Source organism: Pygocentrus nattereri, chromosome 26 (genome assembly GCF_015220715.1).
Source record: "Pygocentrus nattereri isolate fPygNat1 chromosome 26, fPygNat1.pri, whole genome shotgun sequence".
NCBI classification, from domain to species: Eukaryota; Metazoa; Chordata; class Actinopteri; order Characiformes; family Serrasalmidae; genus Pygocentrus; species Pygocentrus nattereri.
The window spans coordinates 27832106-27903032 of record NC_051236.1 but is presented as its reverse complement, the minus strand read 5'-3'; the positions used below and the strand labels follow the sequence as shown (position 1 = coordinate 27903032).

At 39.1% G+C, this 70927-nt stretch overlaps 6 protein-coding genes and 1 long non-coding RNA gene across 35 annotated transcripts in view; 4 read left to right on the top strand and 3 right to left on the bottom strand.

Moving 5' to 3' along the window:
- boka (BCL2 family apoptosis regulator BOK a) overlaps positions 1-11985 on the top strand; it is a 25304-nt gene extending 13319 nt beyond the window's left edge. For both annotated transcript variants that reach the window (XM_017697960.2, XM_017697959.2), the window contains exons 4-5: positions 1650-1813; positions 11061-11985. In XM_017697960.2, the coding sequence (XP_017553449.1) occupies positions 1650-1813; positions 11061-11186 (290 nt within the window). In that variant the 3' untranslated portion in view covers positions 11187-11985. The remainder of the gene's footprint in view (positions 1-1649; positions 1814-11060) is intronic.
- Positions 11986-20221: 8236 nt separating this feature from the next.
- Positions 20222-27679, top strand: atg4b (autophagy related 4B, cysteine peptidase). Of its 3 annotated transcripts, none has more exons than XM_017697963.1 (13): positions 20222-20302; positions 21705-21806; positions 21888-21959; positions 22274-22372; positions 22474-22575; positions 22702-22774; positions 23340-23419; positions 24561-24754; positions 25002-25080; positions 25519-25664; positions 26498-26554; positions 26698-26791; positions 27006-27679. In XM_017697963.1, the coding sequence occupies exons 1-13, from the start codon at positions 20293-20295 to the stop codon at positions 27077-27079; spliced, it is 1182 nt and encodes a 393-aa protein (XP_017553452.1). In that variant the 5' UTR covers positions 20222-20292; the 3' UTR covers positions 27080-27679. The 3 variants fall into 3 exon arrangements, with proteins under 3 accessions (XP_017553452.1, XP_017553451.1, XP_017553450.1); XM_017697961.2 differs by lacking the exon at positions 20222-20302 and adding an exon at positions 20334-20834; XM_017697962.2 differs by lacking the exons at positions 20222-20302; positions 26498-26554; positions 26698-26791; positions 27006-27679 and adding an exon at positions 20329-20834 and having other exon boundaries at positions 25509-25643.
- Positions 27615-30371, bottom strand: dtymk (deoxythymidylate kinase (thymidylate kinase)). Its single transcript, XM_017697964.2, has 5 exons — positions 30142-30371; positions 29358-29466; positions 28274-28364; positions 27985-28185; positions 27615-27865 (listed from the first exon to the last, which is right to left on the bottom strand). Exons 1-5 carry the CDS (start codon positions 30269-30271, stop codon positions 27755-27757), a joined length of 642 nt encoding a protein of 213 aa, XP_017553453.1. The 5' UTR covers positions 30272-30371; the 3' UTR covers positions 27615-27754.
- Positions 30372-33683: 3312 nt separating this feature from the next.
- agxta (alanine--glyoxylate and serine--pyruvate aminotransferase a) lies at positions 33684-40461 on the bottom strand. The gene is made up of 11 exons (XM_017697965.2): positions 39733-40461; positions 38930-39122; positions 38778-38842; positions 38325-38425; positions 38004-38074; positions 37135-37219; positions 36946-37044; positions 36711-36780; positions 35077-35172; positions 34827-34955; positions 33684-34743 (listed from the first exon to the last, which is right to left on the bottom strand). Exons 1-11 carry the CDS (start codon positions 39889-39891, stop codon positions 34636-34638), a joined length of 1176 nt encoding a protein of 391 aa, XP_017553454.1. The 5' UTR covers positions 39892-40461; the 3' UTR covers positions 33684-34635.
- A 931-nt stretch (positions 40462-41392) lies between these two features.
- Positions 41393-43683, top strand: LOC108427665. Its single transcript, XR_001857874.2, has 2 exons — positions 41393-41427; positions 43463-43683. It is a non-coding gene; the product is annotated as an uncharacterized LOC108427665 (long non-coding RNA).
- Positions 43139-54997, bottom strand: zgc:103559. Of its 2 annotated transcripts, none has more exons than XM_017697967.1 (11): positions 54744-54997; positions 53063-53214; positions 52752-52866; positions 49523-49669; positions 49095-49140; positions 47779-47872; positions 46967-47153; positions 46466-46604; positions 43906-44078; positions 43680-43712; positions 43139-43606 (listed from the first exon to the last, which is right to left on the bottom strand). In XM_017697967.1, exons 1-11 carry the CDS (start codon positions 54888-54890, stop codon positions 43457-43459), a joined length of 1383 nt encoding a protein of 460 aa, XP_017553456.1. In that variant the 5' UTR covers positions 54891-54997; the 3' UTR covers positions 43139-43456. The 2 variants fall into 2 exon arrangements, with proteins under 2 accessions (XP_017553456.1, XP_017553457.1); XM_017697968.1 differs by having other exon boundaries at positions 54749-54834.
- Positions 54998-63747: 8750 nt separating this feature from the next.
- The window catches only part of kif1aa (kinesin family member 1Aa), a 73725-nt gene continuing 66545 nt past the window's right edge, over positions 63748-70927 (top strand). For 8 of the 25 annotated variants that reach the window (XM_037534955.1, XM_017697981.2, XM_017697983.2 and 5 more), the window contains exons 1-2: positions 63748-64055; positions 66971-67129. In XM_037534955.1, the coding sequence (XP_037390852.1) occupies positions 67024-67129 (106 nt within the window). In that variant the 5' untranslated portion in view covers positions 63748-64055; positions 66971-67023. Of the gene's footprint in view, positions 64056-64485; positions 64624-66970; positions 67130-70927 lie in introns of all 25 variants that reach the window. The other 17 variants (XM_037534959.1, XM_037534961.1, XM_037534958.1 and 14 more) reach the window with 5 other exon arrangements.

Sequence of the window (70927 nt, the reverse complement as noted above, 5' to 3'; positions counted from 1 at the left end):
TGTGCCTTCAAAGGTGCAACAGTGGTTTTAAGGTCCAATTGTGTACTTACTTAGAAAATATCATTTCTATGGATTAAGGTACTGACTAAAGGTCCTGAGATGTACCCCTGAGGGGACAAAAAGGTTACTGTCCCAGTGACAGTGTCGTACCTTTTTTTCTGAGAGTGTACCTTTAATCTTCACAACACATTCTGATTGGCTGAAATGTAAGACATTCCACTGATTAACTCGTTGCAAGAAACACCGAAGTGATATAATAAATGCGGTCCTACTTGAAAATTTAATTTTGGATTGAACACATTAATGCACAGGTAGTAATTTGAATATTTATGCTTGTCTTTGAAACAACATTTGTGTAACAAATGCATCTGGGCTAAAACTACCCTTTATGGCATGTTAATAACGTGTCTATAAACGTATTCATGAGAGTTTTGTGATATTGCATCATTTTTTGACCAGATTACACTCAGGAGTGTTCATATAGTAGTCGGTTTTGCAGGGATGCAATCACTCTGGTACTGTTACATTTACCTAAATTAGAGACACTTAAACCCTTAAATGATCAGGACCCACCTGCAGGCCCAAAGTTTTATTACACTCTTCTATAACCTGAGAATGTTGCATTGAAGTCCCTGTAGTTACAGAAAAGTAAGCATTAGTATGCAGTAAGACTGGGATTTTAAGGGATTAATGTTTATGGGTATCACAAAGCAAAAATAATAAACTTCACTTGACTTTTTTGCTTTTTTATGTTTGGTTTTTTCAGTTTGAATTTAATCAGGTAGCTGATGCTTGGCCAAAAATATGTTCTGTGATCCAGAATTATCCAGAATGCGCCTAAATTAAAAGCATATCTTTGCCATTAGTTTATTGCTCAGATACAATACGGCACTGATGTGCACAAAGAAAGCATTTGTTTTAAAAACCTCTTGTTTGGAGTGCAACACCATAAAAATGTGTTTCCACCAGCAGGGAACTCAAGCAGGGGTCAGCAGTTCGCAGTTCATTTGTTCAGTGCAGGCCTGAAAGGTTTTCACTGGGTTTTCACACGTCGAAACAGACCAAACTAAAGAAAAGGTTTGATAGGTCCACATCAAACAAGATGCACGGGACAGCGATGTTAGCATATCAAGGTAGCAGGGAGAAATATTAAAACTGCTTAATTTTTTCACACTTAGTGAATTCAAAGTGTGATTAGTTTGTGAATCACACTCACTGAACACAAACTCACTCAGGCTTTACTGTCTGGGAAATGTCCCCCCGTCTAGTGAAATTGAACTTTTAATTGCTTCTACTAATGCGTTCGACTCTGTTTCTGTTTGTTTGTATTGGTCAGCCCTCTGTTTAGTTCCATATGCTCAGATGTATGTGTTCTGAACATAGAGGGGCGCCACCCTTCGACTTTGAAAAGTGGTGCGTCACATTCCCACTCATACCTGCAGCCCTGCTTTTAAGCATAAGCCCATAGATCAGAATGTCTATAAGAAAAGTGAAAATCATGGAATCAAATGTGTTCAAACTTTTGACTGGTTTTGAATGAATTGAATGAAAATTGAATCTTATTATGAAACATATTTGTGTAATTTAGCTATATTGTTAGATAACTGACTGCCTCTCTCTCTCTCCCACTCTGTGTCTCTGTTGGACAGGGGTAACGTGGGGTAAGGTCGTCTCTCTGTACGCAGTGGCCGGAGCCCTGGCGGTCGACTGTGTGAAGCACGGCCACCCAGCCATGGTGCACGCCATTGTTGACTGCATGGGCGAGTTTGTCCGCAAAAGTCTGGTGTCCTGGTTAAAGAGGAGAGGAGGCTGGGTAAGAAATCTGCGCTGACGCTCACAGTCTTCAATAAATACCTCAAATAGCATTAGGCAAGACAAGTTCATTCATGTAGCACATCTCATATTTATCTCATATATAGATGTGAAAATAGTGAAAATGGCCACCGTTGCACTAGTTTACTGTCCTCTTTACACGTCACTGTCCTTATCTGTTTAATAGTGTTTAACTTTATAGCTCATGCATGCATCAGACTGTATAATTGTTTTTATCTCCATCTCACCCTGAAAATGATACAGGGAATTTACTCATGCTGGATTGTCCTGTTTATTTACTGTACTATGTTGTTATGCTTTAAGCCAAGTTATTGCTGTTGTGTACTTACTGTACTGTAATTGGTACGCTGTCTAGTTTAATTGTGCTATATGTAGTATTTTAAGGCTTGCTCTGTTGTGCTGTGTATTCCAGTAAATGCAGGCCCTGTAAGTATATTGCAAAAAGACCCCTGAGCAATGTTGTTTTTTACGTTGGTTGAGATGACAGTAAAGTTCTTCTTGATCTTGATCATTGATAAAATACATTTCATTGACACATTTTGTCATTCAGTTTATCTATTTTTAGCAATAACTGTGTTGATTATTAGGTGTAAACTAATTCAGAGTAACTTTATAGGGATCAGAAATTTAGCGACATAGAAGGACAACATTTGAATGTCCTCAGTCAAATTATATGTTTTTCTGAAAGTGGTAATACGTTAACACAACCTATACAAAGAGCACATTTAAATATGGACTTTTTTCTGAAAAGTGTACAAATTTTGCAGGCAGTCAACACAATTTCTATTTATTTCTGTTTATTTGCTGAGTTTAACATATTGGAAAAAATAAAATATGAGATGTGCCATAACTTTTGGTCAGGCAACATTTATATAGTATTTATCCACAATATGTTAAATTCAGCAAATAAACAGTAATTGTATATTATAATGTGCCAACAACAGCTTTATAACCGTCTAGCTGACACTTGGCATAGAGCACATCTCATTGTACTGGTGATGCTTCTCTATGGAGAATATCAAAGCTGTGCATGTGCAATTGATCACCTGGTCCAGCAATGGGCTCAGCTCAGTTTCTTAAAATCTGAACTACTTATAAGGAGTGTCTTGATACTTTTGATAGCGTATTTTGATATATTCTCTGGTTTTTATTTTGCTGTCTTGGAAGTGAATTAGAAAAGAGAGAAAGAGAGAGAATATAGCTGATATAGCTGGAGCTTCTCTGTGGGAAGTGGGAATGTTTATCTTTATCGTATTGAGCCTGTGGTCCCCCTGCTGATTGGTATGTGTGGTGTGTTTCTATGGTGAATAGACCGCATAACATCTGAAGAGGTATGTGACTCAGTCTACTATAGCAGTGTCAGAAAGAGACCAGGCTTTTATCTTGTTTGTGCAGTGACAGAAACCTACAACTTTCACAGACTGATTAGTGGGACGTGTAATGTTAACCATACTTGTATCTCTCAGATGACACGCCCAGTTGTGTGTGCATGTGTCTCTGTCTGTGTGTGTATGGTATAATGAATAATAGGCTCTGTCTGTACATGTAGACGCTTGTGTTGGGCATATCATTATAATCCTGAGTGTCTCATATGTTGATCTTTACTCCTGCTAGGGCCTGCTAGGCGGATCTGGTTTCTCTAGAAAATATATATTTTTTTATTTTCTGCCTTAAATAACCAGCAGTTCTGAGGCACCTAAATGTTAATGCTGCATTGTTTTGGAACACACATTTGATATAAGCAGCTGGTGAAATAGAAGTAACACATTTGAGTTATTTCAGTGCATTACTTACACGGTATATTGAAAGAAAATGGAAATGGAGTGTTTTAAAGTGCTTTAAAGTCATTCACCTTTGCTTTTTCTAAGAGTCTTTGGTATTTTTATCAGTGTGGAGACAGAACCTAATTGAATTAGAGGTAAATGTGAAAAACGGCTGCGGGCAAAGTCATCGTCTACATTTTTCAAGGTGTCCTGCTGGGAAGTGTCAGGATTACTGCTATTTTTGAGCACAGTAGGCGCACCCACCGAGAAGCCTGAAAAGAGCTTCTAGATGTAGGTGCCCGAAAAAATGAGCACTGAATGAACATACATAGGATGTCTGATTGGTGCAAAGCAGAAACAGAGCTTTGTACAAAGCATCTGTGTAGATATGAATCAATAAGGGCTCTGTAGGGGGCCAACTTAAATATAGTATTTTTCTGCCATTTTTAGTGTACAATTTCAGTTTACATAACACATGGGGAAAAAATAAAACAAACTATTGAATGTGCAATAACAGTCATGTCTTATGTTTCATTTTTTCCCAGTATGTTAAATTTCATCAAATTAACAGTAAATTAACAAAACATGTAATTTGACTAGGATGCCAAAAGTGTTGCATACAACTGTACGTGTCTACAATTTTGAGATTATTTTTAGTTAATATTATCACCATGCTCATTGTATTTAAACTCTTATTTCATTCTTAAGGTTTGGTTGGAAACAAGGGATACATGATTTAAATGCTCAATGGAAAATGATCCAATCAGATTTTTTGTGTGTGTTGTCTACATAGATACAGCCAAACAAGCTCTCTCCTTTGTTAGGTCTTCAGGAGCTGAACAGAACTCCTAACCTGTCAGATTAACCAGTAACATCATTAGATTACAGTGAGATCAACCAATCAGTACATTTTGATTCCCAATGGCTTCGCATGTCTGTGTTTAATTTAGAATGGCCATAAAAAGGTTAATGTGAATCATCATTAGCTTAGCACTGCCATACCAGTAGAATCCCATAGGTGTGCTAGCAGAAATTAGCATTATTGAAGAGGTGATAAATTCTTTTACTGGTCTCGTACAGTAAGATGGACATACCCACATACTTTTTGGACACATAATGTTTTATGTGTTTTTATTAAGGTTTTTAAAAGGCTTCTTTTTTGCTTCTTTTTTTCTGAATATTTGACAAGCTAAGTCCATTTCATTGTTTGGTCTTTTTGAAAAGCTCTCCTTATTCAATACCCATCAAAATCATTGATGGATTGCTTAATTACTAATCATAATGGACACTGACAGCCCTATTATTAATGTCTTGGTATGTGGTTCTGCCTACGTGCGTCTGTGTGTGTTCTGCCTTTGCTGATGAGTCCTTTGAGATGAATAAAAGACCACACACACACACACACACACAGGCACACACACACATATCGCTGAGTGGACTTATTAAAGCTTCGTTACGATAAAGGGTTTCTTAATTAACAATGTCCACACCTCCCAGTGGCTCCTCTCCTCTCTTTTGGCTCTCAATGAATGTGAGTTTCCTATTGAAATGTCCACTCACTGATTATCAGGCCGTGAAATTCTGCTCTGTTAGGGCCTTGTGTCAGCAGCAATCCTTTGGCAGCTTGGGAGAGAGAATTTTTCTGCAAGACTGCACGATATGGTAAAATATTGAGATTTTATTCCTGATTTGATTGCTATAAGGTTTTCATGAACTTTGGTATGTCATACCACAAAGGCAACTTTTTGTGTATGTCTCAAATGTACACTGCTCAAAAAAATAAAGGGAACACTCAAATAACACATCCTAGATCTGAGTGAATGAAATATTCTCATTGAATACTTTGTTCTGTATGAAGTTGAATGTGCTGACAACAAAATCACACAAAAATCATCAATGGAAATCAAATTTATTAACCAATGGAGGCCTGGATTTGGAGTCGCACACAAAATTAAAGTGGAAAAACACACGACAGGCTGATCCAACTTTGATGTGATGTCCTTAAAACAAGTCAAAATGAGGCTCAGTATTGTGTGTGGCCTCCACGTGCCTGTATGACCTCCATACAACGCCTGGGCAGCTCCTGATGAGGTGGTGGATGGTCTCCTGAGGGATCTCCTCCCAGACCTGGACTAAAGCATCCGCCAACTCCTGGACAGTCTGTGGTGCAACGTGGCGTTGGTGGATGGAGCGAGACATGATGTCCCAGATGTGCTCAGTCGGATTCAGGTCTGGGGAACAGGCGGGCCGGTCCATAGCTTCAATGCCTTCATCTTGCAGGAACTGCTGACACACTCCAGCCACATGAGGTCTAGCATTGTCCTGCATTAGGAGGAACCCAGGGCCAACCGCACCAGCATATGGTCTCACAAGGGGTCTGAGGATCTCATCTCGGTACCTAATGGCAGTCAGGCTACCTCTGGCGAGCACATGGAGGGCTGTGCGGCCCTCCAAAGAAATGCCACCCCACACCATTACTGACCCACTACCAAACCGGTCATTTTGCAGGGCTCTGGCAGTGCTCCTCCTGTTCCTCCTTGCACAAAGGCGGAGGTAGTGGTCCTGCTGCTGGGTTGTTGCCCTCCTATGGCCTCCTCCACGTCTCCTGGTGTACTGGCCTGTCTCCTGGTAGCCCCTCCAGCCTCTGGACACTACGTTGACGGACACAGCAAACCTTCTTGCCACAGCTCGCATTGATGTGCCATCCTGGATGAGCTGCACTACCTGAGCCACTTGTGTGGGTTGTAGAATCCGTCTTATGCTACCACGAGTGTGAAAGCACCACCAACATTCAAAAGTGACCAAAATATCAGCCAGAAAACAGAAAGGTACTGAGAAGTGGTCTGTGGTCCCCACCTGCAGTTGAGTGTGTCTTGCTAATTGCCAATAATTTCCACCTGTTGTCTGTTCCATTTGCACAGCAGCTGTGAAATTGATTGTCAGTCAGTGTTGCTTCCTAAGTGGACAGTTTGATTTCACAGAAGTTTGATTTACTTGCAGTTATATTGTGTTGTTTAAGTGTTCCCTTTATTTTTTTGAGCAGTGTAGATAGAATTAAATGGTTGATATTTGAAATCTTAGGTAATTTTAAAACATTCATTCAAACGAGATAGATCGGATAGATGCCACTTTTACAAGGGTGATGATTTGTTATTTACCAGGGGGATTGCCACACTTGGCATCCCTCTTCAAATGGAGCCCTGGAGATATATATATATATAATTTGAGAACACTTGATTTGACACATTAAAGACTGGCCTGCATGATATTGATCCAAAAATTGTTTATAAACGATTTGTTGTGGGATTTAGCAGTATAACAGTAATAAAGAATATAGAAATGGTTCTGGCATCTAAAAATTATGAGTTTTTCAAAATTGTGGTGTGTTGAACTTCTATTCAATGTTTAAATGGCCAAATAAACACATTCCACCAATTTATATTTCAGAGGAGCTCACTGGTTTGTGGTCTGTGAGCTCACCAAAAAGTGCCATTGATAGTAAGATGAGAAAATCAGAGCCAGAAAAAACCTCTGAAAAATTAGGCATGACAGCAGCTTAGTGGTAGCTACACACAAAAGAGCTAGACACACCAAATAACACATTAGGTTTGGAATTTCATTCTATCACCAGTCACTTGACTTCTCATTAGAGCTGGGCAATATGACAATATAGATCATTAGCATGATCAAATACATTACAGTGTGCCACTAAATGCTTTCCTGAGCATGTTCAAAATCACTTACCAGTGGCATGTTTGATTAAAAAGACAGCATAAGAAGGTCTGTTTAATTGGATTTAGAACAGCACATTATGTGAAATCTTGAATCTTGGCATCCGTGGTTTAAAAAAAATTCTAATTTTGAATTTTTTAACCACAGAACAGTTTTCCATTTTGCCTCAGTCCATTATAAATGAGCTTTGGCCCAGAGAAGACGGTGGCGTTTCTGGATCGTGACATATGGCTTCTTCTTTGCACGATACAGCTTTAACTTGCATGTGTGGGCTGCACAGCAAACTGTACTCACAGACAATGATTTCTGAAAGTGTTCCTGAGCCCATGCAGTGATTTCCAGTGCAGAATCATGTCTGTTTTTAATGCAGTGCAGCCTGAGGGCCCGAGAATCGTATGCATCCAATATGGACCGTCGACTGTGTCCCTTGAGTACAGGGATTTCTCAAGATTCTTTGAATCTTTTGAGGATATTATGTACTGTAGATGGTGAGATATACGTCTTCGCATGTTTACACTGAAGAACATTATTCTGAAATTGTTCCACAATTTTTAGATGCATGTTTTTGTAGATTGGTGAACCATCTCTGCCTCTGAGAGACTCAGAGAGCCTCTCTAACATGCTCTTTTTTTACCCAGTTATGTGAGTTAGTTGCTATTTGCCCCTCCAACTGTTTTTTATTACTACCACTTACTTTTCCAGCCTTTTGTTGCCCCTGTCCCAACTTTTTTGAGATGCATTGCTGCTATCAAGTTCTAAATGAGTTTTCATGAAATGGTAAAATGTCTCATTTTCAACGTCTGATGCGTTCTGTGTTCTTTTCTGAATAAATAATGGATCCGTGTGATTTGCAAATCATTGCATTCTGTTTTTCTGTACATTTATTTATATTTTACATAGTGTCCCAAATTTTTTGGCATTGAGGTTGTAATTGTATTAATAATTGTTGATAGTTTTTTTTTTTTAAACTTTGACTATTCTGACAAACTAGATGTCAGAAAATATTGTGACATGTCGCGTATCAAAAAAAACGTCCTGAAGTACTGTGTTATTACATTGTACCATGTCACCCACCTCTACTTCTTTCAGATACCCTCTTAACAAGTGTCATTTTAGCGTCAGTTAGCTGGAACCGAGCCTGCGCTGTGTGGCACGTTTGGCCTGCTAACTATGTTCTAACTATATTCATACTGTAAATTCTATATATTGTCTTAAATTATTAGTAAAGTGTTTATTTTTACATAAATGGCTGCAACTGTAACAACTGCAATTTCCCCCTGGGATCAATAAAGGAATCTGAATCTGAATCTGAATCTGAATAAGCTCTGGTTAGCTTAGCCAAAACACTACAGTCCCGAACACCACAGAACAGGATTGATTTGGGCTTTCTGTCACTCTGACACCAGTCACCCAACTTTCTGTTGGCATTATTTATCATCAGTCTGAGTCAAACCTGTACTGTGGTGTGTGGTACTGTTTTGGTCTGTAGCTTGTTCACTGAGCACTCAGGTTACAGATCCAAACACCACAGAGCAGTTATTAATTGAGCCTTAGCTAAGCTAACGCTCACCAACTTCTCCTGCCTAGTTAGCAGTGTTGTTTAACATTTAGCATTTGTTATATTGAAAGTTTGGCATTTAAACCCTGCCCCTCCACCCATCATAATGCTGTATGCCACAGTAATATTTGCAGATAGTTTGTAAGTTGTTGTGTCATGTGAATGCCTTGATTTGTTTTGACAACCACCGAAACGTCACCTAATGTCTGTGTTTGGTCAGGATGTTCACAGTACAGAGCATGCCCGTATTGCGCAAGACATTATTGCAATAACTTTTAAAAAACAAAAAAACTATGCAGCCCTGTTTGTTGGCAATGAGGAAAACAATCGAGACGTTTCCATTTCGTACCTCTAGAGTTATGTATGCGGCTCACTTTGAAGGTCATGCTGTTTTGTTAGTAGAGTAGCTCTGATAAAGATGCATAGTTCCTGCTACTTTGTCACCACCCAATTCTTTCCCTATCAGCTGTGCTAAGTGGTGAAATGCTTGCCTCTACCATGTCACACCAAAACGAAAAGCACTTTCAAGTGGTTTTTCATATACAGGATTGGATCGTTCACAGCCTCCCAACCCCAGGACCCTCAGTGAAACTGTGTGCTGAAATAGGAGCGCTTAGATTATTCTTTGTTGCCTTTGGCTAAGAAGGCACATAGCTGAGCACTAACTATATTTACTTTTGGTATACTTATTAGTGTTGTCAAAACAAACCTTTATATAGTTGATGAAAGGCATTCCATGACTCAAATGGACCAGAGTCGGAATAAATTTATTGGTCAAGTTCGCTTACATGTATGAGGAGTTTGCCTTGGTCAGATTAGTGATGATGGACGATACAGAATATACACAGTAAACAAATAAACAGCAATAAGAGCATTATATTCTTATTAATATAGTATTATTCAAACGATACCTGGTGTGATTCAGATCATTGGTGTCTGGGCAGTTTCTTTGCAGATTGTCTGCAGATTTGCATCCAAAATGCCTTTGCACACTTCTGAGCTCATGATGCTGTCAGTGAGCACAAACTGACCAACACTATTATAATAAAAACCGCTCCAGACGTTGATGTTTCCATGCTACAGTACTCTTAAAGCAGTCTCGTTGGAATTCTTCTCCAGCTGTTCTCCACAAAGAGTCTACCATTGGGCTGATGTTGTGCAGTGTGTTTTTCTCTGAAACAAATATCAATTTGTTCAACATTTTTATAAATAACCTAAAGAACTTTACCAATGGTTATGAATAATCTAAAGAGCTTTTCCAATGGTTATGAATAATCTAAAGAGTTTTTCCAATGGTTATGAATAACCTAAAGAACTTTACCAATGGTTATGAATAACCTGAAGAGCTTTTCCAATGGTTATGAATAACCTAAAGAGCTTTTCCAATGGTTATGAATAACCTAAAGAGCTTTTCCAATGGTTATGAATAACCTAAAGAACTTTACCAATGGTTATGAATAACCTAAATAACTTTACCAATGGTTATGAATAACCTAAATAACTTTACCAATGGTTATGAATAACCTGAAAAGCTTTACCAATGGTTATGAATAACCTAAAGAGCTTTACCAATGGTTATGAATAACCTAAATAACTTTACCAATGGTTATGAATAACCTAAATAACTTTACCAATGGTTATGAATAACCTGAAAAGCTTTTGCAATGGTTATGAATAACCTAAAGAGCTTTTCCAATGGTTATGAATAACCTAAAGAGCTTTTCCAATGGTTATGAATAACCTAAAGAACTTTACCAATGGTTATGAATAACCTAAATAACTTTACCAATGGTTATGAATAACCTAAATAACTTTACCAATGGTTATGAATAACCTGAAAAGCTTTACCAATGGTTATGAATAACCTAAAGAGCTTTTCCAATGGTTATGAATAACCTAAAGAGCTTTTCCAATGGTTATGAATAACCTAAAGAACTTTACCAATGGTTATGAATAACCTAAATAACTTTACCAATGGTTATGAATAACCTAAAGAGCTTTACCAATGGTTATGAATAACCTAAAGAGCTTTACCAATGGTTATGAATAACCTAAATAACTTTACCAATGGTTAAATGGTGTCCACATAATTCCTGGGCCACTGTACCATAAAACCAATATGTACAAATTACAGTGCTTCTCATTTTAACATGATCCTGTCTACTTTCCCTCAGACTGACATCACAAAATGCGTCGTCAACACGGACCCCAGCTTCCGCTCTCATTGGCTCGTGGCAGCGGCCTGCACATGTGTGCACTACCTGAAGGCTGTGGTCTTCTACTTGCTGAGGGAGAAGTGAAAGGCAGGACAGAGGGACCCTGAGGAACAATGGACATACAGCCTTTTTTCCGTTTTTGCTGGAAGGAGCAGCTGTTCACTGCTTTGGCCCATTACTGCTCTCAATGTGTTTACACATGCAGAAAGTTTGCACTGTGCCTTTAATGAACTTTCCTGTGTTCATGACTGGACATCTTCGCTCTGACAAACGTTATTATATGTTGTGCCTGAATTGAGCTCAAAATCTGAATAGTTTGAATTCGTGATGGTGATGTAACCTGGACTGCAGCTATCTCAGCAACTTTCCGGAGGACACAGCGTGAGGGATATCACCATATAAAATAGTGTGAAATCACAGTGTAAATCATCAGCAGTGTTTTTCTTTCAAGCTGTGCCACCCAGCACCACTTCTGCTGCTCTCTCAAAGGATATCTCTGATTAGTTTTATCATGCTTTCTAATGAAGCACAGTGTACACTCTATTCACAGTAGCTTTCATTAATAAAGATTACTTCAAATGCACCTAGCATATCATCACGTCACGACAAAACCTTGTATCTTAGCAATGGTACCTTTGTAGAAGGATAAGTAATTTTGGAGCATTTTTATTGGTCTAATATTAAATGTTCATCCAATTCAACTGGTAGAAAAAGCACAGAGAAATAGTACCTAAGTAAAAGTATGGGTAATGTGCATAAAATATTAATTGAATTAATGAAGTGTAAAGTATGTAGCCAAAAACATACTTGTTAAGTAAAAAATGTATCAACTTTTAAGCATAGTCGAGTACATAAAAGTGAAAAGTCAATGTTTTAACGAAAATTGAACATTTTCTTGGTTTGGTGTGAGCAATTTTTGTTTATAATGACAAATTCGGTTGAATGTTTTAATAAGAATATAAAATTGAAATCCACAGGAACTGGCAAGAGAAAAATCTGACTGATGAAATCTCATTTACTTTAAAGGTCTAAATGAAAACGTAAGAGTAAAAAGTCTCTTTCCTTTGGAAACACAATTAAAATTACAGTGCTGTGTAAAAGTCAGAGACCACCCTTCATTTATTCAATCAAAACAGACAAATCTGGAGTTCAGAAAAATAAAATATATAGAGGAAATGGGGCGTCAAACAACTGTGCCAGGTAGACCACTAAAGCTCTCACCATCAGATGAACAGGCCTTAAGGCTTTGAGAGAGAGGAGAAAATCAAGTTACACTATGACTTCAGATCTGAAAAAAAAAACCTGTTTCTGTCAATCCTTCTGCTGTTAACATGCAATGCTATGGATCTGAAAGGATGTGTAGCTGTGAATAAGCTGTTGCTGAGAACAGGAAATAGACAAAAAAGACGAAAATGTACCCTACTGGTCATCTGAGATGTGAGAGGAGTCTAAACTTGGAAGTCTCAGAAAGGCTTATTGTGTTGTATTGTGACGTAAGTTATCACAATTATGATATACATTGGCATATTGCCCAGCCCTAGAACAAATCTATCAAAAAAAACAATTAAGGACTGTAACAAAGTAATATACTGTAAGGAATGAAAAAAATAAAGGTTTTGACATGACAGTGATGATACAAACATTAAGAGACCCTTATTAGTCCCACAAACGGGGAAATTTCACCTCCGCATTTACCCCATTCGTAAAGCGAAACACCACATACACACTAGTGAGCACACACACACTAGGGGGCAGTGAGCACACTTGCCCGGAGCGGTGAGCAGCCCAATCCACAGCGCCCGGGGAGCAGTTGGGGGTTAGGTGTCTTGCTCAAGGACACCTCAGTCATGTGCTGTCGGCTCTTGGGATCAAACCGGCGACCTTCCGGTCACGAGGCTGGATCCCTAACCTCCAGCCCATGACTGCCCTGGTCAAAAAGCTGGGAAGGTTTTTTTTTTTCCTCCCAGCTGAATGGAATGGATGTATTGTGGAGGGACCAGCTCTGAATGAAAAGATCCATTCTGAGCAACAATGTGTGTACCCAAAGGTCTGTGTTTATGTGTGATACACACAGAGAGAGCGATAGAATAAATAGAGTGAAAGAAGTAAACAGATAAAGCCTTTTATTTCTTATTCTCTGTGATTGGAGAATGATTTGCATCTCCAAAGACCAACAGAAGGTCCAAGGTCTTAAACAAAGCCTACCAGTATAGTATTGGGCCTTTTTCTGTCACAGCAAACATAAAGAGTGTGTGATGGTTCTCATGGCCATTATGCCTCTATCAGTGTAGTAATATAAATGTTGCTCTATGAACTTTGATCACATCGTGGGTTTGCCGTTTATGACCCAAACGCATTGGGTTACACCTTGTTGTTTTATTTTATATGTAGAATTTTATTCTGTGAATAACTACACATGTCTGTTGTGTGTGTATTGGCATGTCACATTGAATGTATGCTAAATAAATGCTAGTAAATTTAGATGAGGAGTCATTTTTTGCATTGCTGGAATTACAGAGCATGTTAGTACACACCCATTCACATCATTAACAACATACCTAAATACCTTCTTATTGATGTGGTGCTTGTGCCTCATTAACACCTTTATGGTTTTTAGAGTTGATGGATCAGTCCTGCCATGTTATCATAATGCCAGATAAATACATTCTAAATATGCTGTAACTGCATGTAAGATAAATCCATTTTCTCATGTTTTCTGTTCTTATGGACCTCTTTCGGTTCACTAGTAGACTTTGAGTGAGTGAAAGCAGATGAATGCTGCAGATGAAAACAACAGATTGCTTAGATTAGGAGCACTGTTACTGTGATCAGAGTCAGCATGCGGGTTTATTTGTACCCTGTTAAAAGTTAAATGTCTTTGCTCTCTGAAAAGACACTGTTTGAAGTGTAATTCTATTAATTTTCTGCAGAATTCAGTCGAGATGTAAACAAAGTAATTGGGAGTGCTTTGATGTGAATTGGTTTCTTTCAGAGAAATTTGCCTATTTTAATGGTAGTGACCGAAAACGGAGTCGAAGTGTCAACAAGACAAATGTGGCCATTTTCTTAAACTATCCAAAATGACCAGGGCCTACAAACACTGGTGACGCTAAAGTAATGGCAAAATGGAAAAAAGAAAAAAAAAGTTTTCTTTGGAGAATGTTTTGCTTAAGAAGGACCTGCATGTACTTTTCCACCCTATGTGTCTTTTACGAACACATTTTAGGCCCAAACCTTTGCTTAAAACTATAGTCAACCAGTGTCTCAGGCATCATGGAGCATATTTGTCAGTATTTCCTGTAATAACTTTCTGTAAGGTCGCTTTCATTGGCATTAAACTCTTTTGAAAGCCGCCTCTTATTACCACCATTGTGAACAACTCCTACCTGGTAAGTACAGAGGATTTCACATCAAACTACTCTACATGACGTTGTTTAAGAATTTCCTAACTCCATTTATAATTATTTAAATATACACAAATTGAAAAAAGGTGGAATTCCCTTTCAATGCCCCTATAGGGTCATTTACATTGCCTCTTTTTGTCCCCTAGTGGCTATTCTGCTGAGGGAATGAAAATGTATGTGGATGTTTTGATTTAATACAAACAAATAAACTATTTTCATTCTAACTCTGATATTAGATGAACTAGGTCACTGTTGGCTCTGTGTGTGCGACTCTGTGTTGAGCTGCGAGTGACTGCTAGTGAGCAATGAGGGGTGAGAAAGGAAAGGGGTGAGATCCCCTTGCTGTGAAAATAATTCGCACATCTCCACAAAAATGACCAACAGCCAGCACAGCTGCTGCCCATCAGTGACTTACATAGCCATAGTCAATGTAACATACACGTTACATACGTTCAACGTTACATAGCCTATTCTGTTCTACACTTTGATTTGACTGTGTACAAATAAAGATTCAAATTTATTTCTAAGTTTCCAGTTATTAGTTTCAGCCTGAAGCATCTTAAATGATCTACTGCCACCAAGTGGAGTGTAATAGTATTACTAGCATTTGACTGTGTCCATGCACTGAAATAACAGTTGAGCCTTTTCACATTTTTAGAGTCAGTCATGTTTAAATATGAGGTGGATGTAGTTTCCTTGTTTATAGTGACACAAATTTATGAACAAAAAAAAAAACATGAACGCCATTAAAAGTTCAATCAGGGTGTTGTTTTAAAGGAACATTCCAGTGTTCATCTTTACAAAGATGTTTCCAAAAAAGTTGGGATGCTGTCCCAAATGTATTTTAAAATAGCACAAAGACAACATATCAAATGCTGAAACTGTATTGTTTTTATATTAAAAAAAGCCCATTTTGAAATTGACGCCAGAAAAATGCTTCAGAGATCAACCGCAGTAGTTTTGAAAGTCAAATGTTTTGCCATTCTTGCTTGATATAGAATTTCAGCTGCTCGACAAGTCTTCTTTATTATATTGTCCATTTCATAATGTGCCAAATGTTTCAATGGGTTACGGTCTGGACTGCAGGCAGGCCAGTTTAGCAGCCGGATTCTTTTACTAAGGAGCAATTGTATGTGCAGAATGTAGCTTGGCATTGTTTTGCTGAAATAAGCAAGGCCTTCCCTGAAAAAGACGTTGTCTGGATGGCAGCATTTGTTGCTCTAAAACCTGTATATTTTCCCTCTTTCTAACTTGGTGCTCTCTTTGATCATGCAATTTAAAGGTATTATTATTATTTGTATTTAAATGCATTATTAGACAGACCATACATTTTAATGATCATTTTGACAGTTATTGTATTCACATTAAACATAAATCTGCAGTTGTGGAAATACATTTAAACGTACATAAAGCTTCTCATAAAGCATCTAAATCTTTGTGTAAATGAAATGCCAATACTAGTGCACCAAATGGCTGTCTGTACAGCAGAGTCTCTTACTGTCTTCAAACACAGACTGAAGACTCATCTCTTTACACAGCACTTAAATCAGCACTGAATTATAAGCTGCACTTATATATAATATTTTATTGTACTGCACTGTGTATTGTAGTTTATTGTACTGCATTGTATTGAATGGCACAGAGTTCTGTGTTCAACTCTGTTCCTTTTCTCTCTGTATCTACAGTGACTCTGTGTTTCTAGCAGCATCTGAGCTCAGGACTGTCTTTCTCTCTAACCTGCTGGTAAAGATACTTTCTCTAGACAGATAAAGAACTTCTTGCTCTGGATAAGAACGTCTGCTAAATGCTGTACATGTAAATCTCAGTATTTAATTAGTTTTCATTTTGAGCTCAACACTGGATTTAAATCCAAACACACCAATGCATCGCCATTTTACACATTTCATTTTTATTTTGGTACCGATTTGCCTCCATGACGTCCCTGCATTTGCCAAATGGATAGAAGAAGGAGAACAAAACACCTCCTATTTTTGCAAATTAGAGAAAAAACATCAGGAGAGAAATCTGATTAAAACTTTGCTAATTGGGAACAAAGAATGCTCTGATCCCAAAACAATTTCTAATGAAATCTTCTCACTTTATAGTTGTTTATATAGAACAGCATCTTCAGAACATGCCTCCTTAATGTTCTTTGAACTGATTAAAGACTATGTTCCCACAATAGATAATGAATAATGAAATATTTGTGATGCAGGTCTAACGCTTAGTGAACTGGATAATGCAATCAGCCATCTACATGTGGACAAATCCCCAGGCTCTGATGGTCTAACAGCAAACTTCAACAAGCATTTCTGGTCTGAAATTCGTGAATTCCTGTATAAGGTGTTGATTGAGGCTCTTGATGAACAGGCTCTTCCAGCTAGCATAAAACAAGGAGTTATAGTGTTAATTCCAAAACCAGGTAAAGATCCCAAAATTATTGATAACTTAAGACCTATCAGATTATTAGGAGGGCCTGGGTTTGGTTCCCTGGCCGGGCGATCGGGGTCCTCTCTGTGTGGAGTTTGCATGTTCTCCCCGTGTCTGCATGGGTTTCCTCCGGGTTCTCCGGTTTCCTCCCACAGTCCAAAGACATGCAGTCAGGCCAATTGGACATGCTAATTTACCCCTGGGTGTGAGTGTGTGAGTGACTGTCTGGGTCTGCCCTGCGATGGACTGGCGACCTGTCCAGGGTGTATCCTGCCTTCCGCCCGAAGACTGCTGGGATAGGCTCCAGCATCCCCCCGCAACCCTGACGGAGAATCGGCTTAGAAAATGGATGGATGGATGGATGGACTATAAGATACTAGCTCATATACACACAAATCGTCTCAAAAAAGGTATTTCTCAAATTGTCAGTGAGACTCAGTCAGGATTCTTACAAGGTAGATCTATTCATAATAACATTCGCCTCATATTAGATACATTGGATTACAGTGAAATGATTGAGGATAAAGGTTTCATTTTATTTGTGGACTTCAAAAAGGCTTTCGATATGATCGAACACCCCTTCATGTTCCACGCTTTAAAGGCATTTGGTTTTGGGATCAATTTCATTAAAGTCATGGAGACACTATATAAGGACATTAATAGCTGTGTCTCGTTACCTCATGGAACCTCGCCTCGGTTTGACATACTAAAAGGAATTCGACAAGGATGTCCCGCAAGCCCAGGACTGGTCATTTTAGCAGCAGAAATGCTGGCTATTATGGTAAAAAACTGTGAAAACTTGAAAAAAACTTAATGTACTTGGAACAGAGCTTGTAATAAGTCAGTTTGCTGATGACACGACTTTGCTGCTCAAGGATGAACATCAAATTTCTGTTGCCATTCAGAAAATTGAACACTTTTCCAAGGCATCTGGACTATTCCTTAACATCCAAAAATGCGAACTACTATCAATCCATGAGCAGGCACAACACTTCATTTATAAAATACCTGCCAAAACTGTGGTAAAATACCTGGGTGTCTACATAACTAAAGATATGAAAGAGCCTGAGCTGCTTAATTAAAAAAAAAATATAGGCGAATGTAAAAACAAACTAAGTGCTTGGTTGCAGAGAGATTTATCTATCTATGGTCGGACCTATCTCACTAAAATGGAAAGCATATCCAGAGGTGTTCACCCTGCATCTGCAATAGCACTCAGCCCAGTCTTTGTTAAATCTGTGAACCAGCTTCATTTCAACTTTATTTGGAAGAATCGAACTCACTATATTAAAAGAGCTATCAGTGTTAAAGACTTCTCTGAAGGAGACTTTGAATGTATGAATGGAACAATAAAACTTTTTTAGAGTTGGCTGAAAAAATGTGTTAAATCCCCTGCTAGTATCTGGCACATATTGCCTCAAAGATGGGTGGTATAGACTTTATCTTAAAATGTGATTATGATATTACCAAATTACCATATAAGCTTTCTAAATATCACCAACAGGCCTTACTGTTCTGGAAACTATTCTACAATCACAATTTCATGCCACATAATACACCATTATGGAACAACAGATATATACTTCACAAAAGGAAATCTTTGTTTTATAGGAACTGGATGGACAAGAACATTTGGTGTGTAGTGGACCTGCTAGATATGAATGGAAATGTACTACCTTACAATACCTTCTGTCATAAATATAACATAAAATGCAATCACAAAGAATTTAAATCCCTCACTAATGCCATACCCAAAACACTTCTTATGTTAGCAAAAAATATAGCCTTGTATTCGGTATCCCCACCTCATCTACCAACACCTCATATAAATGGAATTCATTTTCTTGATAAAAAATGCTCAAACAAATTCATGAGATCCATTCTACCAAACGATTTATATCCTGCTCAGTCCAATAGAAATAACATTATGACTGCATTTGGTCAACTAGAAATACTCAAACTGAGAACTAAATTCCTTAAATACCCAGTTCCACCCAAAACAAAAGAAATCCACTACAAAATAATGAATAATATCTACCCTTCCAGTGAATTTATAAAACTAAGATTTGGCTTTGAAATGAAGGAATGCATATCTTGTAACTGTGATGTTGAAACAACCGAACACCTCTTTTTTTCTTGCTCTCATACTCAGCTATTCTGGAAACAGTTCATGGAATGGTTAAATAACAAAACCAATACATTTACTAAAATAGATTATAATACTATTGTTTTGGTGTAATATTAGATAATCCAAAACTGGACCCGTTGGTTAATATATTGCTAATTTTGGCCAAATGTTTTACACACAAGTCTAAATTTATAAAAACCCCACCCTTCTTTACATGCTACTATAATGAAATTCAACTGTATACAAGGTCCCTAATATTGATGAAATCCAAAATAGCTAAAGATCTACACAAACTACTAATAACCCCACTAATAAAGTAACCTAATTTGTATATATTTTATTATTACTATGTATTTGTTGTCCTATATGTTTTTTTGTATAGACAGTTTGATATTGAATGCTTGCTCTGGAAGATTGTTTCTACAGTTCATTTATAATTAATTAATTCATTCATTTATAAGTCAATGTTCTAGTGCTGTAAAAGGTGCACATTGCTGTCTCATGGCTTTATAATGGTAATGCCTTACAGTGTTGTACATTTGAAGTTATAAATAAATAAATAAATAAAACGTCCCCGCGTTTGCTGGTAACGTTAGTTGTTGACATCGAGGTCTCATAGCTTTGCGCAACACACGTGACTGAGCAGCGCTTCACGATGGCATCGACCTTTACAGCAGCTCGCTGATCCAGAGAGAGGAGGCAGAGCGCTGTGTGGCCTGTGCATTATTAGTGTCTCGCAACAGACTTTCTAAAGAGAACGTGAAACTAATTCGACGTAACCACTTAACTGAGTTCAGCTCAGGGACAGACACGTCCACAGTCTTCAGCAGTCTGCCTACTGTTTACACGGGGCGGACTCAAGTCCTGAAAGGGAAAACAACATAATTTGGGGACTTACTTTTTAACATTTCTGTACGAATGCTAACATGAAGTTTAAACAAATAAAATTTATTTCGTTTCTGTTTAATGTAAATATTTTTTTCTAGTTTTATATTTTCCATTATGCAAATAACTGTGTTTTAAGTATCGTCCAGGACAGCCGGACACTCCCGCACCACTTTTGAGGAATTCTATTGGCTAAGATGAACGTAGCGACCCGCCCAATTGTAGTATTCGAGTGATATTACAGGCTGGCCGCGACTATGACGATGCCGTAAGTCCTTTGCTATTGGTCGACGCCTATGTCAGTAAGGTTGGGCCGAACAAGGTAGTGTGAAGCAGTGTCGGGATGGATGCAGGTAAGAAAACAACGAGGAAAACAATTACTTAGCATTTTTCAGAGATTTAAATCACTGTTTTATCCAGTCTGTATTAAACCGTATATGTTGTCAGGGGTCGCTAGCTTTAAGGACTCGGTTGGGATGGATGTCAACGCTGGGTTTGGGGCATTTTATGTCATTTTCTTGCATTGTATCCGGATCCAACTGCTCATAAACTGGAGGCGTCCAAACAGACAGATGTGGCGCTGGATGTGTTTTACTGACGTTAATAGTCCAACGGCGCCTACTGTCTGCACTTTAGTCCAGATTTTAAGCTTAAACGCTGAACAGTACGAGATTTGGCTTCCCGGGACAAGTGTGGTATTGATAACACTAGCTGCTACTACTGAATACCAGCATCCACGTCCTAAGTTTCCAAAGTCCTCACTGGGTTTTGTAATAAGTCTGGTGTCCTCTCAGTGTAATGCCCGCATTGGCTTGGCATCAGGAAGGGATGCGTTTCTTCTGCTGGAGGACATGGATTCGGTTCCTGCGTTCATCCAGAGAAAGAGTGGGGAACACAGCAGAGTACACACACACACACACACACACACACACACACACACACATATATGTGTTGGTAGTGATGGATCATTTCACCCCCACACCAGATAACCTACAATGACAATGAGAAGAATGAAAGTGCTACATGCTACTGGTGGGTGGTAGGGCGAAAATATAATATTGCCCTCTCCTGCTCCAGGGAATCGCTTAGTGACCTGACCTGTTATTTAGAAATGTTTTTCCTCTGAACTTTCGGAATCTAGTTCTTGATTGTCAGTCTTTCCAAACACATAGTGATCTACTGAAATTCCAGCATTACTGAAACATGAAAATACTCATGTAAAAGACTGTAAACGATTTTACTACACAGCTGTAACATAGATTTGCAATTATAAGTTAGTGACCAGTCTCTGATGAATTGCCATTATATTTATTTGTGGTGCTCAGGCTGTCACTGAGATCCATGAAACGTGTTCACAGGTGGCAAGTCATTTCATTACCTTGTTGTTGTTTATATGGCCAGTGGATTATCCTTGTCTTTTTTTTTCCCCAGCCAAATAAAACCTTGCTAACGTTTTCTGCACTTGGTCACATGAACAAGAATGTCTGAGTCATTTATGTTGCAAAGCCCTTTGGGCCGGTTTCCCAGACTCAGATTAAGCCTAAGCCTACACTACTTGAGATTTTTTTAAAGCGAAAAACTTGAAACTGGCAGTTTTATCCAAGACAAGGTTCAATCCATATCTACAAAATGATCCTTTATATGTATATAATTTTCATGCTTTTTTTTATCTTGGCTGATAACGCAGTAGGCCAGGATTATTTCCCAGCACAATGAAGTACTATCACCATTACGATTTGTATTGCTTTTTTACAGCCACTCTCACATACGACACACTTCGCTTTGGGGAGTTTGAGGATTTCCCAGAGACGCCGGAGCCTGTCTGGATCCTGGGGAAACAGTTCAATGCACTAAAGGGTACGTTAATGAGGATTCTGTGGAATTAGAGTGGAATTGAAGTGTTAAGAGTGTGTATCTGAGGGGTTCTTTGTTTCACAGAGAAGGATGAGATTTTATCTGACATTACCTCACGGATGTGGTTCACCTACAGAAAGAACTTCCAGCCAATTGGTGAGAGTCATAAGTGTGTGCACATTAACCATAATGCAGCTGTTTGCTTGTTTGTCCTAATGGTCTATGTAGCTTATAGTGGAATTATTTTTAAAATAGCTTACACCTTTCCCCACTAGTGCACTTGATCAACCAAGGCAGATTTGTTGTCTGAAGTTATTTAGCTTTGCTCGTGCTGAAGCCTCAATTATGTTGAATGCAAAACCAAGCAAGAGAACTTTGAACACCAGATTGGTCTTGGCTGATAGAGTATATGTAGGGTAAGAGCAAAATTGTGTGCTGAAGTGTTGCTGCAAGCTGGCTTGCTGTTACAGGAGGGACAGGACCCACGTCTGACACTGGCTGGGGTTGTATGCTGCGATGTGGGCAGATGATCCTTGCAGAGGCCTTGATCCGTAGACACTTAGGCCGAGGTTTGTCTGTCTTTCACAGCATTTGATGCATATTAACTCTCATCTTTGCTTTTCATATCTCACTTTTGCATTCAAGTAATGCCTAATGTGGTTTTTGTCAGACTGGAGATGGGTAAGAGGTCAGCGCCAGAGAGAGGAGTACATCAGCATCCTCAATGCCTTCATAGACAAGAAGGATAGCTACTATTCCATCCACCAGATAGGTAAAATGCAGTCCTGCACTTGAGTGATTTGTTGTCTAATTATCTACAGTGCTCCAGCAGTGCTGTATTCACAGATCAGATATATTGATTGAGCTGCTTACAGTTTCTTGCCTCTTTTTCCTTCAGCTCAGATGGGGGTGGGAGAAGGCAAGTCCATAGGCCAGTGGTATGGCCCTAATACAGTGGCACAGGTACTCAAGTAAGTTGCATAGCCTCTGTGGATATGTTTTCAATGATCATGTCATAGAAAAGAGGGCCAAGGTGATATTATCTCAGTCAGTTTTAGGAAATGTGAGTCTTGAGGCTAATTAGACTATTGTCTGCCTTTATTTTCCTCTTTGTTCTTATTGTCTTTGTGCATTGTTAACTCTTCTGTTTCCAAGAAAAACTTACATTTTTAAAGAGGCTGAAAGAAAATCATCTAATCAGAAAAAAAATTTGTACTATGCAATATCTGTGTAGATATAGCCAAACTACCTCTGCAGCAGGTTAGGCCTCAAGTTGAACTGAAAGTCTAGCATGTCTCATTAACTAGTATCAAAATTGAACAGTAAAACCGACCAATCACATTTGGATTTTCATTGTGTAGGGCCAAAGTTGTGAAAAGTCCTAGATATGTCACTGTTCATTTTTGTTGATTTTTTTAATTTTTTTTATATATAATTATTTTTATTTTTTGGACCGGGTTTTGACATTTATGGCCCAGTTGTCAAGGTTTTGCCACTGGGCTACTGTGCTGACCATGATGGTTTCACCTCCCATAGGAAACTGGCAGTGTTTGATAAATGGAGCCGACTGGCAGTTCACGTGGCAATGGACAATACTGTGGTCATCGAGGAAATCAGTAAGTAGGCACTGATACAGGTTTGAATGCGTCAGAAACATTAATGTACACTGTATGAATGTATTCAGACACTCCTTCTAGTTAAATAAGTGCGCTGTTACAAGGCATACACACAGCTATGTAACCTCCAAGACGAGTATTGCCAGTAGAATGGAATGTTCTGGAGGAGACACAACCACAAGATCACCTTGTGCAGCTACAGGTGTAAAGGTTCTCACCACTGGACTATGGAGCAGTGGAAAAGTGTTCTGAAGTTACAGAGCACCATTGAACATCTTTTTGATCCATTGGAGCCCTGTTTGTGAACCAGGCCTGCTCAGCTAACCTCACTACACGACTTCAGTAATGTTCCTGAGGCTGAATGGACCACTGACATTCCAATTAGTGGAAGGCCTTTCCACTGAGTAAACATGTCAACACCCTTGATTTCAGCAGAATCGTTGAACGAGCAAGTGTCTGAATACCTTTGGCCACATAACATCTCTGAAACATATATAAAACCATATGTATTGGAATAGAATGGAGGGGTTGTTCCATTCAAGTCTAACTGCCTGTTTCAGTGCTGGTTTAAACGAGCCCTTGTCCATTTGGCCTCACTATTTCCCCCTCTCAAGAGAACCTGATGCCATCTTATGGGCTATTCAATTACTGTATTTGCTCAAGTGAAGTTTATTAGAGGAGCAAGGAATCGAGTGAGCATAAGTGTTAACTTCAGCTGCATAATCGTGATGACCAGACAAATTCTCCTTTTCAAAGCTAATAAGATGGCAGACAAGGCTGTTTATAAACCTTTACAGCGCACTTGTTTAAAATGGTTCATTTTTGTAAACCGTACCATTTGATTTGCTATGTTTAGACCAGGCTTAAGGTAGAAACATATTTCATTTTATACATCATGTTAACACAACTTCATCACTTTACACTGTTTGCTAGTCAGCAAGCTAATTGCTAGACAGCTGGCAACAACACAGAAAAGGCAGTACACGATGGTTTTACACCAAAAGCTTATAACCAGACAAAGCGGATCTTCACTGCTCTTCACTGTCCCCTCCTGTCTGCTTACTATTGAAATAACCTAAGTAGATTCATGCATGGCAGAATGATTAAGTCTTTTCAAAGCTGTGTCTGTTGGCCCCCTCAGAGAGGTTGTGTATGCCATGGTTGGACTTCGAGAGGGGTGCATGTGCAGAGCCAGAGGGACCCCTGGAGATAAATGGTTGTCTGGAGGGGGCTTGTGCACTGGCCGAGGAGGCTCTCTGGAAACCACTAGTTCTGCTAATCCCCCTGCGACTAGGCCTCAGCGACATCAACGAGGCCTACATAGAAACTCTAAAGGTGAAATCAATGAATATGCACCAACACAGGAGACCACAATGGGATGAGTACACATTTACATTTCATTTGCATATTTTCATTCTAACTAAAAATGATTGTACAGAGATTGAAATCTCACTATTTTTTTTCCCCTTAAATATCTTCAATTTCCTGTGTTGATGTATGCTTAGGTTTGTGTATTGGGAGAACAAACCTGCAACTTTGTTTCAGGATTAAGAACATTTCTCTCTATCTTTCTTGACCCCAGCAATGCTTTATGATGCCTCAGTCTTTAGGAGTAATCGGTGGGAAGCCTAACAGCGCACACTACTTTATAGGCTTTGTTGGTAAGTACTGGTTATCAGAGCTATAGGCTTCTGAAGTTGTGCAGCTTTCTGTACTTAGAAAATCAGTCTGTGTGCTGGATTTCTTGATGACAGAAATGAATGGGATTTACTAGAACCTCCTCTATCGCACGATATAGTACACAGGAGGGTTTCAAACCTAGGTGTTTCTTCTCTTACATACATTTTCCACCAAAGTCTCTAAATTATGAGGCCAGTTAAGGAGTCATAATATGAATATTGCCACATAGCATTTCATTTACCCATTGGCACAGTAGCTTAATTGTGTCCATATGTTCATGGTACGTTCTACAGAATGATGACACTTCAGTGGTCTACTCAGCTCAACAGTGTACTGAGCAAGTGGATTTTGAAGACATAGAGTGCTTACCATTTGAAGTCTGCTTTATGACTGTTCCTCATTCATGCTGCACCCTGCAGGTGAGGAGCTGATCTACCTGGACCCTCACACGACTCAGCCGGCTGTAGAGTTGTGCGAAAGTGGCCAGATTCAGGACGACTCTTATCATTGCCAGCACCCACCCTGCCGCATGCACATTTGTGAGCTCGACCCATCCATAGCTGCTGTAAGTAGCTCTCGACTCAAGCAGTCTGATTTTCTATTATGGGGCCGTAGTGTAGATGTGGTCATATCACAGTTCTCCTTGAACTGTAGTTGATCAGCCAAGATGTTTAGTGTCATAAGTTGACTGTAAGACACTGTTATCTATTAAAAATGGGGAACAGTATGTTGAGTAGATACAGTAGTAACTGCCAAATTAAAGCTTGGTTTTTGTCCATTTTTCCATCAGTAAGTCATATCAGAAACCAGTTTAGCCCAATTGTTTAGGCATGCAGGTTGCATAGTGAGGTCAGGATCATGAAAGATTGCATTGTTGCTCACTTTTTATTACAATAAAATACCTTGATGTTGAACATATTTTTCACTCCCCTGTCCATACATTGAAACTGTGCTTTAAAAACATTTCAATTCATTGTTTCTGTAATGTCAGGAAACCAGTGTACTTGTAAATATCCACCTTTGTGGTGTACAGCAGTTTAACCCTACTCACGCTCACTGTAATTAAAATGAAGTTTTCACTGGACTGCTTTTTGAAAGAGGCACAATATACAGCAGACAAATATAACAAGAGGTAACGTGCATATAAAGGGATAGTTACAAAAACTAGTTTAATTCTTATGGGCAAAAAGAGTTCAGAGAATGGTCACATAAAATGAATTATGACTGTTTATGGGACCCAAAACATATAAGTAGATCTTACAGGAAAATATTAAAAGGCAGAAAAATGTAGGATATGCCAGTATTAGACATCATCTTTGGTCCAGTTTGAACGGGACAGGGTAGATAAGCACAACAATCATCAAGCCACATTACCTTAAGATTGATCTCTTCTTTCAGGGTTTCTTCTGCCAAACAGAGGACGACTTTGATGACTGGTGTGCACATATTCGAAAAGTGAGTTTGCATTCTGTGGCTGTTTTTTTTTGGCTGTGTAGATGATCTTTTTTTTTTTTTTTTGGCTGTGTAGATGATCTTTTTTTTTTTTTTGGCTATGTAGATGATCTCTTTTTTTTTTTTTTTTTTTTTTTTTTTTGCAGTTATCAACCTGTAGAGGTGGTCTTCCCATGTTTGAGCTAGTAGACAGTCAGCCATCCCATCTAATCAACACTGAAGTCCTTAATCTCACACCAGGTAACATATTTCAGAGTATTCATTTAAAATTCACTATGGGATGGTTTCTCAGACCTGGATTATAAACCCCCTTTTATTTTTACATTGAATTGCAATGCCAATGCCAAATCCTATTTAGCCATCATCTGGGGAAGCAAGCCTATACATTGTATTCTTATACATTCCCAGATTTTAGGTATGAAATATTTTATCTAACACTTGTGAATTGCACCAGATTTCTCAGACTCGGACCGACTCGAGCGGTTTTTTGACTCTGAAGACGAAGAATTTGAGATCCTGTCTTTGTGAAGACGAGGAGTGATTGTTCAACTGACAGCTCAGTGCTAGACTCCCCTCAGTGGAGGTAAAGGGGTCCGAGAGGAGTAGTACCACTGACACAAGGCCTGCCTGGCATTTGGTGGCATAGTCACCTGCGTCAAACACAGCTTTCCGCTCTACAGCTATACTGACTACTCTCTGCGTCATCCTGAGTAAACCCTGAGGTCAGAGGTTATCGTCACAGACTTTCAGGATTACCTCAGTATGTCCATATTCACATTAATGTGTATCCATTTTGAGTCTTAACACTTTTGTTATTTTCAAGTGATATGGTGCCTTTTACCCTCCAACCCTAATGCAGATTTGCCATAACTCACTTTTGGTGGTCGTCTGGAGCATGGCTGATCAATTTTGATTTAGAGTGCGCTCTTGACCAATACTGCTAATATTTGACGTCTGTAGCAACTTGTGAACTGAAGTCAAGATGGAAGGGTTACAGACCAAGTAGGTTAGCTTGTGTATTACAGTATGTTTATTCTCCATGTTTAAAATATCTGTACACAGGTTTATTTTAAGATTATTTATTTACTCAACTGTACATTTTAAAATAAAAACAAAGGAATACAAAAATACAAGAGCCATCCCTTCATGTATGTAACTGAAACATGTATTAACGTATGACTCTTTGACTCTTCAGCTCTAAACTCATTTCCAGAGTTCTCCAATGGGCTGATTCTCAGCAGCACTGATGGCCTTCTCACTCAATATTTTAATCTCTCTGTGTACTTCCTCTATGCTTCTGGCAGCATCAATCACCTATAAAAGGTAAACAGAATCAATAAAATTTAATTGAGCAGTCTCAAAGAATATGGTTTGCACGTTCTTCAATAGTAATCATAAGCAAAGTCACAATACAGAATGGCCTAGTTATTCACCTTCCAGTTGACTAAAGGATCTTTTTCTTTGAGCTGCTCAAACCTCTTCTGTACCGCACGCTGGAAAACAGAAGTCTCGTATCGCTCAGCTCCAAACTCTCCCCGTTTAGATGCCACATTGAGGCTCAGCTGCAGGTACATCACCAGGTCCGGCTTCGGCAAGCCCACGTCTGGATGCATACACCAGTCCAGAGAGAAACCCTGAACAATGAAAACACACTTCCATACATGCTTCCGCCTTTCCCAAATAAATCCAAAATTATAACAATCTGTGGCTTTTGGCACTCACAGGTTTGGCACTGGTGAAAGCTACTCCAGAGAAAGCATAGCGATCCACCACTAGGTTGATTCCCTGCTCCAGCTTTTGCTTCATTAAAGGCCTAAAAGGGGGAGACATAATAATAATAATAATAATAATAATAATAATAATAATAATAATAATAATAATAATAATAATAAATTCTTAGTAGTAGTAGTAGTAGTAGTAGTAGTAGTAGTAGCAGTAGCAGTAGTAGTACTATAAATACAACAACAAATTAAAAGGTAATGGGGACAAAAATAGTAGCTGTAAGGAATAAAATGGCAATGATAAATGATAAATCATAAGTAATACAAAGGCAAAAGAAGTAGTGATTAAAGGTTAATGACAGGAGTCATGAAAGTTTGTATAAATGTGTTTTTAACTGCTTCTTAAAATCATGTATTCATGTTGCCTCATGCAAATTGTTTTATTTTTAGTGTATTAAAAAAAACCTGCTTCACAACATCCAGTTCTTGTTAACCTTGGAACATTAAGCATACCTGCAGTTCGAGATCTCCGAGACAGTTTTGGAGCATGCAGAGTCAAAAATATACTTAATCGCAAGACGAATATAAACGACTAAGTATATGAACGTAAAAAGTATTTGAATGTATTTAATAGACAAAGTTACGAGTCGGGACTTTTTTTTTTTTTTTTAAATCCATAACTTCAGCATTACCTAATCATTCTGGTAAGACCAGACCAGCAAGTCTGATTAACAGGCCTTACCAAAACCTCCATAAAGGCAAATTAGCATAGTTGAGTATAATTACATGAGTAATTTGTTAGAGAAAAAAAATCTTGTCCTATGAGATTTATAAACAGGCACTTTGAGGGTCTAAATGAAAATGCAATGAGTGATAAAAGGTTCTTGGAAATGTAACACAAGAGCACAAGTAAGATCTACTAACAATTCAACACAATAAGTGCCATCACACAGATTTATCTGCTCTGGTAAAACGGAAGCAGTTTCCTCTCCTGCTGACAAAAGACTGGAAGCCACTGGGGTGATGTGTTCTCCTGTGTACTGCAGCGTACACACAATGGTTAAACAGAAGGAAGACGGACTCACACCAGCTCCCATCGGTTGGCAGAAAAGAGCAGATGTACAGTGTGGTCCTCCAGGTTGCTCCTTTTCTCAAGGTATGAACTGATAAGCTGCCCAATCTTTGTTGTCCTGTCTGAGCGAGGCAAAGAGGACAAAACATAGAGTTTTCACACAAAGACACCAGCTCGGTCCTCACCATGAAAAGATCTGCAGTAGTACAAGGGAACCAAGGTTCCTGTAGGGCTGTATATGCTTCAGCAACACGGGTGAGGAAATAAAGGCCAGGGCCCAGCACACCTGGGCCTTTCCTTTGATCAAATAACAGCAGTGGTAGTAGTAGTAATAATAAAAATACATTAATAATTGCATTTATAATCCACCTTTCATTGGTAAAAATATCAAGGTGCTATAAATGTAAACTAATGATAAAAGCATTTAGAAAAGGCACTAAAACCGTCTGTCAGTTTACACTCAAACTAAACCTGACAACTGATAAGCCCACTCAGTAAAATCACCAGCTTATATTAGATTCCTGCTTTTTTTTAATGCAGTGATTTAGCTAATAACTTACATTTGGGCTGATGATCATGACTAAAGCCAGTTTATGACACATTCATACCCGCACAAATGCTGTACACAGATTATAGCTGTAATACTATGACGAGGCTTTGGTTTGGGCATTTGCAGTTTTTAGCATGTAGAGACAACGCGAAAACTCAAATACATGACAGAACCATGCACTCAGAGGTTTAGCTAGCCAGGGGGAAATAAAAGGCACTTCTAAAGTCTTGCACTTTCATCTTTTTACCGGGAAACCTGATCATCTCAGCCTGGTGGCCGCTCTGCTCCAGTGCCTGGACGAGCATCTTACACTGCGTGGTTTTACCGGCTCTGTCCACTCCCTCCAGCACGATTAACGCACCTCTCCTGCAGGTCATGACTGTTTTTAAAAAGCCAAATAAACCCGAAATGTAGCGTCTCGCCACTCGGAGTCCGGCCTCGGCGCCAAGCAGCAGCGGCTCCCGCCTTTTCCTTTATCCACAACAACCATCCTTTTTTTTATGAACTTCAAGTTAAGAGTCCTTCACCGTGTTCCGCGTTCCACGTGGCCATATTCCAGCAGTTCGGTGATTTTTTTATTGTTGGATTTACACAAAAACATAACTTACAACCAAAAGCCAGGGGTGCACTTACACATTAAATAAATCATATTCCTTTTTGCCTCCTTTTAAAATTATTTTTTTATTAGAGCCGTATTCCTAAAACTCATGCAGGAAATGTGTGATGTTTGGCTTTTAATCAGACCACCTGTTCTTATGTTAGTGATATTTGCCCTTAATAATTAAGAAAAAAATACATATATATTAAATATCACTTCCTTTATTTCGTTATTCATACAATATTATTTATCACAAATTGTCCATGCTTTATTCCAATTTATGTTCCCAAACACAGAAGACCAATATGGCTGTTTATGATTTTTTTCATTTGATAAGACTTTCCTAATTAATTTGTTTACACGTTTATATTTAAATATAAAATATTTATTATAGATTCAAGTTACATACATAACTGAAAATCACACCGCTACCCAATTTATTGACAAATACTGTAGCTACCCAAATTATTACCCAGTTTATTGACGAATTTGCAAATATGGCAAAATGTTTGCCTAGTTCATGACATGCCAGTGAGATAATGGGAGAGCACCCTGCCAGAAGAACCAGCATAGATCAGCATTGCTGGTCAACAGCAAAACCAGCACACACTGTGTTTTGAATGCTGGTATGCTAGTCAGCCAGCATAACCATGTAAGGTAGACCAGCACTAGACCAGTATTAATCATAGCATGCATTTTTCTTATTCAGCTTGACAGTGAACGATGAGAGACAAAATACTGTTGAGAATTGTGTGACTTAATTTAAATAAGCAAATTTTTCATGTAATCCTTTCTGGACCTGAACCGACCTGAACCTGGACCTGAACCGATCCCCAGCACTGACAGTCCATGACTGAGGTGTCCTTGAGCAAGACACCTAACCCCCTAGTGTGTGTGTATTCACTAGTGTGTATGTGGTGTTTCACTTCACAAATGGGTTAAATGTGGAGGTGGAATTTTCCCAGTTGTGGGATTAAAAAAGTATCACTTAACCTTAAAGCCAGGGTTAGGCAGGTTTAGGATAGCTCCTGAAAAATAGTAGTTAGCTACTTTATAGCTACTTTCTCAAAACTTGTAGCTAGCTACGATTTAGCTACTATTCCAGAAAGAGTAGAGGCGACTTTTTAAGCTACTCTCAAAGTACAACTGTCAGAATGTTTGTTTCTGAATCTCCACCTGACACACCAAACAACCCCAACTTGTGTGAACAAAGACACTGCATTTAATCATGCGCCAGAAAGAAATACACAAAATGCAAAAAGCTGCAAATATTCAACAACAATCGAACGTACACACCCAAAGGCGTGATATCCAACAAACAATAAGACTCAATGCAAAGTCAATCATTCCAGGTTTTTCCTAACAAAAATCAACAAAAATAACTGAATACAAACCAGAGAATTCTGTGCAAACCATTGTCTACTGTCGAAATAAAACTCCAATTTCAACATTTCAGCAAGATCAGGCAGAACATTATGAACCCCTCCTTGTTTCTCCGCTCATTGTCCATTTTATCAGCTCCACTTACTGTATAGCTGCACTCTGTAGTTCTACAGTTACAGACTGTAGTCCATCTGTTTCTCTGATACTCTGTTACCCTGTTCTTCAGCGGTCAGGACCCCCATGGACCCTCACAGAGCAGGTACTATTTGGGTGGTGGATCATTCTCAGCACTGCAGTAACACTGATGTGGTGGTGGTGTGTTAGTGTGTGTTGTGCTGGTCTGAGTGGATCAGACACAGCAGTGCTGCTGGAGTTATTAAACACCTCAGTGTCGCTGCTGGACTGAGAACAATCACCAACCAAAACTATCCAGCCGACAGTGTCCTGTGACCCCTGATGAAGGACTAGAGGATGATTATCTCTCTTTACATTTACAGGGTGAACCGACAACGCAGGCGCGTCTAACAGAGTGGACAGAGAGTGGACAGAGTGTTGAAACAAGTGAGTGTAGAAACAAGGAGGTGGTCATAATGTTATGTCTGATTGGTGTCTGTACAGACATGACATTCAGAGTCTTTATTAAACTTCAGCAGCACTTTTGTTTGCGTTTATATTTCTAGCCTATACCAGAACATCAGCACAAGCCGAGCCAGACTTACAGCCGAGAAGGTAAAACGGACAGAGCATGTCGGGCCTCTTCGCTACTCCCCCCATCCCTGATGTGGACCAGTGTGTCCAATTTTATGTGTAAAGGGCTGATGCAGGTTTTCATGTCAAACAAGGGGAGCGCCCTCAGTTCCTCTCGATCCATTAGTTAATCTGAGCCTTTAACAGCTGATCATGTGTGCTCCTGCTCGCAGCCACGCTGCGCCTTCTGTGGATGAGATTGAGCACCCCTGGTGTAAGGCCTTCAGTCCAGCTCCTGAATGCCTTATAATGTACTTGAGTTAAAGTAGAGACCCCCAGGGTAAAATATTACTCCAGTAAAAGTAGAAGTTCCTCCCTTTAGACCTCCACTTGAGTAAAAGTACTAAAGTATTTACCTTCAAATGTACTTAAGTATAAAGTAAAAGTACTAAAAGAGTAATTCTGGCTCTGATGTCCTGTTATCATTTTTATAACCAGACTGGCTTCATGAACTCATTTCAGGTGAAAGTCCTCCAGCGTCTCTCTTGGTAAACCAGTCTTTTAATAGAACGTCATTAATTAGTGACGCTGACGTCTATTAAAATGATCAGAAGCACAAAACACTGAAGGTAAACAGTTTCCATCAGGGAGAACCGAGTGGCTCTGAAATCACTTTTTACACACAAGCAAAGTTTCAGTTTCAGATTTATTTACAACTTAGTTCCAAGTTTAAGTTGAATAAAAACTGGCTTTAAACTCAGGATCACAGATGAGCTCCTTTACTATGTTGATCTGTAGGCGTCTGTTCATAAACATAAACCAGCCCAAACTAATTTACTATAAAATGAAATGGTGTTTGTAGAAATTCAGAAAAAAAGAAACACGCCAGTCACGACTGCATATGTGGACATATTTCTATATTGTGGTCTATTTACAGGTTAGGTTAGTTCCATCATTGGTGCTCTGGCTTTGCGTTTCTTTTGTTTTGACATGTTACGTTTTTATACACACAAAAACCAAAAAGAACAACAGATTTCTCAAAATGTAGGAGGAAAAAGTCAGATATTAGACTCTGAAATGTAGTGGAGTGAAAGGAAAAAGTCGCCCAGAATGGAAATACTTAAGTAAAGTACAGATACACGAAAAAAGTACTTAAGTACAGTAACCAATTACATTTACTTAGTTACTGTACACCACTGATCAATGGGAGAGCTCAATTGACCAAATTTAGCTAGATATTTTGGGAAAAAAAATCAAATTGGGCAATTTTCCAGTTAAACTAATATTTACAAAATAAATGTAGGACATAATACTTGCGGAGATTAAAACAGCAAGAACGATGATTCTGTTGAGTTAGATGAACTACAAATTACAGACATTTATTTTTTGGCACCCAGAAATGATTAGACTTTCTCTGAAGACCCAGGGTGTTCCTTATAGATTTTTACGTGATTTTATGGTATGATCTGTTTACAAGACGTTTGGCAATCAATCACATACATGCAATGCAAACAATGCAAAAGTTTGGGTGCCTTTGGTCAAATTATGTTTTGTTGATTTCCCAAGTGAAAATAAGTTAATACATCCTCTGCAGAGAGCATGCTGCACATCGCAGTGCACAATTAATGTTTATTTGCTTGAACATTAAAAACATTTAAAATGTTGTTATCTGTAATCATATTTGCTGTGTCTTTTGAACTGTATTGAAGTACATATTAAAGTTTGGTTACTGTACTGAGGGTGTGTTAACTTATGTTCATTTAGAAAATAAACAAAACATGTAATTTGACCAGCAGTGTTTAAACTTATGCATAATACTGTAAAGTACAACACAATATAGACTGTAACATTGAAATACATAGTTTTTATTTGATTTTTGGTAAAAATATATTTCGTGCTGCCCTGCAATGGACGGGTGACTTGTCCAGGGTGTATCCGCCCATTGACCAACCGCTGGGATAGGTTCCAACTCTTTCCCATGACCCAGAACCCAGAAGGATAAGCGGCTTAGAAAATGTATGTGTGTGTATATTTAATGTTATTCAGTAATGCTGTACTAAAATAGTGGCGCTCTCACACTTTACTTTTGTGGCAGTGTTTCAGTGCATCAGCAAGAGCCTGTAAGATCATATCCACATGAGCCTTAGTGCTGTTGCAGCCCATGAGCCCCACACGCAGGACCTGCCAACAACAGCGCAGATCAATCTTTCACGTATATATAGTAAACATCATTTTTACTTAGTTTTCCTATCTGGATCCCTTACCATGCCAAGAGAGGGCCCAAGGCCTCCAGAGATTTCTATGTTGTGATTCTTCATAATGTAGCCTGTGATCTCTCTCCACTCGTACCCTGGTGGAGCTACTATTGTAGTAACAGTGGGCAATCTCGCTTTCTGTCAGACAAGACAACAAATCTTTACCATTCTGTAGATTTGCAAGCAGATTGCCCTTGATTAAGCAGGCATATCGCAAACACTGTTCAAGCTCTAATTGTAATGTTCTACAGAATACTACCTTGTCCTGCACGAAGAGCTTCAGACCCATCTTCTCTAGGCCCATATGGAAGTACTCTGCCACATCTTTGTGTTGTTTCCAAGAGTTTTCAAGGCCCTAAAGACAGACAAGATGTACCACATTCAATTATATACATTTTTCTATGACTTTGCCCATATCACAAAATTTAAGAAAACTAATATCAGACAGCCAGTAAATCCTTATTATCAGAATCAGAATATTTTATTCACCAATCACAAGATGTGCAAGGGTTTTGTTTTAATACTGGTGTGAACATAGAATTGAAAAAAAAGTAGAACAATATTTACAACAATCCACAAGTTACATAGAAGATGTGCAATGTGTACAGTTACATTTTAGTTGATATAAGGTTATAAAACACAGGTACAGAACATGTAATTTAATGTAGGGGAGGAAGCCTAGTTTAAGATCTAAACTCATACCCTCCCTCCATTTCGACCATTTTGCTGGGGATAAATTTGTAAGTATTGCAGCTCAGCAGAGGTACATCCACACCTGATCTGTCATGTCTAATGATCATTTTAACCAGTTAAATGTTAAATTCTATTCCTTTGTTAAGCAAATGTTCATATTGTCATTATCTAATTAAATTTATGCTATGTATGTTTGTGTCTCGATTGGCCCCTCCCAGTCCTGTACATGTTTGTGTTTTGGTATCGTCCACGTGCTTCTTTGTTTTGGTATCCGTAGTCCTGCCCCTTGTTTTGTGACTCCGCCTCTGGTTGTTTTCACTTGTTCCTCGTCTTCTCGGTGTCGTATTTAAGCCCAGTGTTTGCCCTTTGTTTTCGCTGGTCTTTGTGTTGTTTGTACTGGTCTTTGTACTGTTCTGCTTGTTGGATTCTGGTGTCTGTCATGTCTGTCCCCCGATCAATCCGTGTTGGATCTCTGACCCTGGACCGTCTCGACTATGACCCTGGATTTGTCCTTAATAAATCTCGCTTATCTCAGCACGTGTGTCCGCCTCCTCGCTCCCCGCTACAGTTTGGGGATTTGGAGACCTTTCTGGTGGAAAAGTGTCATTGTGATTACTGAAGAAAATGTGTGTAATGTCTGTTGTGCTTCATAGCTGTCCCCCAAGTGGATGAATGTGATGTTTGCAAGTGTGTTAAAAGAGCATTCAAAGAGAACCCTGTCAAAGTCGGTGAAGGACATTCTGGGATGAGTGATCAATCTATTATTGTCATCATATCTTCATCAGTATAATGTTTGAGAGTGTAACATCAAGTCTGTGACGTTAACACATAAAGACGTATGACATGGTCTGAAATACCCATAAAATGACACCACTTTTTATATTAAAATGTGATATTTATAGTGATGTACTATGATTAATAGCCAAGTAAATGACAAATTATATTTTCTGTAAAGCATAAATGACAAATTCATTAAATGGCAAGGATTATTCAGAGGGCATCTTAACAGACACTGCTCTTAAGGGATAGATGCATGTAAGGATGGATGGATAGATATCTATCTATGTATCCATCCATCCATACATGCATCTCTCACTTAAGAGCAGTGTCTGTTAAGATGCCCTCTGACAGACACAGAGACAGACAGACAGACAGACAGTTAGACAGACAGTTAGAGAGATGGATACATAGAATTCTCACTGTTTCTGCAAGAATGGCAAGACTTTCTCTCAGGCTGTACAATCCAGTGATAGGACCAGTGTGGTGATAACTGTAGAAAGAAGATCACTGATTTGTGATTTGAGCATAATAGAGCAATATTTCAGCATTTTAGCAACTGGTATCTTGTCTTTCTCCTGCATTTTACTCTCATTCTGTAACTCCCAGAACTTCACCCACTATGACCCTTTGGTAATGCAAATTGATGTTCACTCACGAGCGCACAGGCTTTCCATCACAGCCCCAGTAATTGGCCAGCCAGCTCAGATCCAGAAAATAAGAAACAGGCTTTGTCTTTCTGTTGAAGATTTTGTGGCTGTTTTGTTGAAGAGAGGTACAGAGATAAATCACTTTCTGCTGAGTTTGATTTGCGTATTCTGATGTTATCTCTCTCATTCTTTCTCACCATGCTCTCTCGCTGAAGGAGATGGGTGCTGTTCCTGGAGGAGCATTCAGGACCTTCTGCGAGCCAGTGTACAAAATGTCAATACCTGCAAATTAAGACTTTCCTTAAGGAAGCTCTTATATGCAATGTTTTAACACTTTGCTTTACCATATTGCTGCTGTCATATCAAAACCTATCACAATCTCACAGTTTTGGACCATTTGAAAACACCATGTGTAAACATTTTATAATGATTGGACTAATTTTAATGGTCCAAAATGACTTGGGATAAAATGTGTTGCCTTAACTTACATTAGAAGATTTTTCCTAGTAAGTTACCATTTCTGAGATGTGTCGTTTTGTTATGCAAGCGCCAATATTAAGTGTTCTAAAAAGTATTTGGACGCTTAAACCTTTGGTTAACATTGATTTTGTTCTTTAGTTTACTTCATAAAATGTTCAACAATATGATATTTCAGAGAAGAACACTTTTAACATAACATCAAACTGATGGTCAGAGCCTTTGTGTGGGGAACACCTGGAGGATAATTTCAACCAGACTACGCTAAGGATACTATAAAGCGTTGAGCTGGAAACATCAAAGCCTGGGGCTGTTTTTCTTACAATGGTGTCGGTCAGCTTGTGTTCACTGGTGGGACTGTGAACTAAGAAGTCTACAAAGGCATTTTGGATGCAAATGATGCAAACAAACTGCTCAAATGATGAATAAATGCCACTTGTTTTGATATTTTATTTCAAACACTATGAAATTAACATATTTTATAGTGTGACGCAAAAGCGCAAACACATTTTGGGCCCTGTACATGGAAGCACCTCCGTAATCTAAAGTTCCAAAAGTACATCAGTGTAGCCTTTAGATATATTACTACCTTGCTTGTCCATGTAGATCGGGGCACCTCCCAAAGCTGCGACGGAATCAACCAGGAACAAACAGTCGTACCTTACAGCCAATCACACAAATTTAGCAAACAGTTCATTGATTACACAAACCACTACCGATGAAGTGGACAGAACAGCAGATGACGGTGCAAAATATGTATATATCACGAGTTGCAGGAGAAGAAATATAAGGCATAAGTTTGGCCATAAAGGAGAAGGAGAAGAACTAGTTGAAGGTTTAAAGGAAGGGCAGGGATGTGCCAGTATAGTGTTTTGTGTTTTTTTTAGACAATATAGAGTTGAGTGCTCACTTGTGACAGAGTTCTCCAATGCCATCTATGGGGTGCAGAACTCCTGTAGAAGACTCTCCGTGTGTGAGGAAGAATAGAACTGGCTTATATTTGGCTAATGCCTATGAACATAATAATGACAGTAGAGTTATCCTAGTAAAGTAACTCTAAAGTGTACAATCTAAACTGATGCATGAACTGTAGACTAAAAACTGAAACTGTATCAAAAACTGAAGACTGAAAACTGAAATGCTAAAAATAGAAACCGAATAGAAATTATTACTGACTAAGCATTGGGCCTAGTGCTGTTTTTCACTTATGATGAGAAAAGAATCATCAAGGCCATATACATACTGAACCCAAATCAAAACTAAAGGTGCTATATAAAAATATTTAATATATACTGTATATATATGAATTCTCCAAATGTATGAAGGTTTTTACATGGTGTCCAGTCCACTGCTGTGGGATTACCTGCTCTATCTCATCATTTGTGTAGTAGCTGCCGGCAGATGTTACAATGGTGTTCACTTTGGCACCTGTTCCATATCAGGAATGTATACAGTGAGTATGGGTCACAAATCACTTGGCATTCACAAACTCTGTAGTGCTTCATGGGTCAGTACCGATTCTCTCTGCCATCTCTGCAGCTCTCTCGCCCCAGATGCCGTGGACTGCGATCAGCACGCTCTCCCCGGACTCCACTGTGTTAAAGATGGCACACTCCATAGCAGCATGTCCTGGGCCACTCACAGCCAGCGTCATACGGTTCTGCGTCTGAAATGCATACTGGATCCCACTCTTGATGTGGTCCATAATCTAAATGAGAAAACATTCAGCACAAATAAAGTAAACTCCACTTATAAAAAACATGGCCACACTGTGACACATTTACAGTTGTATGCAAAAGTCTGAACACCCTGGTCAAATTATATGTTTTGTTGATTTTCTAAGCAAAAATAACATGCCCTCTACAGAGAACACTCGTACTTCAATATGGCATTTCTGCAAAGTTTAGCACACAATTTAACATACAAAGTAATATGACCGGGGTGCCAAAACTTTTGCACATAGTTGTGCATTAATCCCTTAACCTGAGAGTCTGTATGTGAGCCCACACTGCAATTCCTCACTTGCATAAGTAACTTATAGATTATTTCCACAGTAGTTGCTGAATATTCATAGTAGTTACTGAGTAATATAAAAAATTAGGCATCTTTTCAACTAAAAAAGGAAGTAAACTTGGCTGATTGAGTTAAATGAACTCTTGAAGTCACATCTTTTAGTTTGTTTGTTTGTTTTACATTGTTATAAATCTTAAGATGAATAAATATTCTGTAATATATGATAATAAGATATTGGAAATTATACCTACATAGTTATTTTTAAACCATATCTGACTCAACTGATTTAGTTGTGAGACTTTTACCTCAATTGTCTCTGCATGCAGGTGGCCTAACATGGGTTGTGCCCCAGCTGTGGAGATTCGTGGAGGTACATTGGAAGGTCCTGGTCCAAAAAGGTAGCGATGTGGGACTGTGAAAGGCTGTAGAAGACATTGTGGTGGTGGAACAGATAGAGACGACATGCTGGTGCTAAATGTGTGACCCTGTTAGTAAAAAAGTACAAACTGTGGCCTCAGAGTTTCTCAATCAGGTCAGTGGTCCTGCCTCTGTAACCTCTCCTCTTGTCAGGCCGGCCTGGTGGAAAACAAAAATTTGAAAAGAAAAAAGAAACACAAGAGACAAAGAGAAAGAACCTAAAGGCTTCAGAAGAGTTTTCAAGGTACAGTCCTTTAAACTGTGGTGTGTAGGTTGTTAGTGTTAATCATTGACCAACTAACATTGACTACAAACACAACCTCAGTAAATAGTTAGACAGGGCAAGGGACTCAAGGGCTGAATCTCAAATAGTCCTCCTGCCTCTCCTCCTGTCAGGCAGGCCTAGTGGGAAACAAACTCCCATATGCCAAAGAAAATGTTTAACTTAGTTCAAGTTAAAAAAGTGGTGAAGTTGTGGAATATTGATGCTGAAATGCAGTCACTACAGTGGAAAAACATGAAATACAGTGCACACATTGCTTTGCTTCTCAGTTGCAGCATGCAGACTATACACTGCTCAAAAAAATAAAGGGAACACTCAAATAACACATCCTAGATCTGAATGAATGAAATATTCTCATTGAATACTTTGTTCTGTACAAAGTTGAATGTGCTGACAACAAAATCACAAAAATCATTAATGGAAATCAAAGTTATTAACCAATGGAGGCCTGGATTTGGAGTCACACACAAAATTAAAGTGGAAAAACACACGACAGGCTGATCCAACTTTGATGTAATGTCCTTAAAACAAGTCAGAATGAGGATCAGTGTTGTGTGTGGCCTCCACGTGCCTGTATGACCTCCCTACAATGCCTGGGCATGCTCCTGTGGACAGTTTGATTTCACAGAGGTTTGATTTGCTTGGGGCGATGAAGTGTGGCCACAATTACCCCCAAAAGAATAAAAATGGTACGCCTTATGGGTAGTGTAGGGCAAGCAGCTAGGCACTGAAAAAGAAAGGGGCAGGAGTAGAGAAATTCTTCGTTTAACCCGTCACCTTTTATTGCCACAACTGTGTATTTACAGGCGCACTTTTAAAACTGAAAGGAAAAAAAACCCAAGCAACCTCAATCAACAGAGGCAATTAGACTGTGGCTGCAAAGTCACATAAGTCTAGTCACGCAAATAATCCTTACAAACAGGTGCAGTCAAGCACTGCTACCAAAGGGGAAAAAGAAGTCTGTGGTTACGGAGCCGTATATATACAGGTAGCTCCTCCCCCAAGCTATTCCATTCCCCCCACAGGTAGGAAAATAAACCATACATTTCATATTTACATGCTGAAATGAATATGGTACAACATTATACATGGCCATCAAAATACAAGGCCATAGAAACAGTAATCAATCACTGTTATTTGCAATGTTCACATGATTCACTTTTCTCTTTGTATTTACCGGTTCTCACTCCCCTCCTCTACTACAGAGGGTGGACTCGCCCAGGTAAGTAAAAGCCCAGGAGTCACAATCAATACTCTTTTAGGACCTGCAGGTGAGTATGAGCAGTGCATGTTAGAACAGGTAAGTATGTCTACAGTCATTTATAGTGGTAATGTGCTAAGGGGTACCTTGCATCATTATACTTGGAGTTATATTGTGTTGTTTAAGTGTTCCCTTTATTTTTTTGAGCAGTGTATGTTTAAATGAAAAGCAAAACCCCTGTTACACTGTTTTTGCGTCATTTGACCTGAATACAGACTGAATTTTGTGGAGGGGTATGCTCGAGAGTCACATGTTCAAACCACAAGCTGAGTAGCTGATGCTGTTCACGTGTGATGTTTCTGACTATTTATAGCCATGTCTTTTCTCAGTAAGCGGGTAGAGACCTCAGAGAGAGAGAAGTAGCCCAGGAGAGACACAGAGGAACTGAGCATAATCAAAGGCTGAAACACTGAGGCAGTTTTTATTTAGCTTCACAAACTTAGACAAAGTTCCTTGTGTCCATACCCTGCTCCCAGTGTCCTCACGTTTTCCAGCGTATTAAACAGGTTACCACAAAATGTAATCAAGGCACAGCTATATTGCCTCCTACCATTCATACTTCAAACTTAAGTGTTTTATTGAAATGTAGAAAATGTGCCAAAAAATTAAATATCCAGGCATCAGGTAATGTATGGTTTCCTCTAACATTCTCTGAGGTAGCTTTGGGGGCATTAGATGTGTCAGACATCTGGTTCCAATTAGGACTTTTTAGAGACAATTAGGCATTTTACATTAAACCACTCTTAAAGATGTATTTTTATATAAATACATCTTATGCTTCCAAATTTGAGGCCCTTTCCTGTTCCAGCATGACTGTGCACCTGTATCCAAAAATTAATTGAGCACAAATTTCCACTGACACACTGCAAAATCTTGTTGAATGCCTTCTAAGAATAGTAGTCTGTTATAGACATGTTTCTGGGCAACGTCATCAGAGATGCGTGAGCAGCTAGGGGGCAGCAAGCAACAGAAAGCATCTTTCATTATGGCATAAAGCAACAATGACAAGTTGTTGTGCAGAGGAGATGCAGTAATTTATTGAGGTAATTGGCATGGTGTGAGTTACCTAGGCTTCCAATGCAATCTGTGCCAGTCCTTTCCTCAGTCCCAGACCTAACAAGCTTATTAACTGCCAAGTCACACACAACTGAACACGGGATTCTAGATGATAAATGTGTTTACGAAACATATAATGTGAACTTTGATATATGAAAAGTAATCAATTTGCAGTGAATGTGAAAAAAAAAAAAAAAAAAAAAAAAAAAAAAATATATATATATATATATATATATATATATATAATTTTTTTTATATATATATAAACTGACCTGCTTCTATAGATCTACGTATGTGCTTTTTAACACAGCAAAGAAAAAGCAGGATTGTATTCTTCAGACTTCCATGTTGAATAAACAAAAGAACAGAGTTTAGTTGTATTTACTAGTTAACCATCTAGTATATACAACCTTCCAGTGAACATCTGAACACAGCATTAGCTTTGTGATGCTAACAGTACTGCCAGGCTCCTGATATTGTCAAGTAACGACTAAACCAAACAAGTTGAGTAAAATTCATAGGACATGTCAGCAAGGATACTGGATAGCTCCAATTTCCCATTTAATAGCTAACTCAGTAACTCAGTGAGGTGTTCCTAGAGACCTGATGACAAGCCTGACTGACAGTCAACTATTGCTAACTAATGTTTTACACAATGTTATATTAATATACAAATGAAAGACAGACAAACTGATCCAAGTCTGAAATGGCATCTTATTACTGAGTCAATGAGAATTTACAAGCAATGCACAATCTGCAATAATCGTAACATTTGGCTAAATTACCAAAGTTTTTGCCCCTGGCTGAACATGCACCCAGTAATGTGTGTAAACAGGAAACCCATATACAGCCGCATAGACGGACAATTCCATATTAATGCCCATGGCTTTGGAATGGGATCTCCAGGAGGCTCATATAGGTGTGATGGTCTGGTGTACACATACTCTTGGCTGTATAGTGTATCTATTAACTATCTGCAAGGTGAACAGCAGCATTGGCATTTTTTTTGTCTTCACAGAGCTGTCTGAGCCACGTTGTGGTTTATAAGTAGTTGTTCTCCTAGAGGCTGAGGACTAAAGGAGCCATTGAAGTACACAAGCTTTCCTCGAACTATGGTACCTTTAACCTCTCCATGCAGCGTAACGCCAAGATATGGAGTCAACTGAAAAGACAAAGAGAGAGATTTAATGTCATCTGCACTCCTTCTTCTTTAACAGAATAAATAAGTCACTCACTTTGTTTTTGTGATGTATGTTTTCCTCTTTCACCTGGAAAATGGCAGAAGGAAATATTACACAGTCGCTACACCAGTCCACATAAAGACTAATATTAGAAATAAGGTTTAAAGTGATCCTTGACATGGTGCTAATCTAATGCGACATGCTGGCCTTTTCTTCTATCTTTAGAGGATTTAAAAGCACACTATTCTAGCTGTGTGAAATATTAAACCCTTTTATTCACCACAAACTCTCTCTCTGGATCCCAGATGACTAAGTCTGCGTCGTGACCTGGCAGTAGACTCCCTTTCTGGTTGTCAAGGCGACACAGTTGTGCAGGTTTTTTACACAGGACTCTTACTACGTCAGGAAAGGAAAAACCTCTCTTACAGGCTGAAGTCCAGAACAGAGGAAGGCCTGGACCGAGAAATGGTAGAGATTTAAATCACAGAGAAAGAAACTACACGTTAAATAAATAAATCAATACATCAATAGGCAGTTTTATAAACATATTGCAGAGCCATTTGCATACAACTGGATACTCAAACACCAAAACATTTTAGCATTGTATAATTAATTAGCGATGTATTAGTTTATTATAATTATAGTACAACCGCAATTCCAAAAAAGAGAGTAGGATGGTGGGCATAGAAGGTAAAAAATGAATATAAAACAGATAGCAGTGATTTATAAACCTACTTTAACCTGTGTTTAAACAAAACCAGTGCAAAGACAAGATGTTTTATCTTATCAGCTTCAGCTTTTTTTGTAAATACATAAATATCTTGACCTCTTAAAATCCCAGGATTATCACAAACTAATTATTCTTATTGTTCAGGAACTACAGGAACTTCAATGCAAGCTTTAGATTATAGAAGTGTGTAATAAAACTATGGGCCTGCCAGTGGGCCTGACCATTTACAGTTAAACAAGCAATCCCATCATGCTTCAATATAAGGAGCACCAGGAAAGGCCTAGTTCTTTAGGAGCAAGGATGGAAACGTACTGTGGTCTGAAGAGTCAACGTTTCAGAATATTCATGCAATTAAAGCACATTGGGTTCTCTGGGCCAAATAATGGCACTGTCCAGACTGTATTAAGTTTAAAAAAAGTGTTTGTCATGGTGTAGGAGGTATTACTGGATAACCTGCACATCAGTGAAAGCTGTATTGTCACTGAAAAAATTTTGAAGCAACACAAGTCTAGACATTGTCACACACCCATGCTTAATTCAAAATATATGTCCATTTTGAATTTGATGCCAACAACATGTTCCAAAAAAGTTGGGATGCGGACATGTTTACTACTGGTTCTCATCAACTCTTCTTTGAACGACACTGTGTTTGGGAACAGAGGAGACACTGTTGTAGTTTTGAAAGAGAAATGTTTTCGCATTCCTCATTTGATATAGGATTTCAGCTGCTCGACAGTTTGGGGGCTCCTTTGTTGTATCTTCATTTCATAATGTGCCAAATGTTATCAGTGCTGACAGGTCTGGACTGCAGGTAGGCCAGTTTAGCACTATGGAGCAATAGTGTTGTAATACATACAGAATGTGGTTGGGTATTGTGTTGCTGAAATAAGCAAGGCCTTCCCTGAAAAAGATGTTGTCTGGATGGCAGCATAAGTTGCCAAATCATGTACATATCGTTCAGCATCAGTGGTGTGCACTAATGCACTCTATACCATCATGAATACTGGCTGTTGAACTGTGCACTGATTGGTTGAGTGGTCTTTAGCCTGGAGGACACCGCATCCATGATTTCCAAAAATTTCAAACATTTATTGGTTGGACCACAGGACATTTTTCCACTTTGCCTTAGTCCTTTTTAAATGAACTCTGGACCAGAGAAGGTGGCAGCATTTCTGGATGCTGTTTATATATGATCGATTTCTTCTTTGCATGTTTCAGTTTTAACTTGCATTTGTGGATGCAGTGATGAACTGTTTTCATAGACAGTGGTTTTCAGAAGTGTTCCTGAGCCCATGCAGTGATTTCCACTACAGAATCATGACTTCTCCAGATTCTCTGAATCTTTTAATGTTGAGAAATGTTATTCTTGAATTGTTGCACTATTGCACTATTTGCCCATGCGGTCATTCATAGAGTGGTGGGGACCCCTCCTCATCATTACTTCTGAAAGACTCTGCCTCCCTGGGATGCCTTTTTTATACCCAGTCATGTAAATGACCTGTTACCAATCAACCACCAGGTATTTCTTTGATGATAAATTTGTAATTCTATAAACTTGTGAACTTCCACAGGTCTGGTATTTCAGAATCATTTTAAATTGTTGGTGTAGTGTAGTGGGTAGCACCTCTGCCTTATATGCTGTAGACTGGGATTCAATCCCCTGCCTGGACAAGCACCCTACACTTCTAACACTACCTTGGCCTACCTGTGTAAAATAATCAAATTGTAAGTCGCTTTGGATAACAGCGTCAGCCAAATGCTGTGAATGTAAATATATAGATAAAGCATTTTGAACTGTTATATACTTCTTCAGCATTGTGTAATTAATTGAGCTCTGTTCATATATGAATCCAAGTACTGTAGTTACTTATTCTATAGCCTATTACTAGATAGCAGAAAAGAACACCATTATCTCTTGGAACTACGCATGAGTAGGACTGGGCAGGGACTTTGCCCCGATCTTTAAACATCAGCATGTGTGATGTAACTTATTAGTCAGGCTGGTAAACAGGTCCTGAACCTCTGCTTTGCATGGAGCAGAACTTTGGCGCATGCGTATCATCAGAATCAAGGGGTCTCCTTTAATGTAACGGGATGTGGCACATCCTACCAAACTGCAGAGAGGAGATGCCGCCCCATGCCTGAGTGAAATCCCCGCTGTCCAGGTGCTTCAGGTTTGGCGTACAGGGCGAGTGGTCCGACACAACCATGTCTATATCACCAGCACTCAGAGCTGACCACAGCTGCTCCTGGGAGAAATGCAAGAAACATGAATTTTAATGTTTGGATCAGGGTTCTAACACGTCAGCATTGGAAGACTGCAGCACTGCACACCATAGAGTTTCTCCTCCTCTAGCCCACCTGATCAAACTCAGCACTAATAGGAAAAGGTGAAAGAAAAAAGAACTGAACTGTGCAATGTTGTTGTCCTCAAAGACAAGAAAATGAGGATACTGTTTTAAATGCATATTTATATATTTCAAGAAAAGTTTGCTGAGCTGTAGCGCTGATGGTGAAAGCTGTGAGGACAGTTAGCTGACGCATTAAAATAAGATCCAGATAATAAATTATGGACAAAAAGAGAGAAATTGTCTCATTGTAGGAATCCCACCTGGTTGGCTATGCTTCGGATGGGTGGACAGCATTTGAACTGGGTTGCTCCGGATGGGATGTCCTCTGCAGACAAGGTGAGGTAGTGGTGGGTTGTCTCCACTGTTAAAGGAGCTCCAGCCTTTCTGGCTGTCCGGATTAGCTCCAGAGACTGGGCTGAGGATAAGTGCACAATGTGGCAACGAACTCTGCAGAAAGAAATTGTACGTATAAAACTCTTACTGCTGATCACATCACACTGGAAACAAGTAAAATAAGGCCAAAATTAAATGTTTCATTTATCAATATATGATTCCATTTTTAAAGGTAATAACGGAAGACGGAGAGAGTGCACTGTGCCAATGTTCAGGCTAGTATTAATACAGCATGAGTGACTACTGCTTCCAGACTATATGTCCAAGAAAATACAGAATACCTACACATTACTATACATAGGAAATCTTTTTCTAAAAGTCTACATAATTAAACCACTTAGATATAAACAAAGTCATTCAGAGTGGTCTGAAGTGAAATGTGCCATTCTAGAGAAACTTGATGAGTCAGGACTCTTCTTAATAGTGGTGATGGGAACCATATGTCCAAAGGATTTAATGCTTCTAAATCATCTAGTGTATCACTAAACTACCCAGTGCAACATCAAAATCTAGTGTTAAGCTTTCCCAGAAGATTAATATCTCTATTATTATCCATCATTTCAGAAGAAACAATGAATGAATGGGTGTCTACAGACCTTTGAAATGCACTGTATGTACTCCTGTTGCTGTATATAGTGCTTAGTGAATATAATATAACAGAAGTATTATTTGAACTGACTGGTACTGAAGGCAGAGTTCAGTGACTGTTCGGATGGCCTCAAGCTCCATGACATCAGGTCGAGACCTTAGAAAGGTGGAGTACTCACAAGGATCTGAGGAAAAGGGTAATGAATACAGCTGTTTTCATATCACGAACAAAGTAACAGCCAATATATATATTAATTCAACTCAATTAACTCAGTTCAAGTTCAATTCCTTTAGCACCTTTCATGAACCCAAGGATGCAGATTATATATATATAATTTGTTTTACATTCTGCAAACATTAATGCACAGTTACTCTAAATAATTAGTTAATTAATTTAAAAAATAGAGAAAAGTAAAATAGTTGGCATGTTGCCTGTCCAAAACTGTCTTCTATCTACCTGTGCAATGTTTCTTGTACCATTGGCTCCAAAACAGCCCCAAAGCATAATAGTTATACACCATACTTTACAGTTAACAAGGTGTTCTTATCATCAAATGCTGCTTTCATTTTCATTAAACATAAACATATTTGATAATTGTAGTTAAATTTTCCATTTTTCACTATATCAGTCCACAGCATATCTAAAATGCCTCTGGCATATCTAGATGTTGTTTTGCATGTGTCAGACATTTTTGATGGGATCATGTTTGTAAAAGCGGCGCTGCACAGCAGAACAGTGCCCCGCCACTCCTACGTCAGCTAAACCTTCCTGGAGGTGCTTTGCTGTCAGATGAGGGTTTTATTTTGCCCTTCGGGTCAGCATATGAGCCGTTCTATCTGATAGTTTTCTTGGTCTTCCAGATCTTGCCTTGACTTCTACACTTCACCTTAGCTGGCATTTCTTAATTACATTTTGGACAGTGGAAATTGCATGTTTTAATATTTTTATAGTCTTCCCCGTGGTTACTGAGTGTCAGCACAAGGTTTGAAGTGAATTAATTACACTCTGATATTGTCATTGGCCAATAATTCCTAATGAATATTCTTGATCTGCCTACAGGGTCAGAATGAGTATTATGGAGGATTAATAATGGAGGATTAATGAGTTAATTAAGTTCTGACACCTTACAACTGGAAAGGGGTCCAAACTTTTTCACACACTAGAATTACTATATAATTTTTTCTATTTTGTAGGTTAATTTAATATAAAGTTGCTATGCATTAACATTTGCAGAAAGATATTTTACACAGTTTGCTGCAGAGATAGTGTTTACTTATTTTCACTTCAGAAATCAACAAACTGTGTAATCTGGTTGCTCATACTTTTGTATACAACTGCACATTTGATTTTTAGAACGATAAACATATGTTAGCACTCAAAACTTAGTGGAATTAACTACTGCTCACCCCTGTCTTCGGCCAGTGGCTGCTGGATCTCCTTCTCTGCATGAAACTGTGTAACAGCAGCATTACAATGAAGTTGGTGAGCATGTGATTTGTCTCTGTGACGTGATTTAAACAGATTTAATACAGATATATTTAAAGAGATAAAATACCTCACTAATTATCGTCCCTTTATCTCCTTCAAAATCATTCCCTCAACATTTATAAGGTTTGTAAATGATATAAAATGCGGAATTGCAATTACCTGGCCATTAAAGTCTTATATCATATTCATAGTGTATCTTCAGAACTTTGTTGCTTCATAAATCTGGACTCATTATACTGAGAGGAGTCTCACAGATGAGGCAGAATGACCGAACAGCTGTGTGTGGACAGCCAGTGAATAAAACAATCAGCAACATAGAGGTGATGAAAGAGAGCAGATGGCTCACCAGCAGAACACTTCCTGAGCCTTGGAGCTGCCTCATGGCAGTGTGCAGGTCACTGTCTCTCACATGGGGGAACTCGTCCACTCCACTGTGGATCAAAAAGCATTTAAATCCGGCCACTCCGGCCTGCACCATGGGCCTCAGCTCCAGCTGAAGTAGAGAGATACACAGCAGCACTGCTGATTTAGTGACAGAGGTGTAAAAGTAATAGACATGTAAAATGCATCTGAGGATAGAACTTAATTGTCACTGAATGTTCGTATTGATAATTATCAATCAATATTCAATAAAGAACGCACTTTTTTGGCCAAAGTAAAATTCTCAGGCTACATAAAAAACACAAAAATTATATGTCTATCACATTTTTGTATTCAGTCTATTCTCAAATGGCAAAAACAATCATATCAAGTCTTGGTGAAATTCCAGCTTTCATAATGCGCTGAATCGCTGTCCAGTTAACAATTAAGTACGTGTTATTTGTAAAGCGCATGGGTCATTCCATGCCAACTGAAGGTTTTGTATAGTTACGTCATAGATTATAACACAAGATTCAAGCAACTCAATTCCAAGCAACCATTACAAATTTCAAATATATAAATATATATATATATAATCTCCGCTGTCAGAAGAAAATCTCCAAATGGCCTTTACATTGTGTGTAAATTTCATGAAGAATGGACCAAAAAAATAGATCAAAGTGACTTGGCAAAAAGTCTGGTTCCATTGACTTACATCAAAAGTAGTTTTTTCCTTTCTCCTGTAAAGTTACTATTGTGTAGATATGAAATTTTCTTCTGACAATAGTGATATATATCACAGCTATGTATATACAACTACATGGTGTCAGCAGATCAATTTTTCAAAGGATGCACTTTTTAGGAGCAATATTTTATCTACAAAATTTGACCTTGCCGTCAGTTTTTTAAACTTTTTTTTATTAATATTTTATATATAACCATATACACAAAAAGAATCCCTTGTATGATTAAATGGTTCTTGAAATGAATCATGAAATGACTCTTCTGATTGATGGAGAACGTGTTGTGTATGGTTCTATATAGAACCTTTTTGAAAAGGGTTCAGCATAGCACCAAAAACGGTTGCTATGGTTATGATGTGAAGCTTGTAACAACAGAAGAAATGTTTTGGTTCTATTTCGAGCCAAGCACCTTCAAAATGCTGATATAAAGATGTATTGTTTTAAGTCTTGGCATAAAACTGGTGAAGTATTTAGACCGACTTAACTTAAAGACGTGTTTAAACTCGTCTTAAAAGCGCTAACAGAAGTATTTAGACTGACTTAACTTAAAGACGTGTCTGAACTCGTCTTAAAAGCGCTAACAGAAGTATTTAGACCGACTTAACTTAAAGACGTGTTTAAACTCGTCTTAAAAGCGCTAACAGAAGTATTTAGACTGACTTAACTTAAAGACGTGTTTAAACTTGTCTTAAAAGCGCTAACAGAAGTATTTAGACTGACTTAACTTAAAGACGTGTCTGAACTCGTCTTAAAAGCTCTAACAGAAGTATTTAGACCGACTTAACTTAAAGACGTGTTTAAACTCGTCTTAAAAGCGCTAACAGAAGTATTTAGACTGACTTAACTTAAAGACGTGTTTAAACTCGTCTTAAAAGCGCTAACAGAAGTATTTAGACTGACTTAACTTAAAGACGTGTTTAAACTCGTCTTAAAAGCGCTAACAGAAGTATTTAGACTGACTTAACTTAAAGACGTGTCTGAACTCGTCTTAAAAGCACTAACAGAAGTATTTAGACCGACTTAACTTAAAGACGTGTTTAAACTCGTCTTAAAAGCGCTAACAGAAGTATTTAGACTGACTTAACTTAAAGACGTGTTTAAACTTGTCTTAAAAGCGCTAACAGAAGTATTTAGACTGACTTAACTTAAAGACGTGTCTGAACTCGTCTTAAAAGCTCTAACAGAAGTATTTAGACCGACTTAACTTAAAGACGTGTTTAAACTCGTCTTAAAAGCGCTAACAGAAGTATTTAGACTGACTTAACTTAAAGACGTGTCTGAACTCGTCTTAAAAGCGCTAACAGAAGTATTTAGACCGACTTAACTTAAAGACGTGTCTGAACTCGTCTTAAAAGCGCTAACAGAAGTATTTAGACCGACTTAACTTAAAGACGTGTTTAAACTCGTCTTAAAAGCGCTAACAGAAGTATTTAGACCGACTTAACTTAAAGACGTGTCTGAACTCGTCTTAAAAGCGCTAACAGAAGTATTTAGACCGACTTAACTTAAAGACGTGTTTAAACTCGTCTTAAAAGCGCTAACAGAAGTATTTAGACCGACTTAACTTAAAGACGTGTTTAAACTTGTCTTAAAAGCGCTAACAGAAGTATTTAGACCGACTTAACTTAAAGACGTGTTTAAACTTGTCTTAAAAGCGCTAACAGAAGTATTTAGACTGACTTAACTTAAAGACGTGTCTGAACTCGTCTTAAAAGCTCTAACAGAAGTATTTAGACCGACTTAACTTAAAGACGTGTTTAAACTTGTCTTAAAAGCGCTAACAGAAGTATTTAGACTGACTTAACTTAAAGACGTGTTTAAACTCGTCTTAAAAGCGCTAACAGAAGTATTTAGACTGACTTAACTTAAAGACGTGTTTAAACTCGTCTTAAAAGCGCTAACAGAAGTATTTAGAATGACTTAACTTAAAGACGTGTTTAAACTCGTCTTAAAAGCGCTAACAGAAGTATTTAGACCGACTTAACTTAAAGACGTGTTTAAACTCGTCTTAAAAGCGCTAACAGAAGTATTTAGACCGACTTAACTTAAAGACGTGTTTAAACTCGTCTTAAAAGCGCTAACAGAAGTATTTAGACCGACTTAACTTAAAGACGTGTTTAAACTCGTCTTAAAAGCGCTAACAGAAGTATTTAGACCGACTTAACTTAAAGACGTGTCTGAACTCGTCTTAAAAGCTCTAACAGAAGTATTTAGACCGACTTAACTTAAAGACGTGTTTAAACTTGTCTTAAAAGCGCTAACAGAAGTATTTAGACTGACTTAACTTAAAGACGTGTTTAAACTCGTCTTAAAAGCGCTAACAGAAGTATTTAGAATGACTTTATGCAAAGATTTCTATTTGAAGTTTTGCCTTAAAGGTGGTAACAAAGCTTTTTAGATTGACTTTAATTTAAAGCCATATGTTTGAAAGCGGTATGAGAAGTAAGCATCAGCTAGGGATTATCACATTACCTGGTTGCCAGGAATGACCCCTCCCCAGAATGCTGTGTCCACAAAGCATCGGCCGCTAGCAGATTGCAGTTTCTCCTGGAAGTTCTCGAGACTGGTGGTTGGTGGAATACTATTGCTGTGGATGAGGCCGTAAAAACACCACGTGTCATTCAGTCTTATGCTTTTCTTACAGAAAGGAAAGCACAGGCTGGATGAAACTGAGATGCGGGGTAATCATTTCTTTCTTTCTAGCTGTGTTTTCCCTTGCTGTCAGTGTTTTATAGTGAATGACTTTGTTGTGTGCGCTTGTGTTTGCATATGTGTGTTCTTACAGGGGCATGTCCACAATGGTGGTCACCCCCCCTGCTGCTGCAGCCCGTGTCGCGGTCCAGTACCCTTCCCAGGAGGTCCGTCCTGGCTCGTTGACGTGAACATGGCAGTCCACTATACCTGGCATCACCAGACTGTTCCCCACATCCAGAACCTTCACACAGTGAACACATAGCATGTGCTAAACTATTACTAGAACACATGAGGCGCACCTGAGATAAAATACAGTGGGGCTTCAAATTGAGGCAGAGGTCTATGGGGGGGTCCCCTGGTTAAAGGTCTGACTAGGGGGTGACCTAGGCCTATATACAGATGAATATATACTGTTCCACAATATCATTTTGTGAAGTGCCGGTTTTTGAAAAGTATTACTACGTAGGAGTCATTTACCTTTATATCTGTATGAATATAAGTTTGTCTTACAGCATTTTTCTTGATTCAGCCTAACTCTTGTTTTATGACTCTCTTTTTCTCGGTGTAAGTAAAGTTAAAAAAGAAAAGAAAAACACACTTAGAGCCACTTTGACTTGGAACCTGACAAGACACATTGGCACGAAGGTCTAACAGCCTTTCTCGGTTAATTAAAGTACATTATTCAAGTAGACAAAAAACTGATTCTACCGTCAGGAGGCCGGTCTGGTGCATCCTAGGCTTCAGTTTGCCAGGCAAATGGTTAAAGTTCTGGTCGTTTTTTTGACTGTTGCGCAACGGCAACGCAATTCACTTCATAATGAAAAATGAATAACTAGGCGCTGGATTTTTTTCTTATTTTAAGTGTCGAGAATGGGCTTCCGTAGCTTAATCAACAAACAATACAAACATAACAGGCACGACAGCAGAGAACTGAATTTCAGCTGAGAATCATATGGAACTGACTCACTAAGAAACCCTTGGTTGTCTCTAGATCTCTAGGTTTGAACAGATAGGGGGGGACTGGAGGGGTGCCAAAGACCCCATAAGAGTAAAAGGACCCCTACGCCTATTTTTGCAATACTATCTCATTACTTTGAGATACCAAGTCATTATTTTGAGATGCTTTCTTGTTAGATATTATTTCAAGTAATGGCTTAGTATCTCCAAATAATAGCACAGCAATTGATTATGACTTTAAAAATTAGGCGCTGGATTTTTTTGTTTTTATTTTAAGAGTTGAGAACGAGTTTCCATATTAAACAAATACTTTCTCCAAAAAAATTACACAATTACAAATGTACACATTTTTTTCTTTTACTTCAAATGTGGTCGATCTGGCAAGACGTATGTAGTGTCTGAAGTAGTTTAGCTAATTTACCGAACAAGTCATCTTTAACTGCTATTAATAACAAATGAAACAACTATAGACAAAAGACAGCCGCTACTCCTGTTTCCAGCTGTGTGCCAGGATTTCTCGCTATGTCAGAAGCCAGATTAGCAGGTCTTGAGATTATTTAACAGTCTGGCGCAGTTTGAAGCAAGTGTGTGATGATTGTTCACACACTCAGCTGTGTAGCCTGTTAGTTACATCAGCCTCATTGTAATCACTAAAGACCCAGTATGCATAGACTGACTGACTACATAAACTAGGATGGGGGGAAACTGTGTAAATTACATCCATCTTTTAAGGCGTTTACATTATCGTGTGAGAAAGCTGCAGTTTCGTCTGTCTCCAGTAGAGGTCTCTGTCTCACTCAGACTCCGGCTCACCTCACCAGCTGTGTGCAGAGCGGCTCCTAGATCAGGCAGGACCTTGTGGATCTTTCCTTCTTTGATGGTGAGGAGCGCAGGCCTGATGTCCTCCCCAGTCAAAACCCTCTGGCTCCTCACAGCGCTCACTGTGGATCCTGCCTCCATGCTCCACACCACACAGACAGTTTAGGCCGCTGTCCTGTCTGCAACAGCGAGTGCTTTCGTGCTGAGGTCGCTGCACCTGCCCCACTACGTGTCCAGCTCAGAGATGAGTTTCCTGACCTTTCGACTGCAGCCTGTACTATAGACGGGGCAACCGCGCGGACTCCTGTATCAATCAGTAAACAATCAGCAAACACAGTCACGTTGCGATGGCCCGTGTTTTGGTTATCACGTTTAAATGTAATTGCTCAGAACGTTGTGAAAATGTTAACTGACAGCTTTGTGGCAAATATGTCAGTAACGATGTCACAACCTTCCATTATGTTGTGCGTGGAAGCAGCACTTCGACAACGTTGTATCAACGTTGTATCAACGTTGCATCAATATTGTGTTTGCTGGGTAGCCGTCGCACGGGCTACAACGACTACAACGGCTATGACGACTTCCACGGCGTTCTATGCACAACGTAATGGTATTTATAAGGATTCTAACAGATTGTGACGTCGTACTGACAACGTTGTCACTACGTTGTCAGAATGTTGTCGCAACGTCATTGTGTTAGCTGGGGAGCAGCGGTAAAATACGCTTTGAAGCCAAAAAAGTAGAGAAATGCACTGTTTATGCAATAATGTAAAATCCAGACTTGACACAGCAACAGCTGTAGTTCTAACTCTTTTACAGCGTGACGTAAATCTCGTTTATTAGTGTTGCGAACCCACGTGTTTCTTACAGCTGTGCATCAGTGGCAAAACTAGCCACAGCCACAGATTTCTCTTTTTATCTCAGCTATAAGGTTCCTATGAGGAATAAACGGGCAGACATTTGCTTTATGTGTAACAGAAACCGCTTTCGCCAAGCCAAGCCTCATCGAGCTGCTCAGGCGATAAACTGTGTCCTCCAGCAGTCCTACCGAGCATGCGCATATCATTAGTACGGCGCAGTAACTTGAAGGGGAACTCCACCCATTTTTTTGTGTCATAATTGTTTACAGTGGTGGTGATGGGAACCAGAAGTCTGAGGAGTTTAATGCCTCTAAAAGCTCCTTCACAGAAAAGGTATTACATGAAGTGATTATAAATGCGTCAGAGACGCTGTTTTACAATAGGTCTTGAAAAATAGGTTTTGGCCTGAGACGTCCTGGCAATCCATTTACTTTAATCTGTTCGTGGTGGAGCGGTACATGGAGGGTGTTGTAAGGCAAAATAATCCCCCCCCAACAGTTTTTTTTTTCAGATTTTACCTTCATAAAACTCAGAAGACATGGGTAGGTTCACTAGTGGTATTGGATTGTAAGCAATCTGGGGATCTTGACCACCAAACTATATATATATATTTTTGGGGATCTTGCCTTTCCAGGTATAGGTTATTTCATGGTATTTTAAAAGGATCAGAAATATATGCCAGTGTGGAGATGTTCTTTTGTGCCTAGGGCTTATCTGTGTGATGGTCAAGGTTATCTGGCTCAAGGGAAGCTATCAGAGTCAGGCTCTACACACCCCTACTCATTCATACATATACACACACACACACACACACACACATACGCTCGCACAGGCACACACACCTACGCACACACATACACACACACACACACACAGACACACAGACTTACACACACACACACACGCTCGCACAGGCACACACACCTACGTGCACACATACACACACACACTCACATAGGCACCCAGACACACCCTCACACACACACATATACATACACAAACACATACCTACGTGAAAACCTACCCATGCATAGATCAGAGGGGCGACTATCACTCCAATTGACGACTTTCGATGCTTATTGACGATGAGGGTCTGTCTGGTGGGGGTTATTAGTTCAATTAGAGGTTTCTGTGCCTGGAGGCTATCTTAACCATATTCAAGGCTGTTTGTGTCAAGGGAATGGGAAAATGTCACGTACAACTTTAGGCTCCATTAAGTCTGCACATCACAACACACACACACACACATACATCCACCAAGTCTGCGCATTATACACAGACACACACACACATACACACACACACAGACACACACCTTTCACCTCAGTTGATTACACTTCATCTTTAGTATTAGGTAGTATAAAAACCAGGTATTACAATGTTCTTAGTTGTATTATAAAGTATGTTTCCTAAGTGTGCAGTTGGGTCGTTCATCTCTAGGCCCTGACCATGAATGCCTGTCTCTCTGGCTAATGCTGATTGGGTGAAGGAGGTCACTTTAGATATGTAGGGTTGTTATAAATTCTTTCGGTAAAACCTTAGCGGTTAGTTTGAGCACAAGCACAGAGAGTTGGGAGTTGGAAAGATAAGCGAGAACTCTGTCTCGAGAGATGGGAGACAGCGAACCCGAGTCCACACTCAGGTTTACTGGGGTGATGGGTGCCCTGAAGGCTCTCAAGCCTTTTTTTATTTATTCACTTTTGTTAAGCTTTTCATATTTAGCATGATTTTTCTGTCTTGATTTCTATTTTTCATATTTTCATTATCATAAAAGCTTTTGTCCAGCAGTTTCATCCAGTAAACTGGCAGAACTCCTTTTGGACTCGGGTTGGGTTTTTTGCACCACAACGGACATTTTTCCCATTTTCACAATCTTACAGATAATAAATAAAATATAAGTTGTAAACATTGAGACCACTATTTTCTATGACTGCCAGTGGAAACAAATCTGAGTCTCCCTACCACTGAGTTTTTTACCACTCTGAATGACTGTTTACATCTTAACAATGGAGTTATTCAAAATTCCCCTTCCCCCAAAACCACACACACATACTATACAAGCTAAATGAATCAACAGGCTTCTAATGGTGGCATATTAGTTTTGACATACTTATTTGTAACGGTAGTATTTGATTTTGGACGCAGTATTACTGCATTGATTGTTTTAGTATGTTTTTCATTTTGATTCAGTACAGACTCAGCTTAATGTCACTACTACCCTTGATAAGAAGATTTAGGCTATCAAAATGTCATAATTGTTATTTTAATGCTGGTAACATTTTCTGATAAACAATATTTAGGCGATCAAAATATCCTATCTGCTGTTTCATGTAGGGCTCCACCTATAAATATGTGTTAAATTTCAATAAGGTAGGACAATTAGCATGCATGCCTTCTGAAATCTGATGTGAAATATGCTTACAGATCTTCTCATTTGCTTCGGCACATTTCCCGAACCATTCTTAAAGTGATCAAATCTGTAACTGCTTCACCACATCAGTTAAGCCAAGCAGCACAACAGAATATTTCTCCTGCAAAACATCACAACACACTCAATTTGCAAGTGAAGCTTGAAAAAGTTGAACTTCTCCTTCAGAATTAAGTAAATCAACCAATGTATTCATTAAAGCTGCCAAAATGAAATGCTCTATTATTAGTGCTTTAGCCAAAATGCATAATGTGAACATAACAGTTTGCAATGGAAGTCGGAAGTTTGTTTTTCTTGATCCTCTTAGCAACACACCACGTATGCAGAGTCGCCTTTCTCTGGCAGTAGCAGGCTATTGATGTTGTCTCTGATCTGCATTCTCCATTTTTAGGAACAGTATGTTGAATTTCTTTTCTTCTCTCTGGCTACACATGTGTACTCTTTACAGTGGTGGTGATAGAAACTAGGGCTGCAATATTTACACTGGAGATGTAGCCAAGTTATTTACTGTCCAAAATGACCAGAGAAGCTTTATGTGTTTTTATATGTTATGTTGATAATGGTAAAATAGAGGTAAAACCGAAAAATAAGGGAACTGTTTTGCCTAACAGTGCCCTCCATGTACTGCTCTGCCATGAATCAATGGATTTTCACAATACATTTTAGGCTAAAAACTATATGCCTCAGACCTCAGGCAGCGTATTCAGAACCTTTTCATGGAATAACTTTATGAGGGACGTTTTGGAAGCAGATGTCAGGTTCCTCTCACCACCACTGTGAGCAGTTCTCACTAGAACAAAGCATTTCAAATCAGACCTCTCTGAATTGCATTGTTTATATCACATATTCGGCACAATTCATCACACCTTTTAAAAAGATGCAAGTCTTGATCTGCTGAAATCCTTGACTGAAATGTGATGACTTTTCCTACCACAAAAGCGTCTTTTGATGTACTCACTGGTGTGAACTGTGCACCAGTTGGGGAAAAATAACATTGACCAGTAATATCATGTTTCACCTCTCCTCCCTCCCCCTACTTAACATGAAGCAATTACAGTCAGTTACCTCAGAGACCCTTACTGGGACTGTGTTTCACTCTGAAATGTTATGACTTGTGTGTTACACAAAAACTAAGAGTAAATTGTAGTTGGAATAGCGAATCAATCTCAAACAGTGGTTTTAGTTCAGACAGTATTAGCAAATCTGGACGGATTTGCACACATGGTGCAAATACATTAAAAGCTAGTAGAAAAGCAAACAACAGCTGGTTTGTTTGTCCTGAGATTGTAAAATCATTGTCTATCAGTGAATCACATCATATCCTGCTATAAAGCAAGCAGCTTTCTACATGTTATAGACATTGTGCTTCTCTGGTATTGGATTCACTTTACTGCTTTGCAGTTTTGTTAAGTGTTTGCTTTTTTATGACAAGATCTGATCATCTTTTCTATATTCATTTAGACATAGTAACACAGTAAATTGAATGGAATGTGCAGTTTATATACTGATGCGTGTTTTGTACTATGGATGTGGAACGTTATGTATGTGGCCCTTTAAAAGACCATTTCAAGGCAGCAGGTCCACAACAGCAATTCTTTAGCTGGATAAATTATTCAGGACTCAGCGGTCCACTGAGCTGAGGGAAGGAGGGAGGGAGGGAGGGAGAGGATATAGCCCTGAGGGTCTGGTCAAAGCAGATGTAATGTTGTTTCTGATTGAATTTAGCCACACTAACCAGGCCTTCAACTTTTTGTCCTTTACCTTTAAACCCTTGTTCTATTGATCACACATATGCATGCAATGGGCACAGATAGCATCATGCTCATGCAGTGCATTGATGACCTGAGCCTTGCTCTTGCTCATCAGCATTGAAAGCCTGTCTGAATCATACACTGGTGGCATGACACCATGCCGATGTGTCATGCCTGCTTTGGTTAGCTAGGCCCTGAATACTGTGCGAAACATAGTTGTAAGCAAAGGTGTGGGTGTCCCTGGTCAAATTACATTTGTTGATTTTCTAAGTGAAAATATCTGAACACATCCTAACACAGGTTTTAATGCACAATTACTCTTTATTTGCTGAATTTACAGCATGAACAGAAATGACTAGAAATTAATAGAAAATAAATAAACAGAAATTGTGCACTAATTTTGTAGAAGACAATGTGGGGGGTGTGTTAACTTATTCTTACTTTGAAAATGACCTATACATGTAATTTGACCAGGGTGGTTAGCGTTTTGTGTACTACTGCCTACTATATTAATGCTAAATAACAAATACAGGCACCAAGATAAACAGATAGATAGATGGATGGATGGTTGGATGGATGGATGGACACTATATTGCCAAAAGTATTTGTCCGTCTGCCTTCACATGCATTTGAAATGAGTGTATTCCCATTCTTAATCCATAGGGTTTAATATGATGTCGGCCCACCCTTTGCAACTATAAGAGCTTCAAGGCTTTCCGCAAAGTGTAGGAGTGTGTTTATGGGGAATTTTGACCGTTCTTCCAGGAGAGCATTTGTGAGGTCAGACACTGATGTTGGACGAGAAGGCCTGGCTCACAGTCTCCGCTCTAATTCATCCCAAAGGTGTTCTGTTGGGTTGAGGTCAGGACTCTGTGCAGGCCAGTCAAGTTCTTCCACACCAAACTAGCTCATCCACATCTTTATGGAACTTGCTTTATGCAATGCTACACAGTCATGTTGGAACAGGAAGGGGCCATCCCCAAACTGTTCCCACAAAGTTGGGAGCATGAGATTGTCCAAAATCTCTTGGTCTGGTGAAGCATTAAGAGCTCCTTTCACTGGAACTAAGGGGCCGAGCCCAACTCCTGAAAAACAACCCCACACCATGATCCTCCTCCACCAAACTTTACACTGGGCACAATGCAATCAAACAAGTACCGTCTCCTGGCAACCGCCAAACCCGGACTCGTCCATTGGATTGCCAGACAGAGAAGCGTGATTGGTCCCTCCAGAGAACACGTCTCCACTGCTCTAGAGCGCTTTACACCACTGCATTCAACGCTTTACATTGGGCTTGATGACGTAAGGCTTGGATGCAGCTGCTCAGCCATGGAAACCCATTCCATGAAGCTCTCTACGCTGTTCTTGAGCTAATCTGAAGGCCACATGAAGTTTGGACGTCTGTAGCAATTGACTCTGCAGAAAGTTGGTGACCTCTGTGCACTGTGCCCCTCAGCATCCGGTGATGCTGCTCTCTCATTTTATGTACCCTACCACTTCGTGGCTAAGACACGGTCATTCCCAATCACTTCCACTTTGTTATAATACCACTGACAGTTGTATGTGGAATATTTAGCAGCAAGGAAATTTCACCACTGAACTTGTTGCACAGGTAATGTTTGCAAAAGCAGTCTGCAGGCCTAGGGGCTCAGTTTTATAGACCTGTGGCTGTGGAAGTGATTGGAACACCTGAATTTAATTATTTGGATGGATTAGTGAATACTTTTAGAAATATAGTGTAGATAGATAGATAGATAGATAGATAGATAGATAGATAGATAGATAGATAGACCTCACAAGGTTTGCAGCTGCTGACTGACTGTAGTTTTAGTGCAGAACACTCTGAGCTGTATTGGACTCACTGTAAAAGGCCTATGGTGACATTATCACACTGTACTTAGAGTGTGATTTTATCTCCACTTGAGGAAAAGAGGAAGTGACATTGAAGACATAATGGAAGGAGATAAAGATGGAACAAAGAGTGCCATCTGGGGAGTATGAGCAAGAAAGAGGGAAGACAGAAGAGAGACAGCAAATGCAGATACATTTGGGCTGGGTGTCTGTAGGTAGTCCGTGAGCAGAGTGTGTTGTAGAGGAGAGTGGATTGCATTGTGTTTCAGTCCGAGTGAAACCCGAGTGGTAGCTGCCCATCCCACCATGGTAAATTCTGGATATGTCGCCTAGTCACTCAGCATATCCACCCCGCCCCCCCACCCCCCATTGTGCGTGAACAAATCAAACAAAAAAACACTCATGGCCCTTTAGAGAAACCATGCGGCACCATTTTCATCCACTCAGTGAGTCTAACGTACCATTTTTTGTATACTAATACAGTATACAGTATGATGATTTTGTCTGATATAATTTTCATTTTTCATGTCTCAATAGGACTGTTTGCAGTTTTGACATTATTTTCTGTGCATGCATAATTGATATAGCAAGAAATGTTGATGAAAAATCCGTTTTCTGTTCTGTTTATAGGATTCATTTCACAATTGGATAGCATGTGCTGGACAATTCTTCCCTATTTAGTAGTGTATACTACTAATAGTATATAGTAGTAGTATAACTAGTGTCCTTGTTTACAGTATGTTACATTCAATGACCTTCTACCATGTAATGTGATCAGACCCACAGCTGAGTGCTCATTAAGATTTAATTCTGGTGAATATATATTTACAGAAACGAACTAAGAATCTCTTTTTGTAGCACTAGCTGAAAGTCTGTGAATACAGACTAATTGCACTGTCTAATGATTACATAATAAGATGCAATTCTCAAGTGATTTTTCAACCATTTAGACCTTAATTCACATTCTTTTGAAATTTTAAGCCAGAGCTGAGTCACAGAGAGAGTAGGGAATTAGTGTCAAACGGGGCTGCTTTTATTGTGAGTGCATTACATGGGCCCACTTTTAACAGGATTTGCGAGGGGGGTAGAGGCCGATACGCTCAAAGAGTTTGTGAATTGAGAGTAATCCTACCCGAAAGCCAATTCTCCTTGACAGATAGTCCAGAGGAAAGGGAGAAAAGAGGTCAAGTTGTATTTACAGTGTGTACCTGTCCTCTTTACTATATCATGAAAACTTTTATGAGGTATTTAGACAAAGAACCGTTCGCTGAATTAATTATGACTCTTGCAGAGCTCCATTGCAGAGCATTAAAACAGCAGTGCTGTTTGACACCTGATGTTCAAACTCGTCTGTGTTGATCTCTTTTCTCTATTTAACAGGCTTTGTTTACATTAATAATATAGTTTAGATGTATTGCGTACATATGATTGCAGGGCTCTGTATTTTCATTTCACTTTTTAATGCAGGAATTATGAAATGCAGTTTTAATGACACTGGCTTCAGCCTCCCGAAGGACAAGAAAAAAACTTTTTTTATTGTAGTCAGGCAAAAATGCAAAAACATCATTGTTTCCATATGTAATAAATGGCTACTATGAAATTAATATTAAATATAATCAAACAATGCAAAACTATTAATATTATTATTATTATTATTAGGATACTTTGCCTCACATGGATTGTATAAAAAACATATATTTGACAATATATAAATATATATTCTTTATATATAGACTTTGAGTCTACAAGGTTGAGTGTGTTTTATCAGTATTAGAATCTCATGTATGATATAGGCCAGTCAAAACTGTGTTGTTGTGAGTGCCATTAACTCTAGGGATTCTAATCTCTCTCTCTCTCTCTCTCTCTCTCTCTCTCTCTGTGCTCTACTCCCTCCCCCTTCGTTCCCCACCTCCTCTGCCTCTTCTTCCTCCTCCCTCTCTCTCTCTCTGTGTGCTCATCTCCCTCCCCCTTCATTCCCCACCTCCTCTGCCTCCTCTTCCTCCTCCCTCTCTCTCTCTCTCTCTCTCTCTCTCTCTCTCTCTCTCTCTCTCTCTGTCCATGCTGCATTGATGCTGCTGCCTCCCTCAGCGATGATGTCACTGGCTCACTCAGGCTCAGCATCACTGCTCTAAGCAGCCAGCAGAGCCATTTTGGCTTCTGTGTTACAGAGTACACACAGTACTCTCCTCACCCAGCCTCTCCCGGATCAAGCAGGCCTCACCGGGAACAGAGAATACCCCCTCCCCTTATCCCCCGTGGACCATCTCTAAGTGGGGAGTGAGGACAAGGGGGACATTCTCTGATTATCTGAGACAGAGGCTTTTAAAGCCAGACAAAGAGGCACTACTGGCAGCAAATCAACCAGTTCGCTGTGTAGATACCAGCTTAGGAAGCCAGAGAAGCTGCGCTGTAAAAGGTAAGAGCTTCTATTTGCTGTTATGCTGCTGAGGACAATGCAGTTTTAATGACTCTGGCTGTTTGCTGCTGGGTCACCAAGGTAGAATTGCTCTGGGGTGCGGCTGCTGAGAGGCTGTAAACAAACGACAGGCTGTCACGAGAAAGGATGAAAAAGGTGTGCAGGACATTGAAACAGATACTGCGTCTGTATTTAAGCCTTGTGTGGGTTAGGCTATGTTTATTAGTAGGGTCTGTGATAAATGCAGAGTCATCCACGGCGTGGGCTGTCTTCTGTCAGCTATTAGAATCTGTCACTAATTGACGTCATAGGCCGTACACTTCAGGTGAGAAGTGGTCTATCAATTACAGGTTATGACCTTTCCGTTTCTGCCGTATTGAGTGGCGGCAGCTTGTAATTCCCTAAATGAAACTGTATGTTTCTTGTTAAGACGAACGCTCGGCTGTTTGGCGAAAGTCCAGGTGTCGTGAGGTCTGTCCTAAACCCGAACGCATCCGCCCGCCGCCGTGTTTTCCAGAAAGGTGACGACAGAGCTGGAACATTTCAGATGAGGATCTGTCCAGTCAGGGTGGGTGCTAATGCTAATCTACGGACAGGCTCTGCTCTTCCACACAAAACAGTGTTTTACTGAAGAATTCTCAACAGAAACGATTTCCCCACGTTCGTATTAATGGATTAAACATATTAAGTAGCGTTTGGAAGCTGTGTTTGAGTATTTTCTGTAAATTGTAAATACATATTAGGCGAAACTGAATGACGACTGTTGGGTGTGTAGATAGGCTGTATATGGTGTTGTGAAAGGGTATGAAACCAGTCTAATATGTCATTGTCCTTATGGCACAGCATGGCATCGGTCTCTGCTTCATATATTTCTTCTTGAACATTTCAGGTAGGTTTGCTTCTACCTTAAACTAGAACCTCTTACAGCACTTCGTTTTGAAAGCCCATTGCTTGGCGTATATTTAACTTGCGTAGAAATAAATGGCTGAGAAATTCAGCCTCATTTTCCTAATCCTAACCATGGCCCTCGTCCTACCCTCTTGAGAAAGGTGGTTCATCAAGGGTTCTTGAGGAAAGGAAATGGTTCTGTGTTGTATACAGAAAGGTTCCATGCTTAAATGGATCTTTGAGCTTTGATACGGTTCTTCACGTTGATGGAGAATGTGTCTTTTTGAAAATGGTTCTATGCAGCCTTAAAAAGGGTTCTTCTGTTATACAAGCTTGACATCGTAACAACAGAAGAACCCTTTTTGGTGCGTCATAGAACCATTTTCAACACATTCTCCATCAATCTGGAGAACTAGTTCATCATGCAGAGAACCAATTAAGAATGAAATGGTTCTTTTTTAACAGCAACCTTCAAACAAAATCCTTACCCTGGTACTAACCCTTGTTTTTCTAGATAGTCTGTTAAGAGTTCGAATGTCTGGAGATGATCTGTTGATCCATCCCAATAAATGGGGACTGAGCTTGCCTGTTGCAGTAACACTAACAGTAAGATGATGTAAAGGCTTTATTCTAGATCATAATGTGAGTCCGTGTAGTTTTGCAGCACTGTCATCTCAACGTGGCCGGTTTAATGTTAATTCAACAGAGGAGCCACACACATAGCTTGACCTTTAGTGTCAAAGTTAATTTGGTAACCTGGACTGCTTTGTGCTGTCAAGTCCATAGGCATTATGATATGGATGGCCTTGTTGTCATCTTTAAAATATTAAGTACTCTTAACGGTCATACTTTATTCATATTTTTGCAGTAGGTGAGCTCAGTCCCACTTTGTTGTTGTTGTCACCTTTAAATTGTGATTATATTCATGTTACAGTTGTTGCAATAGGCAGGCTGTAGTTAAGGATAAATGAAAAACTGCCTGAAAGTCATTTTATATATTTGAAATAAATTTACATGAACTGATTCCAAGACATTTACTAGACTGGCGTTTGGTTTGGTGTGGAACAGCAAAGACTTCAACCACGAAACAAGCAAAACTAGTACTGTCTTAATTAGACATAGAATAATGAGAGTCGTTCGTTCCAATTCAACAGAATGTAGCACAGCATGATATTGCTTTAGAGAGAAGACTGGAGCCTCCCCTGCAGCCAGCGCACGCAAGATGGCTCGTTGTCTTATTCAAATAAATCTCCAGGGTAATAGCAAGTATGGCAGTGAACAACTGCATGCTGTTTGTCAGTGACTCAGAAATCAGAGCTTCTATCATGATACAGTAACAGTGCCTCCATTTTGGTCAAACACCATGACTGCACTGAACTCTGTGTGTGTTATTGGGCCATTGTAATCCTAGGAAGCACACTGACGTTTAGCCAGACTAGCAGTTCTTTTGTTGCTGCTGGACCCAGCTTCTGCCTCTTGGTAACTGTAGCTGACTCGGCATGATCTTTTCATGCTCAAATCATACAAGCCCCGTCACTCAGCAATCTCTGAGCAATGAGATATTATTATGTTTGGGTATGATTATCGAACCAGTATTTATTTTTTGATAAGACTCTATTAGTGTCAGCTAAAATGAAACAGTGTCTGTTCTTTGCTGATGATATTTTGTGTAAATTTACTTTGGATGTCAGCCTGGATGTGGGAAACTAAGATCTGCTGCCTCTTGACCTCAAAATGATATGTGATGTAATTTACAACGGGGCAGAAAAGTATATCAAAAAGAATAAATATTTCCTTGCCATTGTTTAGTACTTGTAGTGCAATGGGATTCTTCTTTATTTTGTAAAGGGAAGCATTGATTTTAATAGATACCGATTAGCAGGACTTCAGTCTTATGACTAATGTTGTCAAAGTTTCTCCTCTTGAATGACTAAAATGGGACCATGTTATTGTCTCTGCATGAGTATAATTACAAAGAGAAGTCGTGGTCAATATTATGCAATAAATCATGCTTGTTTACTTTCCAGCAGGTGTGAAGGTTTCTCTGGACAGTACGCAGTGGAACCTGTAAAGAGGCACGATGGCAGGGGCCTCGGTGAAGGTGGCGGTGCGTGTCCGCCCCTTCAACTCACGGGAGATGAGCAAAGAGAGCAAGTGTATTATCCAGATGTCAGGAAACACAACCAGTGAGTATCCATGTGCACCTGAGCCTCGGTGTGCTCTGACAAATCACCTGTGCCACCCTTACCCTTTGATATGCAGTCTTTGCATAAAGGACCAAAATCCCACCTTTTTCTTGCTTTTTTTTGTTTTCCTCCTTCGCGCCACTTAGTGTTAGTGCGTATTCATCTCCAAAAACAGTCACAATTCATTTTTACATGACCATTTTAAAACCGGTTGTTTTGGTTACTGTGCCTTTAGGACTGACATATGTAAGTGATCTCTTGTTCTGATTGGCTGTGCTGCATTGTCCCTCATTAAAAAAGCAGTGCAATAACTTATAGCGGTCCTTATAACTTCAGTGTGCATGGGCAGGACTAAATATTATAGAATGTTGTGGCAAGGTCAACATCTGTGATTTACTTATTCAGTGTCTGTAATATGAATAAATACAAAGCTCTTCAAATGTTCAATGAGTAACTGAATATGGCCTCATTTAACATTTTCTGAAGGAAAGATTAACATGGACATGCAAAAAGATGCCTAAGATTAATTGCCCTGTTTAAAAAAATAATACAAATGAGTGAACCCTTATGTTGATTGTGTTGAGGAGCATCACAAGGTCACTGAATAAAACTCTTTCCCTGCATGTTATTAAATTAGAACTGTAAAGTAGAAAGTAGAACTGAACGTATCAAAAGTTGGAATATTAAGTTGTTTACCACTAGAGCTGTTAAAATATCCATAATGATACCTTGAATTTGATGTCACGTCCTAAACAGTACTTTTTTATACTCTCTTTTCATTTGCAAATCGAAAGTGGGTGTGGCTTAAACAAAAAGCAAGCGTAAGGTGCTGGAAGTGGCTGTATTTACTGATTGTAACGGATTGCCAGAAGCTAATCAAGAAGCGCTGGTGTTAATAACATGCATACAGAATGTAATTTAGACCATTAGCCAATCAGGTTCAAGAGGCTTTGTTGTCATTTCAGCTATATACAAGTACACAGTGAAATGAAACAACGTTCCCGCAGGACCATGGAGCAAAACAGACATAATCTGGAATTTCTTAGCTGGATGGTGTCATATTGTTATGTATATGTGTCTGTATGGGTGTCTGTCAGTTCTGTCTGTAGGAGTTGAGGAATCTGATGGCTTGTGGAAAGAAACTGTTACTCAGTCTGGCTGTGAGGGCCTGAATGCTGTGGTACCTTCTGTGGTACTGTGGATGGGAGAAGAGAGAACAATTGAGGTGTGAGGGGTGTGTGGGTTCGTCTACAATGCTATGCTGATGGCTGGATTTTGGAACGAGCATGCTTATTGGCTCATAGATGCTAAGAAAGACAACTGTCAGAATTTGGTGGTGAATGACAGCATTATTAGAGGATGGATGGATGACAGCATTATTGGATACTCTGTAGCATACAAAAAATGCAATCTGTACCATTAAAGTATTGAATTTAGATACCCAGCCCTATGCACCTTGAAAAAGCATCGTACCTACGATACATTGTGCAATGTTAATGTAGACTTTTTTAGCTTTTATGAAGCATGTGTAACTGACCTCATGTGTAATGATTTCATAAGGGCTGCTATTTTAAAATGCTGTTATGACAAAGCAATTCACTGATCACTGGATTGAAGGGGAATCTACAGAGAAGCTCATCTGGTCTGATAATCGCTTCATATCAAGTCATGTATGTATCTAATATAGTTGCATTGAAAGTGGAACAGAAAAGCAGTTGAGATGAACAGTTGATATTCTGTAGTCAGAGAGACGGCTACAAAAACAGAAATGAATTTTTAAAGAGAGTCACTCTGAAGATGCAGGCTCAACACGAGGCTCTTCTGATATCTTAGTCACTAAGTATGCCTCGAGTTCAAGAGATGTAATTTTAGCATCTCAAAAACAAGTGTAATTGGTTGTGTAGTTTGAGTCTGGCATTAATTTGCTGTATGAATAAACAGAATTAATCTACTCAAGTACGTTTGGATGTGCATTTTTTATTCTTTAGATCATTACTGGGCTGTTTGTGTTTAGTTGTGTTGCTGTAGCGATGTCTTGGAATATGTGTGTGTTCAGAAACCTGGGGAAGGCGGGGAGAACTTATCCGATAGGAGACTGAGGCAGATTTGATTTCTAGTCTGCAAAGCCATTGGTCAATAATGAATGAGACCTTGTAAAATATTCAGAGATTGGCCTAATTTAGCTTCCTCCTGTCATGGGTGGTTTGAGACAAACAGCATGGCCACCGTGCTCTCTGTCTCTCAGCATGGCTGGCCATGAAGCGTTGCGAGTTCTGTTGGAGTTTCCATGTGTGTGGCACGGCATAATGGATGGAAGGTCAACAGAAACATTACCAGGAACAAACTGTAGACCTGTGGTTGCTGACTTTTGTGTTTGCTACGTGCTGATTGGTGTTATAAGGAACAAACGGGGTCTTAATTATGGTGGATGCAATTCTACACCACAAAGGATCAGGGTTGCATTGGAGGAGTGTAGGATGGCAAGGTGGCAAAGGTCTGCAGGATGAGGCTAGGATGAGGCTAGCATTCCAGGAGAGCACAAAATACACATATTACCATTCAAAATGTGCAATCACCTTAATAGTTCTTAGTTCATTCTATATGAAATGTATAAATACTATAAACTGTTATAATACTGTAAGGGAAATTAAATTTGAGTGTTAAAATATCTGCATAATTCAATTGTTGAAGTTTAAAATAAGTTTAAAGTGCTGTTTTGCCTTGAACCACCCTGCAAGTCCACGAATAATATGTTTTAACATAGGATTTTATTCTATTCTGTTGCACAGCTTTCTTAATCATCTACAATTTTATTCATCATTCTGCACACACAAATTTTTCAACTATAAATTAGCTGTTAAATCCTTAAATCAGAGGATTAAAACTGCACAGTTCTGTTATAGTGACTATTACACTGTGACCATAACATCCAAATGTGGTTGAGCAACCAAGACAAGATTTTTTTCAAGGTAAGTAGTAAGTGAGTAAATTTTATTTATATAGCACATTAAAACCAAAGTGCGTCACAATAAAACAAAAAGAAGGTTTCCCTCTTTCCCAGCACGACTACCGTACATTCACACAAAACTGTAAGACCTCATTCCACAGATCAACGACTGTCGAATGCTAACCGATGAAAATGTGTTTTAAGCTTTATTTTAAAAACAGTCATAGATGACGCACGCCTGACGTCCCTTGGAAGGCCATTCCAAAGCCTTGGTGCAGAGCTAGCTTTTTGTTTAAGACGAGACTGAGGGACAGTTAAAAGTGATCGAGAGGCAGACCTTAAAGATCTTGAGGGCACATATATACAAAGCATGTCCTCAACATATGCAGGTGCCTGACCACTGAAAGCTTTAAAATCCATCAATGCCATTTTATACTGGATTCTGTAAGGCACTGGGAGCCAGTGTAAGGATGCCAAAATTGGAGTAATGTGCTCTCTTGTCTTTGTACCAGTTAAACTTCTCACTGCAGCATTTTGAACTAGTTGTAAATGAGCCAGAGATGCTTCGTTAATTACAAAATACAGCGCATTAGGTTTGCATGTATAGCGAAAAAAGCACATGGCCTAAAATGGACCCTTGTGGAACCCCAGATATCATGACCGCAGATGACTCCAAAGATTCTTGACCCCAACACAGTGTTCATGATCAACAGTGTCAAATGCAGCACTCAAGTCCAGCAAGGCCAGGACAGAACAATCACCAGAATCAGCATTAAGTAAAAGGTTATTAGTCATTTTTAAAAGAGCAGACTCAATATTGTGAAATGCCCTAAAACCCGATTGAAAGGTTT

Coding starts and splice junctions, on each gene's coding strand:
- zgc:103559 (XM_017697967.1), bottom strand. CDS start 54,890: ATGGAGGCAGGATCCACAGTGAGCGCTGTGAGGAGCCAGAGGGTTTTG. Junction 53,215..54,743: donor CTCTGCACACAGCTGGTGAG/GTGAGCCGGAGT, acceptor CACTGTGTGAAG/GTTCTGGATGTGGGGAACAG. Junction 43,713..43,905: donor ATCCAGAGAGAGAGTTTGTG/GTGAATAAAAGG, acceptor GCCATTTTCCAG/GTGAAAGAGGAAAACATACA.
- atg4b (XM_017697961.2), top strand. CDS start 20,387: ATGTTGTCAGGGGTCGCTAGCTTTAAGGACTCGGTTGGGATGGATGTC. Junction 21,807..21,887: donor ACAGTTCAATGCACTAAAGG/GTACGTTAATGA, acceptor TTTGTTTCACAG/AGAAGGATGAGATTTTATCT. Junction 25,081..25,518: donor CTACTTTATAGGCTTTGTTG/GTAAGTACTGGT, acceptor TGCACCCTGCAG/GTGAGGAGCTGATCTACCTG.
- dtymk (XM_017697964.2), bottom strand. CDS start 30,271: ATGACCTGCAGGAGAGGTGCGTTAATCGTGCTGGAGGGAGTGGACAGA. Junction 28,365..29,357: donor GCCAACCGATGGGAGCTGGT/GTGAGTCCGTCT, acceptor TCCCCCTTTTAG/GCCTTTAATGAAGCAAAAGC. Junction 27,866..27,984: donor ATCCTTTAGTCAACTGGAAG/GTGAATAACTAG, acceptor TACCTTTTATAG/GTGATTGATGCTGCCAGAAG.
- agxta (XM_017697965.2), bottom strand. CDS start 39,891: ATGTCGTCTCTATCTGTTCCACCACCACAATGTCTTCTACAGCCTTTC. Junction 36,781..36,945: donor GATGGAAAGCCTGTGCGCTC/GTGAGTGAACAT, acceptor TTCTTTCTACAG/TTATCACCACACTGGTCCTA. Junction 34,956..35,076: donor AGCTCTTCGTGCAGGACAAG/GTAGTATTCTGT, acceptor CTTGTCTGACAG/AAAGCGAGATTGCCCACTGT.